Consider the following 72,089-nt stretch of genomic DNA (forward strand, 5'->3'; position numbering starts at 1 on the left):
CCAACATTACCCTTGCTTTTTTTTAGTAGTAACAAAAATCTTTTATTAACAAACTCACCATAACATAAGGCGTATCTTTTTTTTTGGGTACATAAGTTAGATACAGGCAGGCGCGGACGCGCCTGCCTGGCCCGCTAGTTATAATAATCTAAATAAATCAAAACCTTGAGTAAAAAAAAAATACAAAATCAAAACCAAAACAAGGCCAAATGAAGAACACCTTGTGTATAATACCAGAAAATCTTAAACCCACAATATTTCAAACTCAAAATTTCAATTTCAAGATCCATTGTTTCTAGAAAGTTTTATTAAACTCATAAGATTTTAAACAAATCAAGTAAGAAAATCGAATAGTATTAGTGGGTTTGATTCATCTAAACAGAGTAGTATTAGTGGTAGCATATGTGGTGGTGGCAAGATCTCCTTTTCAAGTTTCTAAAAAATGTAAGTTTAGGTATTTTGTTTTAGACTATTTGAATCAAAATTAAAATCATAAATATATTGAAAATTGTTTTTGTGATGTTTCTGGTTAATTAATTGTTATTATCGACGTTTGAATGACCACAAATCGTCGGTTGTCGCTGAAAATCGCGGGTCTGAAACCGGGTCGATGTGACCCGGCTGAAGGTTGAAGATGAAGGTTGATTTAATATATTTTTATCAATATTGTTTTATACATATTATATAACGCAAAGAGTCACTAATTACCAATGTGTCTTGGTGGTTGATGGGTTTATCATTTATCAGCATTTTGTGGGTTCGAATCCCATCAGTTGCAATTTTTTGCAAATTATATTTTATAAAAACACCGTAAATACAGAAAGAAAAATAAAATTGGCAAAGCCATGTTACGAAACCACTACCAGTCGGCAACAAATACACTTAGCCACTGGGCTATATGATAATTACATGTTAATTTTGCACTCCCTAATAATATATTTCAGTATATCCTGTTATAATCATGTTTAAATAGTTTTTCAGTTGAATCGAAATAGAATTTAATTATATGCACCGTCGATGTAAAATTATTTTACACATGCATCTAATAATATATCAACACATCATGTATGGTATTTAAAAACACAGGCAAGACATCATTGGATGCATGTGTAAAGAATCTTTACACCAACGGTGCATAACAATTAAACTCATCGAAATATAATCTTAAGTCAAATTATGTTTTATTTTTAAATTTTAATTTGTTTTTATAATTTTTAAGTTATTAGCTTCAACCGGTGAAAAACACTCGATCAAAGATCAGGGTTAATAGTGTTTCAGTTGGATCGGCGTATAATTTTCAATCAAATATTAGGATAAATAGTGCTTCAATTGAACCGAAGTATAATCTAAAGTCAAATTATACTATATTTTTGTTCAAAAACAAAATTATACTTTATTTGTTGACACGTCATTGAATTCAGGGGTATTTTGTGTCTTTATTCAAAAGTTTGTACAAAAAACTTCCCATATATTAATAATTTATGTAGACCTAACTTTATACTCATATATTAATATGATAACATTTTTTTTTGTGATTTTTACGAGACTTATATTTTTAATCATATATTAATAAAGTTTTTTTTTTTTATATAATTTTACGAGTTATATTGGATCATATATTAATACAGTGACCTAATTATTTTTTCTTTCATAATTTCTATTCTCATATATTAGTACAAGGATCTAATCTTTTTGTGTGATTTATGCGGGGACTATTTTATACTCTTATTAATGAAGTTTCCAATTTTTTAATATTTTTTATACGCATATATTTTGTGTGATTTCTACTGGACCTATGTGTTTTACTCATATTAAAAAGTTTGCCCGTTCATTTATAACACATGTGGGACATATATTTATACTCAAATATTAATATGAAAACCTTTTTTTTTTTGTGATTTCTACGGGACTTATATTTTTATTTATATATTAATTAAGTTGTCTATTTTATTTTATTTTTTTACAATTTTACGGGTTATACTCATATTTAATACGGTGATCTAATTATTTTTTAATAATTTTTATGGGACTATTTATACTCAAATATTTAATACATGGACCTAAGTTTTTTTGTGATTTTTACACGACCTATGTTTTTACTAATATATTAATAAGGCAGCCTATTTATATTCATATATTAATACGGAGACCTAAAGTTTTTTGGGATAGTTTTACCATTGTTTTTTTTTTCTTTCTATTTTTTTAACCAAATAATCAATTTAATGTTATTATTAGCTTCCATATATATCAAAATATTATCCTTGACATTCAATGACAAGATCTTCTTTTTGTTTTTTTACTATAGGAAAGTTTTATTTCTTTGTTACCTTTCATTTCATAAGTTTTCATTCAATTTCGTTTCTTCAACAACAAGTGCAAAAAAGATTTTTCTTCTTCTTGTAGTTGGATGTTAATTTAATGCTATTTCGTATTATTCTATATATTACACAATTTTTATTTGTTTTGTTCTCAAGTTATATTTTATTTGTTTTCTATCAAATGGATCCTAGTATAATAACAAAAATTAATTAATTTTTCATTATATATTTCCCGTCATATTTATGCGTTTTTCACCATTTTTTATTTATTGTCATGTATTTCTCATTATATTTAATTATTAATTTATTTATCTAGGTATTTATTAAATTAAATTATTTTTATTTTTATTTAGACAATAAAAAATATATATAGAAGGGACCACTTGTTATTAATGTATGATACTCAAAAGTTGGTATCACCATTGTAGCAAAATATGTATGAGTTGCATAAATATTACATTGCATTGTATGGACCACTTGTTATTAATATATGATACCCAAAGTGGTATCACCATTAGAGATGCTCTTATATACTTTCTATATTTTGTTAAAATATTTTTTTAGTAAAATTACAATATAAAAATGTGATTAAAACTAATAAGGATAATGATAAAATGTTGCAATAGGGAGTCAAACCCGTGACATGGTAGCAATTTACAAAGATGCAAACCGCTCGGCCATGATAATACATAATGATAAAATTTGCGGTATGTTGTATATATACAATCAGGATCCATAGAAATACTTAACATCATCTTCAACCTCCAGCCGGGTCACTCCGACCCGGTTCCAGACCCGCGATCCCAAGCATTAACCAGGCGGTTTCATGTCCATTTAAACGTCAAAAATAACAATTAATTACCCAAAAGCATCACAAAAATCGTTTACAATACATTTATGAATTTAATTTTGATTCAAATGGTCTAAAACAAAAAACCTAAAATCATATTTTTCAAAAACTTGAAAACAACTCAGCAGTTACCCAAACATCAGCAAAGTTGTTGCATTTGATTTGTTGATGAAGTGACATGTTTGTTAGATCCAGATCTATTATGTCATAATAAACTAAAATATATTATTTTTGTTGATGATGAACACAAGTTCAGGAAAAGGAAAATGATGAAGTTTGCTTCAAAAAAATATAACGATGAAGTTGTTGTTTTTTGATTTAATTTTAGTTGTAATTTTGTTTTAAATGATTTACAATCACAATTAAAATTAAAAATAATTTAAATATTGGGGTAATTTTGTAACTTTTATTATATTAAGGACTTAGTTGAAATATTAATAGATATAAGGGTACATGGTAAGTACCATATATGTTATTTGTACCATATAATTTAAAGTTAGTCAACACTACATTCTCATTGGTCAGATTAGGAATGTATCAAAACATTCTAACTAAAGAATGTACGATAGAATTTTCCTTATGTTTATCCATTATAACATGTTCATCCCAATTACCTAAATTACCATCTCTTTTGTTAAATAATTACAATAGTATTAAATAATTTGTAACTAAAATTTTTAATTGGTAGTAAAAAGTAAAAAGAGCACTTGTCACTAATATATCTATTTAGCTAGAATGTTACAACAACTGAGTTTTAATTAAATTAGTAACTTAATTTAACTTTAGGCCAATGATAATTATTATTAACTACAATAAGATTTTGGGTTATTACAATTTAGGATTTGAAGTTTATGTATTCAATTTCTGTATTCTTCATTTTAGGGTTTTACATATGGTTTTTTAATTGTTTTGTTTGATTTTTGATTTCAATGGTATTTAGGAGTGATATATTTTGAAATATGAATAAATTTTTGTTTGATTATGAATAATTTTTTTAGTTGGGTTTTTGAGTTCGGTTGTATTGTGTTCAATTTGGTTTCAATTGTTGTTTTATTTTTAAGCTCTAATAACAACAACATTAATTTGATTAAAAGAACTTCGAGAATTTAGGGATTCGTGTTCAGTATTGTCGCTCTTCCACCTCACTCACTCTCGCCACACTCATTTCACTCTTCAGCTTCGTAAGGGTTGTTTAGTTCTTGAATAGATTGTTGATTGTTCTAAAACAGATTGAAAATTGAATTGGTTTAAGAAGAAAAATGTGGAATAAAGAACCAGCTTTGGATGATGGGGAAGTTTAGTATGAGGCTGGTCCAAAATCCTGTTGGGGAAATTTTGAGGATGATGATGTAATGCCGCAGCAATTTTCTATTCAGGATGATGAAGCCAAGAAATTTCCATTTGTTGGTGACAAGGAACCGCAATCTAGCTTGGCTACTGAATATCAATCAGGCAGTCCTGTCTTATTGGAGAAAATCAAGGTGCTTGATCAGCAATATGCTGCCATTCGGCGTACTCAGGGAGATGGAAACTGCTTCTTTCGAGGCTTTATGTTTTCATATCTTGAGCATGTTTCAGTTTCTTGTAAGTTAAAGGGTTCATTTTATACCACAATTCTACTTCACGCAGGCTCATTTAACCTAAATTAACTTTAAATCATATTTAGTGTCAAAAATTCCTTATTTAATTAACAATGTGTTTCAAGGACACTATAATAACTTACTCATGTAGCATGAGTTTATCGGAAAAAAACTCTAACCTTACGCGCTTCATACTTTAAATGTCCAACACAATGATCAAGTACTTAACCATTCTTTGAAGCTAATAATTTACTAGGATCTAACACTGATATACATAAGAGATTTGCTTGTGATGGAGAATTGCGTGAGTTTCTAGTGTTTGATTAGTAGGATGTAAAATTGTAACACGCAATGTATATATACTAGACGATTACCCGTGCGATGCACGGGTTTTATGCGTTGTTTAATACTATAACATACAAAATTTATTTGTATAAGTAGTAAATCTAAAATCGAAAAATAAGTATTATCAAAATAATAGTAACAATATAAGTTATTTAAATGTGATATAGATATTAAATATGTGTTTATACATTTTAAAAAAATTATTTATACACTACATTTGAAGTCACCTTGGTAATTGGTATATTCTTCATTAACATTGATTAGCAATATCTTTAATTTATTCTTTAAAATAACTCTAGAAATACCAACATATAATTGACCATTGAAAAAAAATTGATGTTGGAACATAATAAGTTTTTTTTTGTATTATAAATTTCATTGGAGGGTTCTGAGTTGGATAAACTACTTCATTATCAAATCGGTCATTTATATTTATTTGAAACATATTGAGGCAAAGATAAACCAACTTAACCGCGTACTCAAAATTGAATATGATAAAAATCATGAACAGCATACAAACAATCAGTAAATTTTATTTTATCGATTTTTTTATTAACACTTCAAATTGATTTTTATTTGGATCAACCAAAAGAATGTGACGATGAATTTGCGTACCAAAAGATTATTAGCAAAAGCATTACCTATTATGAACCAAAAATAATAAAATGAAGAAAAAAAATTAAAATGAATAGTAACCCAAAAGAAGAATAATAATAATAATAATAATAATAATAATAATAATAATAATAATAATAATAACATTTAGTACCACCCATTAAATGAATATGTAAGTGGGTGATAGGACTAAATGAAAGGTTTTTATTGGTTTAAGTGGGTGATGTGGATTAGAGTTTAGATAGTCAATTGGATAACTATCTAGGATTTATATATATAGATATGAAGTGTTTTTAATGTGAGTTAGCTGAAAGGCATGTGTGTATTTAAAAGGGAGATAGTGGAACAATATAATGGGGAACTAAGGAGACTTTGAAATGGTTTGCATTATTATCCTAACCAAAACGGCAGATCAATTTAGAAGGCATATATATAGTTGTTGAAGGCATAACCCACATTAACCCTTATTTATCTCATACTTATGATTAGTCACGTGGCTATACCAAAAGCAAGTTACATAAATCTTTGGTAATTTATGAACTTAATCACAAAGTAATAACCAACCTTACATATCTTCACAATACTCACTTATTTTACTTATTTATTAAACTCATAAAATAATATTAATAATTAAGACCACTTACAAATTAACTAAATAATGCAGATAAAATATTGGGTTATTACAAATAGTCCAACTAATTAAGTTGACACCCCTATTCTTCCTCTTATTATTATTAAAAAAGAAAAATAAGATAATTACATAAAGTGAATCGTCGGTGGCCTCTTTTGGGGTTTCTCATAGTGAATTTTACCTTTTCTACACCAAGGCCGAAGGTGATGGTACCTTTTTTCATGTTTATGATAGAACCTATTGACTTAAGGAAATTTCTACCAAAAACAATCGACCAATCATCGGGCCTTTCAATATCTAACAATAAATATATTACTACTAAATATTATGCATATTTTAGAGGTGTCAATATTCACGAGCTCATAATAAATGCACACAGATTTATCCTTGCCACATTTACGTGATCACCACTATGCTTGTAGGCTATCTTCACGTGCACAAAGTAATTTCGACTTAGTTCAACGATGATAGCTCGACATACCGCATGACTTGAAAATCCAGATGTGCTACACAATAGTGATACGAGGATGAAAAAATATCTTCGAGAAAGACGAAATTGTCATCATTCTCGTACTCGAGCTGACAACTTGAGTGACTCCTGTTCTGGACTAGAAGGACCAATAATCAAGGAGCTCGTCCTCCTATGCGCCTAACTCGGCTCAATTGGACAAAGCTGCAAAGTCGCCTCCTCCTGTCCAACGGTTATGGAAGCCAGCCTTCTATCATGACTTTTCACATATTTTTCTTCAGGTCGTTAATGGCGACGACGCTGTATATGTCTTCCCATTAATGGTCTTGGCTGCATGCTAGGGGCTATGTATACCTCTCATGCAGAAGAATTAGGAATTTTATTCTAACTCACTAAAACCTTCAATTCACGCAAATATTAACTTGTGCGACAAAGTGTTTACAGATACAATCCCCTTTGGAGCAACCATATTACAGAAGACTGCCGCCGACTACGTCAATTCTGATCGGATAAGATCAAAATGAATATTAAATGACAAAGAATTTGTGTCAAATAAATTTTAGGCTTAATTAGTTAAATGGTCCCTTAAAGACATTTTAGGTTTCACAATGGTCCCTTAAAGAAAAAAAAGGTCTGATTTGGTCCCTTAATGATCCATCTGTTAATCAAACAAGTCCTTTCTGTTAAAATTTCTCAAAAAACGTTAACTTGTAAATGGGTCATGATATACTACAGTAAGGAATATGACCAAATATCAATTTCCTTAACAGATATGTAGATATGTGACATGTGTCATTTAAAATTTCTAATGGTTCAGATTGAAAGTTTTAAAAGAAATATTTTTTAAATAAAATAGAACAAGAATGATAATGATAGTTCTGTAAAAAAAAAAAAAAAAAAAAAGAATTGATAGTTCAGATTCATCATCCCTAAGTTTCAACCCAGCAGCAACCATCCTCAGCCGCATCTCCGCCTCATCTCCGCCTTCCAAGACAACTAAATTTTAGAGAAATATTGTTACTGCTTTATTTGAAAAGTCAATCTACACATTGAGTCAAAAAATTGAAATGGGGAAAAATCAAAATATTATGAAATAACAATTTCAGATTGGGTTTTAGATCTACAATTTTAAACCCAAAGAATGAGGAAAATGGTGGTGGTCGGATTGATTTAAAGACGGAGGGATTGTTGGAAGAAGAAAGAGAAAGAAGAGGTGTTGAAATTGTCGGATCTTATGTTTCAATTGCAAGATTCTATTACTGTGTAATAGCAGCAGATACCTTAATCTACCACTTGTATGCTCTTTCTCATCCCACACAACTAAAAAAAATATAATGGTGGTGGTGAGGGTTATTTTTTGGGTTTTGAAAAAAAAAATCTGGATTTTTTATGAATATTATGATGATGGTGATGAAGATGAAGAAGAAGAAGACGGAAGAAGATGAAGAAAAGTAAAATAAATCAAGTGTTGGAATTGGAGGTTCACTATTAGATATCATGGATTTGCAAGATCCAAAGGTAGAAGTTTTAAGAAAAAGATCAAATGGTTATAATTACAAAACATTAATGAGGTTTACGATGGATCATCTACAATGTTTGTGCACTTTATACATTTAGGGTTAAAATTTAACGGAAAGAACCATTTTGACTGACGGAGATGTCTTTAAGAGACTAAAGTAGAACTTTTTTTCTTTAAGGGACCAATGTGAAACCAAAAATGTCTTTAAGGGACTAAAATACTAAATTTTATTTTATTTTATGAAAAGTGTTGAATAAGTTAAAGAATGAGCATAAACAAAGAAATCGTCTTGGATTGCTCTACTTAGATTTTGTTAATTGTCTTTGTTTGGACGGTTAGGCTGTATGCCCCCTCCTCTTTTGTACTATCTTTTCTTTACATTTTAAGGGCTTGCTCTTGTAGCAAGTCTCTTTTGTTTAAAAATAAAAGGTTAAAGAATGAGCATAAAGAAAGAAAAATTAAATGACTTTGAAGGAGTTGGTTGAGTGGAGCAAAATTTATTATTATTCTAAGTTCTAACGATATAAGTCAACGAAAAGTCATCTACGAAATTTCCACTTTCTTTCCATCTTATTTTTTCTAATTACTACTCCCTCGGTTCTTTTTAAATGTTGTTCGAGAATCGTGTGTACTATTGATATAATCTACTCTGATCGTAATTTTATATTAATATATAAAAATAAATATTAGCATATAAGATTTTGTTCAATTTATCTTGATGAGTACTTTCAGAATATAAAATTTTCATAATTTTTTATAGTAAATAGTTAAAAATATTAGTGATTAAAGTTGTGCAATGATATGTGTGCAATGATATAAAAGGGAGGAGTATGTTTTAATTTATTTCTTATCTTTTTGTTCCAATACAAAACCCAAAAACAAAAAAGCAATTGGACTATCGAAGTTTTATCATGGCTAACAGAGTTAGGTGTCAAATAAGTAATCCTTTATACTATCTCCATATTGTTAATTTTAGTGTACCTATATTATTTTAAATATTATTTCAAGTGGTTAAGTTTCGAACTTCAAATATTTAACTTATTAAGGTTGTATTATATATCTCAGTTGTGAGTAACTCGGTTAGTGCTTTAATGATTGAAGTTCGAACACCATACATTTTACTTATTAATTTTTAAAATGAAATTTTTAACCATTAATAAACTTAATAAAAAAAAATGATTTAGTTCTTGTAGAAAAAAACCTTTGTTAGTTTTGAAAAGCATATTAACTTAAACTGTGTGAATTTAAAAATTGAGTATTAAAGTGATATCGGAGGGAGGAGTATTTTTCATCACATCTGATCTGACCCAGGTATAAAAATACATCGTGTGATAAATCAAAACAGTCCTAATAAATTATAACAGACAAACACTCATCTCGAGCGCAACCCAGTGAACCCCGCATACGGGTGCGAAACTTAGTTATAAAAAAGGAGAAGAGTGAAAATCTGCATAGAACAATTAGGCTTCAAATGGGCGAGTGGAGCGACCGCCAACACGGAATCCAAAACCACGTACCAACAACTCTAACAGCCAGCAAGCATATCAAAGCACTTTCGAGCAAACACAGTCATAGAACAGTCACGGGGACCGAGACGAATAAGCAACTAGTACCGATGTGGAGGCAAACCTGACGCCTTGAGACCTGCATATCTCAACGGATCTAGATCATCAGAGAATCAAAAGAGAACAAGATGTTGTTGGAAAACAGGCATAGAGAAATTAAAGAACAAAATCACAACACAAGAATATAACGTGGAAACTTCAAAACCGAAGAAAAAACTACGGCCGTTGTGAAAACCAACAACCAGAAAATAAACACTATGTGAAAATTGTTAAAACACGGAGACTTCACTCTGAACCACCTCATGACCCTAGTACACCCACAATCTCCAAAGTAAATATTTGAACTACATCTCACAGCACTCTAAAACAAGAGCATAAGATAAAGAAAATTACACAAATATAAACTTAGAGTGTTTTCCAGCGCTACTGCTTGGTGTGCTGGAACAAGGAAATTGAGATATCTATATATATAGCATTGAACTCTTCCACCATTCACTTCTCTTCCAATATAATTTCCTTTAAAAAAATTTCATAAGCAATGTGATACTTACATTGCAATCAACCCCAACACAAGAACTCAACACAAGGGATAACACAAGAAAATAGACGTATGAACTCATATCGAGAGAAGACTCCAACACATTAATCACCAACCAGACCCTATTAGGTTAAAAGAACCAACAAACCCTTTCAAGTCTCCGAAACCAGCCATAATAAACACAAATCTAAAATCACCCGTGTGAGAACAAATTAACAAAAACACGGAAACGTAAAAACAAAAACAAGAGTATTGATCGGAGTATTGTTTAGTCTAAAAGTACAGTATTAATTAAAGTAAAAAAGCTTAACGGTGATTTTAAAATCTATTTTTGAGTATTAAAGTGGAATTTTTTTTTTGTTGAAATGATTAAAGTGGAATGTTTAGTCTAAAGTGGAATGTTTAGTCTAAAGCGTGTATTAATTAATTAAAGTAAAGTAAAAGCATTGTCTTGGAAAGATTGGTTGAATATTTGCGATGTTCCACTTCCACGGACACTAACATTATGTTTGGAACAAAACCTTTTTTCTTGGTGAAATGACAAAACAACCCTCATTATTTCTCTAGTATTTTTTTCAATTTTTTTTAATCTATAATCAGAATTAGCAACATGTAGTACGACAATAGTTAATATGCATAAGCTTTTTCTTAACTAAAGAACTTTCTATTTTTGCTTGCTCAATTTCGGCCACATTTTATATGCGATTCGATCACCGATTTCGAAAACTAATACCGGAAACATTCATAAAATCGAACGACGATCAAAACGGTATAAAGAACGTCGAGTTTCGTTGATTATTGAGGGAGAACGAACCGGGTCGACAAATCGGGTCGTCGCGACCCGTTTCTGCAGAAAATGGGTGAGGAAGATGATGAACAGTGACGCGCCTCCACGCCCACTCTCAATAGCGGTGCGTTGGGGCGCGTGCGGTGTCAACGAGACTCCAAATTTTTTTATTATTTTAAAGAAAAATAGTAAATAATTTTCTGGGAATTTTGGGACCAGTTAGGTATTTTTCTGAGACCTGGAACTATTTTTAGTTAATTAAATGAGGTAAATATGCTTTTATAAATATCAGATATTAATAAAATTTTCCCAAAATTTTATTTAGGGTATTTTGAATTATTTGGAACGGTTGGGGATACCTCACTCTCTCCGGTTTTATATCGTCTTAAAAATTTAAATTTATTTCACAATTTTTATTAAGGGTTAAATATGTTTTTGGAGAACAACTCTTTGAAATCATTCCACAGCAAAAATGGTTTCATACCGTTATACACTGAAACCATTAGTCTAGTTAAATGGTTTCATGACGTTATACACCGAAACCATTATTATAGTTAAATGGTTTTATATGAGCATTAGTGTCAAGATGTTATACACTGAAACCATTAGTCTTGTTAATTGGTTTCAAGATGTTATACACTGGAACCATTTGTCTAGTTAAATGGTTTGATACTATTATACACTGAAACCATTATTATAGTTAAATGGTTTTATATGAGCATTAGTGTCAAGATGTTATACACTAAAACCATTAGTCCTTTTAATTGGTTTCAAGATGTTATACACTGAAACCATTTGTCTAGTTAAATGGTTTCATATTGTTATACACTGAAACCATTATTCTAGTTAAATGGTTTCATAGCGTTATACACTGAAACCATTAGTCTTGTTATTTGGTTTCAAGATGTTATACACTGAAACCATTATTTTAGTTAAATGGTTTCATATGGGCATTAGTGCCAAGATGTTATACACTGAAACCATTGTTATTAAGTAAAACATCACATAACCATTTTACAAAACCATGCTACATAAAGCAAAAAATCATATAAAGCAATTAGGGTTAGTTTAGTTGAAAAAAATTTGGATAGTATGCATGAGATATTGGATTCGATCATTTTTTTATTGTAAAGAAAAATCGATATATATATATATATATATATATATATATATATATATATATATATATATATATATATATATGTAATTAATGTATGAGATTTTATTTATATTGTGATTATGATTGATAAAACTTAAAATTAAATTGTATGTTTGACAAGTATGCTTTATATATACATGAACCATTCGTTATTATGTTGGGCTTCGAGGGGGTGTATGACGAAAATTAATTAAAAATGGATTTTTATAATATATACTTCAGAGGAACAAAAGTTATTATTTAATTGGAAACGGGGGGCGCGCTAGAAATTTGGGGGGGGTGCACTAGTGGTTTGGAGGAGGGAAAAAAATTGGGGGCGCGCTAGAAATCTAGGGGAGGAAAAAAATTTGGGGGGCTCACAAGAAATCTAGGAGAAAAAGGAAAAAAAAAACTGGGGGGTGCGCTAAGCAAAAGGGGGCGCGCAAGTAATGGAGTGGTATATGGGGGGCGCGCGAGTAATGGATTGCCTAATTTTGGGCTTGGACTGACTTTTGGTGTAGGAAGCAAACATGCTGGGTGTAGGAAGCAAGTTTATGCATGATGCATAAGTTTGAGCTTATGCACCATAACCACACCCACGTAATACACCCGACCACCTAAAAAACCCTGGTCGTTGGTTTTGAGCAAAAATAAATAAAACACTATTTTGTTGGTAAATAAACAATGATATTTTATTTTAAATTTTAAAATATTATAAAAGATATGTGCTTATATTAATATATATTGTTACATTAATATCTCTTTTTTATATAAGAGTAATTTTGTCATTCACTTAATATATCTCTTTCTTTCCTCTCACTTTTTTTTACGTTTCTTTCATGTCAAACAACCAAATAATCATATCACTTTCCATCCACTTTCTATTCATTTTCTTTCCTTCAATAATCATTCCTCTTACTTTCTTTCCTTCAACTTTCTTCTTGCATCCAAACATAGCCTAAGCCTTATGATGGATTTGTGATTTTTTTTTCAACGAAAACAACGATATTCATTCATTTGAATCGGTAGAGTATAGCAATCGAAATCATTATATATTCAAATTCGCTAAAAACTAAAAGGATAAATCTGTGAACAAATATTACAAAGCATACAATATGATATAATAAAATCTAAGTGTCCTGAATAGTTATGCATCCGGATCTGCAACGTAGATTAACCAGTGATTTAAATTTATTTATTTTTAAGTTAAGAGTATAGTGGCTATTAAATTTGTCTATCATATTCTTAAAATAATAGTATATATATTGGATATAAATTTGGTACTTATCAATAAAATATAATTGGTAGGTCCAACATTTATTTGAAGGTTATATTGTTAAAGTAAAACTTTCAAATGTTGTGTCGAAGTATCAATCATGTCAAAACGGAAGAGAGTTTCGAAGACTTTGAAAGGTACGCTTGGGGTTAGTTTTGCCAAGAACCCGTCGAAGCCACAGATTGAGTCGAAGGTTTAACTGGGTCAGGCCCAAAAGAAACACCGACGGCCCAATAAGCATTGGCGCACGCTGAAGAAGTGAAGGACGAAAGTGGAGAACGTGGGTCGACGTGGCAGATCGAAGGATGTCCAGATGATCAAGAAGCAGTTACCACTTCACTTTAGTATTTATAGCAGTTTTTCATTCAGAACAGGCGTCACAAAATTTTATACAAAACTCTCTCTGAAAATTCTAAGTACTCAGCGTTCGAACGAAAGGAATATCTGAGGAGAAATGTATGTTTTGTGAACCATTTACTTGTAATTGCTTTACATTTCAATGCAATTTACTTTCCAGCAATGTTCTTTAGCTTTATTTAATGTTTGTTTATGAAATTGCTGTTTCAAGGCGATTCGAACTAACATTTTTTCTTATTGTTTGCAAAAGATTTAACTCTTAAGTGTTTGTTTTTCCCTTAAAACGAACATTCAAACATTTTTTCTAAGTAAACAAAACACAAAATTGTCCTGAGATTTACTAGTTGGTCTCCTGAGTTTAAATACTTAAACTAGCGGTTGTTTACCAAATTTCCACGTAAACAAATTGGCACGCCCAGTGGGACTGGTTTTGTGTTTGTTTAAAATATTTTGTGTGTTGTGGAATGAGAAACTTGTTACCTGCATATAACTGACGATAGGTTAGGTTATGGTTAAAACTACTCAAAGATCTAACTCTAATAAAAATCAAAGTTCTAGCGCAATGAGTAGTGAAGCAAGTTCGAGTGGTAGAGTCGATCCACCCCCACAGAGTTTGAACACGTCTGGTTTGGTAAACGTTCCAATATTTTCCAGTCCAACAATCTCGAGTGTTCATGATGTCATTCCAACTATGCCAATAACAACTATGGCAATCCCGTCCGTGACTGCTGGTCATGGATGCTCGAAACCACCATCAGGTTTTAATCCCATGTATGGGCCTCCCCCTACACTTGGCCTTGGGATGCCAGTTTTCGAACCTGATAGGTATACTTCAGCAAGGGTGACTCCCACACCCTTAACTACTGCGTCTGTGTTGTCTCTAAGACAACAAATGGATGAGAGTAATCATGAAATGGTTAATCTCTTGACGCAGCAAATTGGTACTGTGTTTAATCCATTGATTCAGAACACCAATGAAAGTTACCAAATGTTAGCATTCCAAATGAGTCGAATTGCTGATTTTTTTGGTACACCCCCTCCACCTCCCAGAGTAAATCCTGTTACCCCACAAGTGATATTACCTGCAATGTCTGCAACTCCAGTGCAACAAAGGCCAACTTATGTGGCCAGTGAAACAGTTCCAAACCCAACACCTACACCAGTTGCACAAGAGGAAACTTATTACCCTTACGAGGTTAACCAAAATCCTCAAGTAGTAAATCAAAATCCTCCAAATCCTCAAGTGGTTCACCAGAACCCTCCAGTGGTAATGGTTAGGAGGAACCAGGATCCTGATGAGGTAGTGCGAGAGGTTCAGAACAATAACTTACTTGGCCAGAATAATTTGGCTAACATGGTCGAAACGATTTTGACCCAAAATGGCCTAAACACAGGTTGTCGAAGGCCAAATTTTGTCTCTGCCTTCAATGAATATGTGTTGCAAACAGAGTTGCCAAGAGGGTGGAAAGTCCCAAAGTACACTAAGTTTGCTGGGGATACTAATGAGTCAACTGTAGAACACATTGCTAGGTACTTAGCTGAATCTGGGAATTTGGCAAATAATGAAAATCTGCGAATGAAGTATTTTCCTAATTCGCTTACCAAGAACGCTTTTACTTGGTTCACAACCTTGCCTCCCAATTCGATTCATAGTTGGGCCCAATTGGAAAGAACTTTCCATGAACAATTCTATATGGGCCAATCCAAGATAAGCCTGAAAGAACTAGCCAGTGTAAAAAGAAAAAACCAAGAGTCAATTGATGATTATTTAAATAGGTTTCGTTTACTGAAATCCAGGTGCTTTACCCAAGTGTCTGAGCATGAGCTAGTAGAAATGGCTGCTGGTGGCCTAGACTATTCGATTCGAAAGAAATTAGATACGCAATACCTTCGAGACATGTCACAGTTAGCTGACAGAGTGAGACAAATCGAAAGGTTAAAAGTTGAAAAAGCTAAAAATTCTAAGTTTCAGAAAAAGAAAGAAATTAGTTTTGTTGATTCTTATGATAATGAGGTTGATTATGAAATTAGTGATGAATACTTAGAATTTGAAGATAGTGATATTAATGTGGCTGAATTAAAGTCTGGGCCTCCTTACACATGTAAGTTGTTAAGGCCTTCGAATGGAAAAAACCCAGTCGAACCAAAAAATGATAAGTTTGTCACAAAAACTTATACCTTTGATATTACAAAGTGTGATGAAATTTTTGATTTATTGGTAGCTGATGGCCAAATTGTTGTGCCAAAAGAAAGAAAAGGGGGTTATTGTAAGTTTCATAATTATTTGGGACACAAGACTTATCAATGTGTTGTTTTCAGGGACTTGGTGCAAAAAGTGCTGAATGAAGGAAGGCTGAAATATGCTGATAAGGCAAAGCCTCTAATGAAGGTGGATGCAGACCCTCTGCCAACTGCTGATGCCACCTATGTCGAAGTGTATGACTGCAACATGGTTGAAGTCGTAGATGCTGCTGCTCCGATCGAGGCAGTGCCTGAAGAAGAGTATGAAAAGAGGGTGCGTGAAGTGTACCCCAATGCTGAGGAAGAATTTATGGACTTCCTGAATAGGTGCAAGCTCAAGAACTCTGAGGTGATGCTTTGCCCTAGGTGCAGTGCTGTGTGTGACCAAGAGGCCACTGCAGGCCTTCAAAATGTTGTACCCTATGCTGAAAACAAGAGAAAATGGCCAAAGGCTAAGCCAAACCAAAAAGCTTGGCCATACAAAGGAGCCAATTGGGGAAAACCTATTACTAAAGGTCTTTCGATCCAGCAAAGGCTAGGGCCCCAAAATACTTTCAAACCATCTGGAAGAGCACCCATTAACCAGTGGGTAAGTGGGCAGTATGTAACTTTTAACAGGAGAATGATGGAAAACGGGAGTTCTAGCAATGTGAATGTGAACATTGTGTCTGAACCTAAGGGTTCGAAAGTGGCAGCTGGAAAAGAAACAATGAATGCTGCTACAGAGGCCAATAAGTACTCTTATAGAAACAACTATAAGGGGAAAAATCCTATGACTCGCACTCAGTGGCGGAGGTTTCAAAGGAAAAAGAAATTCGCAGGTAAAGATGCTGAGGCTGGGGGCAAGACTGTTGTGGCCCAGAAAGCTGAAGTGGCCAAAAGGCCAATGAAAGAAAGGCTTTCCGTAGTATTGGAAGAGCCAATAGCTGAGACTGCCAAAGTAATGGTAGAAGGTGAGGATGACATGGATGATGATGATCTCTTAGATGAGGGATCAGACTTCGACGTGATGGTTAATGTGGTGTCTATCTTGCCTTTAGAGTATGATGTGCCTACAGAAGTCAATGAGTTAGAAGAGGACTTTGAGGCTCTCGATTTGGCTAATCACAAGCCAATGTGTTACTATGTCATGCAGAATGGCTGTGTCGAAGAACAAAAAGCCGTCTTCAAAAAGACAGATTTGGGAATGCAAAACCATTTGAAAGCTCTATTCATTAGAGCAAAAGTGAATGATGTGGGGGTGAATAAGGTCCTAGTTGATGGTGGAGCTATAGTTAACATCATGTCCCACTTCATGTTGAAGAAATTAGGTCTTTATGACACAGACCTTCATTCACACAACATGGTACTGGCCAATTATGAAGGCAAAACTGGTCATTCCCTGGGGGCAGTGCAATTAGAAGTGTGCGTTGGTAGCACAGTTCGAAAGACCCTTTTTATGGTCATTGCTGCTAGACCCAGTTACAATTTGTTATTGGGAAGAGAATGGATTCATGGTGTTGGGGCTGTCCCCTCAACCATGCATCAGAGATTAATCATCTGGAGAGAAGATGGTTTGGTCGAAAATGTAGAGGCAGACCAGAGTGCATATGTTTCAGAGACAGACACTGTGACTTCGATCCTTGTGGTGAGCAAGATGCTGCCTTCGATCCAAATGAAGTGGTGTCAAAGAATGTATACCACTCAGTCAAACTGCATCCAACCCATGACTTTTGTTGGGAAAGGGAAGACATAGAGAAGCCCTTATCTGAGGATGCTTACCCACCAACTTCTGGGTGGGTCAATTTCAACGAGTATGATGATTAAGTCCCCAGCATGGGATCGAATTACGGCTTACGCAGCCGAGAATAGAATCAAAATGGCTCTCGAGGCCATTAGTTCACAAGAAGGTATGGCTGTCGAAGCCAATGTTAACTTAGAAGATAAATTGGCCTCGAAGGCCAATGACTCGAATAATGGCGAGAAGCAAAGGTTAGATTGCATCTATGATGATGAACCTTTAGGTTTTGAAAAAGATCCGCATAATTTGATTCAAAGAATGCAAGCTCAGGATCCTTTGCAGGAGATTGATATTGGAGATGGCTCTGTTAAAAGGCCAACGTACATTAGTGCCAATATTGACCCAAGCTTAAGAGAAAGAATGGTTGAATTGCTTAAGTACTACAAAGACTGTTTTGCATGGGATTATAGTGAGATGCCTGGGCTAAGCAGGAATTTGGTAGAACATAGGCTACCTCTTCGACCAGATAAGAAACCTGTGAAGCAGCTTCCAAGGAGGTTTGCGGCAGAAATCATGACAAAGATCAAGGCAGAAATTGAGAGGTTGCTCAAGTGCAAGTTCATTCGAACAGCCAGGTATGTAGAATGGTTAGCTAATATTGTTCCTGTTATTAAGAAAAATGGATCACTTAGAGTTTGTATAGACTTTAGGGATTTAAACAATACTACACCAAAAGATGAATATTCTATGCCTGTAACAGAAATGTTAGTTGATTCAGCAGCAGGGCATGAATATCTAAGCATGTTAGATGGCTACTCAGGCTATAATCAAATTTTTATTGATGAAGATGATGTCTCAAAGACTACATTTCGTTGCCCTGGTGCCTTAGGTACTTATGAATGGGTAGTAATGCCCTTTGGCTTGAAAAATGCTGGAGCAACATACCAAAGGGCCATGAACTTAATTTTTCATGATTTCATTGAAATATTCATGCAAGTTTATATTGATGACATTGTGGTAAAATCCTCTTCTCAGGATGAACACATAAATCATCTCAGAAAATCATTCGAAAGGATGAGAAAATGTGGATTAAAAATGAATCCACTAAAATGTGCTTTTTGTGTACATGCAGGAGATTTCCTTGGTTTTGTTGTGCATAAAAAGGGCATAGAAATTAACCAAAACAAGACAAAAGCTATCATGGAGACGAAGCCTCCAGGAACAAAGAAACAGCTTCAATCCTTGCTAGGTAAAATCAATTTCTTGAGAAGGTTTATTTCAAACCTAAGTGGTAAAGCTCAGCCATTCTCTCCATTGTTAAGGCTCAAGAAAGATGACGTATTCGAATGGGGAACAGAACAACAAAAGGCATTTGATGAGATTAAGGCATATTTGTCGAAGCCTCCAACTTTAATGCCTCCTATTCGAAACAAAGCAATGAAGTTGTATATTGCAGCATCAGATGCAACTATTGGAAGCATGCTCGCTCAAGAGGACGAAAATGGCGTAGAAAAGGCTATTTACTATCTAAGTAGAATTTTAAATGATGTTGAAACTAGATATAGTTCAATTGAAAAGCTTTGTCTATGTTTGTATTTCTCTTGTACCAAACTTAAGCAATATATCAAGCCAGTTAACGTTTATGTTTATTCTCACTTTGACATCATTAAGCATATGTTATTAAAACCAATTTTGCATAGTCGAATCGGGAAGTGGGCTCTGGCTTTGACTGAATACTCATTAACTTACTAGCCTTTGAGAGCGGTCAAAGGCCAAATAGTTGCTGATTTCCTCGCTGATCATTCAGTAGTCGAAGTTTCAATAACATATGTAGAGTCTGAGCCTTGGACTTTATATTTTGATGGCTCGAAACATAAACATGGTACATGAATTGGAATCTTAATCATTTCTCCTTTAAGAATTCCAACAAAGTTTAGGTATAAGATTAATGAAACTTGCTCCAATAATGAAGCTGAGTATGAGGCTTTAATTGCAGGCCTAAAGATTCTCTTAGACCTGGGGGCAAAACATGTTAAAATCAGAGGAGACTCTGAATTAGTAATAAAGCAATTAACAAAAGAGTATAAATGCATTCAAGAGCATTTGATGAAGTACTTTGTTATTGCATTTTCTTTGCTAAAACGTTTTGGTTCATGTGATATTCAACACATACCTCGAATTGAAAATCAAGAGGCAAATGATCTTGCCCAAATTGCCTCTGGTTACAAGTTAACAAAAGAAAAACTAGAGGAGTTAGTGGAAATTAAAGAGAAGTTAATTTCATGTGAATTAGTGCCAAATATGTCAACAGTGTTCGAAAAGCTGGGGGCAAATGACCAAAATGTCGAAACTGATTTCGAAATAGTGGATACACATTTTGATGAGGCGATGGCAGAAATCTTTGTCATTGATAACCTAGCTGACAATGATTGGAGACAACCTATTGTCAAATATCTGGAAAATCCAGTAGGTACGACTGAAAGAAAGGTCAAATACAGAGCCTTAAGCTACACAATCATTGGAAATGAGTTATTTAAGAAAACATCTGAGGGAGTTTTGTTGAAATGTCTTAATGAAAATGAGGCATATGTAGCAGTTTCCAATGTTCATAGTGGAGCATGTGGGGCTCACCAAGCAGGCCACAAAATGAAATGGTTGTTGTTTCGACAAGGGTTGTATTGGCCATCCATGCTTAAGGATTGTATAGAATATGCAAAAGGATGTCAAGAATGCCAAAGACATGCAGGGATACAACATGTTCCCGCAAGCGAATTACATTCGATTGTCAAGCCTTGGCCTTTTAAGGGTTGGGCCTTAGATTTAATTGGTGAAATTAGGCCTACCTCATCAAAGAATCAGCGTTATATATTAGTTGGAATTGATTATTTCACTAAGTGGATAGAAGCTGTGGCTTTAACAAATGTGGATCAGGAAGTTGTGATCGATTTCATCCAAAATCACATCATTTATAGGTTTGGGCTTCCTGAGACTATTACCACAGACCAAGGAACAGTGTTTGTTGGACGAAAGATGCAAAATTTTGCTGAACAAGCAGGCTTTAAATTAACGACTTCGACACCTTACTATGCTCAAGCAAATGGGCAAGTCGAAGCAGCCAACAAAGTCATAATTGGTCTAATTAAAAAGCATATTGCTCAAAAGCCAAAAAATTGGCACAAGACTTTGGATCAAGTCTTATGGACATGTAGAAATTCTCCTAATGAGTCAACAGGTTCAACTCCTTTTCGACTAACATATGGCCATGATGCTGTATTGCTAGTGGAAGTTAAGATGCAATCAATACGAGTGCAAAGACAATTAGAATTGCCTACTGACCATTATTGGAATTTGAAGTTAGATGAGTTAGTAGACATAGATGAAGAAAGATTGCAAGCATTAGATGTGTTGGTTCGACAGAAGGAGAGAATTGCCAAAGCCTACAACAAGAAAGTTAAACTTAAAACCTTTAACTTAGGGGATTTGGTATGGAAAGTTATCCTTCCCGTGGATAGAAGAGATAGAGTCTTTGGGAAATGGTCACCTAACTGGGAAGGACCATTCAAGATTTCTCAGGTGCTATCCAATGGGGCGTATGAAATTGAAGAATTAACTCCTGAACAGCGTTCAGTAAACATGAATGACAAGTATTTAAAGAAATATAAGCCAACGTTACAAGAAGTATGCATAAAGAATGAATAGTTCAAGATTTAAAGGTGCAAAATGGTAAAGAAAATTGCCAAGAAAATAGATGTTTATTCATTAAAATCAACATTACAACCAAGCATTCAAGAATGTTCAAGAAAATACAAGAATGGTTGAATGTTGCAGGATAACCACTTAGGGTTTACCCTGTTCTTAGTTCCTTCATCCTTCGAATCAGCACTGGAAAGCTCAGATGCCTGAGATTCTTCTTTCTCAGACGAAGGAGATCTTGGAAATTCTTCATCATCAGGCTCCTAAGTGCTGAGGAACTCAGCATAATCTTCATCAGTGTCATTTGAACTTGAAGAATCAGAAGAGAGGACGATGGTTTCCACTTCTTTACTTTGAGACTTCTCAGAGGGAGGAAGTCTGGTGTAATCAGGTTTGAAGGCTGGTTTCTTTATTCTTCCCCTTCCAACGGTACGTAGGGCTTTGGAATCCTTGGTGGTGTAAGATTGTTATTTGCCTCTATTCATTTTCAAAGATTATATCTTCTTTTGTGTGATTGATTATGAGAATGAAAGAAAATGGGTATAAAGGCAGTATTTATAGATGAATTTATGAGAGATGATGCGCTTTTAATGCCTAGATGGTTACAACTAATCATAATTAGTTTCGCATGGGAAAACATTGTTGCAATAAATGCTCGAGTGGATGTAGTCAGTTATAGTTGACTGCATTGGAAACCTGTTTTGCTTCACCTTTTAGAGGAGTTATTAAATGAACCAGGAATGTTGGCCAAAATAGGAAAAGCAAATGATGGTGGGCCCTCAAAATAAATAATTGAATCAAGATAAGAGCATGCAACATTTAAAACCAAAAGGAGCCATACATTAAAAGGGAATGTTTAAATTGTTCGAGCGATAATTAAAAGGAAGATTGTTCGAAAGTTACAAAAAAAAGGGCCAAAGTTCAAACATAGCTTAAATCACAAAGAGCCTAAGGATGCTGGTGTGACGACGAGGGGGGCTTTCGATTAGCTGCTTGAAATTGATAATATTGGTTTCGAATGGAAACCAACTTACGCTACATCATCTCTTTATCATTGGTCAAACGCTCCACTCGTTTCTGAAAAGCCAAGCCATCACTATAGTGTTGAAGTCCTTCATGGGCTAATTCATCAATCTTGATCCTATGGACTTCGACAGCTAGATTGGCAAAGTGCTCCATCTTGGTCTCCTCTTGTCGAATCTTCTCTTCTAACTCTTTGATCTCAGAGCGCCATTTGGTGATGTTGTCCTCACAAGTGACAATCTGGTTGAGAGCATCAGAGGTAGTGGCTTTGACCCTCGAAACTTCTGCATTGCAGTGGGCAGCCTGGTCGAAGCTACGTTGTTGTGCAGAGAGTTGAGACTTGATTAACTCATCAGTTCTCAGGAGCTGAGATTGATTGACATACTGCTCAAGGTAGGCTTCAGCTTGAGTAACCAAGAGGAACATTGCTTCGTTAGTCATTGGATTTTGAAGCTTGTTGAACAGGGCTTTAATGTTGTAATATATGGAGGAATCACGTTCATGTAAGCCTAACATATCCCCATGAAGAATTTCTCGCCTAAACCTGATCTCATGCTCAAATTGCTCTTGCTTGAGCAAGCTTTCCTTGTCTTCAGTAGTAGAACTAGAGGCACCATGGCTTGAAAGAAGTTTATTAAGTGCGTCTGCTGGAGTTAAATCCTTCAATTCTTTAGCAAGTTCAGCTGGCAGGACAATGGTAGGAGGTGGTTTCGAAATAGAGGTACCTTCTTCATCAAACGAATCTCCAGTGTGGGAGTCGCTATCATCAGAGTCGAAGGTATTAGCATTCATCGAGCCGGAACCATGGCTTGGCCCACTTGGTTGGGGTTGATTGGTAGTAGAATGCTCACCATCGAATGATGGTCTCTGCTCAGTGAAAAGGTTGGCAGCATGATCAGCTTGAGCATTGGTTGGAGGTTCATTGGCAGTCAACACTTGAGCTGGATTTGGCAAAGGGTTCTCATGTGGTGGCCTTTGATCAACATTAGTTTCTTCATTATTAGGCTCAAGAGTGTTGCCCTCTGCGCCATGATGTGGTGAACCAGTAGGCTTGGGTGATGGTGACTTGTTAGGAATAGCAGTTTCGACAGGCTGAGGAGACGGAGTCCTTTCTAGCACAGTTTCATGTTGTGCAGCAACTGGTTCTTCGACCACTTCTTTAGCCACTTGGCTGGGAGAAGGATTATCCTGAGGAACAGCTTGTGATGGATTTTGTGGCTGAAATAAATAAAGTCATAAGATAAATAACAAGCCCAAAAGCCAAGGAAATGGTAAGAAATAAAAGAGATGGCTTACTTGGGTTTGATTGTCAGAAGCAGCTTCAAGTACTTGAGGCGCTTCTGTTGTGACAGCAGGAGTCTCGACAGCAGTAGTCGAAATGGGAGACTCTCTATGCTTCTTCTTCTTCTTCTTCTTCTTCTTCTTCTTCTTCTTCTTCTTCTTCTTCTTCTTCTTCTTTTCTGTCTGCTCTGGAGGAGGATTCTCAGGAGGCATAGGAGTGTCTGTTTGTGTCTCAACCTCAGAGGATTGGTTTTCAGGAGTAGCCATTTGGCTAGATTGTTGATCCTTCTTTTTCTTCTTGTCTTTGGTGGGTTCATCATTATGGGGAGGATCGTGTGTGGTGGCATTGTTTGTTTGTTCAGGAATAGCCGAAAGAGCAGGTGTATCCTACGAACCACATTTCAATGAGTTTGCATTCAAATCAAAAGAGAAAGAAGTTTTTGGTCAAATAGTTACCTTATCTGCAGCGCTCGAACAAGCAACTGGAGTAGGCTTTTGTTTCTTTAAAGAGGAGGGGACCTCACTTGAATGTGATCTTTTGCGTGAGGTAATCTGAAAAAGGGCATAGAAAAGTTAGTACAAAAAGACCCATAATAAGTATGAAAGAAAGAAAAATACTTACCCCTAGCTCAACCTTTGGTGGGAGAGGAGGTTTGTTGGAATTGCTAGAACCTGCTTTCGACTTACTCCCTGCATAAAAGAGGTGCACATAAGAGAAAAGTACGCAAGTTAAAAACTATGTAAACAGAATTCGAAACAAAAGGTTACCTTTGGTGTTTAACTTCGACTTGATCTTGTTCAAAATGGATGAGTCGAATCCATCAGAAATAGCAGTGAGCAAGGCAGCCCTATTGACCAGGCGTCCCTCATAGTGGAGAGACCACCATTTAAAGAATTCCCTGGTACAGGCATGAGAAGGAGCAAACTCGAATGGAGTAAGCTCATAGGAAGGTTTGCTGAAATGTTTCAAAAATGAACGGAATTGTGGCTCCGTCATGCCATATTTGCCTAAGCAAATTTCCCTTTCCTCCAAGTATATGCTCTTTGGGAGTATTTGGGTTAATCCAAATTGGCGAGACACCAAGTTTGGGAAGTAGCCAACCAGCCCAAAATCTCCAGAGGTCAACCCAATTCGACAAGATAAAACTGTGGGCATCAGGTAGGCACTCCAAATATTGTTAACCACCTCTTCGAAATATGGTGGAGAAGGAAAATGTTGAGTAAACCAAGGAGGGCCAAGTGGCCTATCCACAAAGGGAGCAAAGCTGGGCTTGAACTTCTTCAGGTTGAGAAAAGCATTAAAATATTGTTGGAAGGCCACATCATAAGTAAGACCTCTCACCCTAGGAACCAGCCTTGCCAGCCTTGTGCCTTCGACTTGGCGCGCGCGCGATTCATCATAAAATGGCTCAGGCAAGAAAAGGTCAAGTTATGCATGAAATGTGGCATTCAGCCATAATTGCAGCAACCAGAAAGGGTCAGCTCCTAAGAAGGTGGATCCATCACCTATCTTCTTAAGATGCTCACAAGCATCCCTCATGGATTCATAAAGACATCCAAGAATGAGTCGAGCAAAACTAAATTGCTGACACTCATGCAGCTGAATGGCCATAGGAATGAATTTTTTGGCCACTTGGAGAGATTGAGTGCAGAAAACATATTGAGACAGCCAGAGGGTTAGAAAAGCAACATGCTCTTCAGAACTTACCTCATCATTAGTTTTTTGATTCTCAACTATATATTTGGAGTAAGATTTATTTCGAAAGTCAAATTTGATGGTGTCAGAAGCTTTAGAGGGATCATAAGTGTCCCCAAGGGGTGATAAACCAGTAATAGCAGCAACATCAAGCAGTGTAGGGGTCATCATGCCACATTCGAAGTGGAAAGTGTTGGTGGAAGATTCAAAGAAATGTAAAGCAGCAATAATCATTTCTTGTTGGTATTTAAGACCTGTCCTAGAGAGCTGAATAAGGTCATAAATACCACACGCTTGCCAAATATCAACCTTGTCCTGTTGTATTCTATCTAACCAATTAAGGTATTGGTCATTTAAAGAATGAGCTGATCGAAACACCCTATTAGGCGCTTTAATGTAACTGAAGTTATAGGGTTCACTAAGAAAGACCCTAGGTTTACAGAGCTTGAAAACAGGAAAGATGGGTATGGTGTTAGGATTACGATTTCTGTCATCTGGTTTAGGTCCCCCAAATGCATGCACCAGATTATTAATGGAATAAGGGAAGATTACCTGGCTTTCCCAAACTTTTTGTAAATCCGTTCGCAGCGAAGGTTCTGGAACGACATCTTCTTCGTAAGAGGAGAGGGTGGTGGTGGTCCACTTGCCAACATAAGGAAGCAACTTTGCAGCGTTTGAACTAGACGCCATTGTTGAAGTTCAAGAGTTTTGCAGAAAATCAACGATTAGGGTTGAGATTGGGAATTGTGAGTTGTTGGAACAGTTTAGAAAGAAGCTGAGAGAAGAAAAGGCTGGCGATGTGATGATAAGTAAAGTTTCAAAGTTGAAGGTGTTTGGAAGCAAGAGATTCAGCGAAGAATTCTCAGATGTTGAGGAAGAAGATGAACAGTTGAAAGAAAGAGTGTGGAAAAAGAACAATGGAGAGAGGATTTGGCTATTTATAGAGGCGCGTGATCGTAGAATTAAAATAATCCAAAAAGGAAAATAACAACTTCTTCAACTTCCTGCGCTGACAAGTGTCCAAATCCCTTGACAAGTGGAAAAGAAAGTAAGTTTTGGAGCCTAAACGATAGGAGAAATAATTGGAAAAGAAAGATATCCATTAGCATTTTCAAAAATGCTACTTCCTCCTTCGATAGATACAGTCGAAAGTGGCATTTTTGGGGGGCAATTTGTTGGATATAAATTTGGTACTTATCAATGAAATATAATTGGTAGGTCCAACATTTATTTGAAGGTTATATTGTTAAAGTAAAACTTTCAAATGTTGTGTCGAAGTATCAATCATGTCGAAACGGAAGAGAGTTTCGAAGACTTTGAAAGGTACGCTTGGGGTTAGTTTTGCCAAGAACCCGTCGAAGCCACAGATTGAGTCGAAGGTTTAACTGGGTCAGGCCCAAAAGAAACACCAACGGCCCAATAAGCATTGGCGCGCGCTGAAGAAGTGATGGACGAAAGTGGAGAACGTGGGTCGACGTGGACGTCCAGATGATCAAGAAGCAGTTACCACTTCACTTTAGTATTTATAGCAGTTTTTCATTCAGAACAGGCGTCACAAAATTTTATACAAAACTCTCTCTGAAAATTCTAAGTACTCAGCGTTCGAACGAAAGGAATATCTGAGGAGAAATGTATGTTGTGAACCATTTACTTGTAATTGCTTTACATTTCAATGCAATTTACTTTCCAGCAATGTTCTTTAGCTTTATTTAATGTTTTTTTATGAAATTGTTGTTTCGAGGCGATTCGAACTAGCATTTTTTGTTATTGTTTGCAAAAGATTTAACTCTTAAGTGTTTGTTTTTCCCTTAAAACGAACATTCAAACATTTTTTCTAAGTGAAGATGCGACACCGAAATAGTATTAGTTTTCCCAATTTTATACCCCTCAAAAAAGTTACGCGCTACCAAAGATTCCATCAACACATTCAAACCCTCAGCAGCCAAAAGAAAAAGGAAAGGAGATAAATGATCTCCTTGTCTAAGGCCTCTCTCCATGGGGAACTCATCAGTTGGGCTACCATTGACAAGAACAGACGCTGTGGCTGTACCCACACATTCTCTAATCCACTTCCGCCATAAAGTTGGAAACGTCATTCTCTCCATTACTTTGTCCAAATAGCCCCAATCTACCGAATCATATGCTTTCTCAAAGTCCACCTTGAAAAGCATGTGTTCCTTTTTAGACTTCCGAGCCTCATCCACAATCTCGTTAGCGATGAGAATACCATCCAAAATCTGCCTATCCTTAACAAAAGCCGTTTGAGTCTCAGAAATCACACTACCAATAACAAGCCTCAACCTGTTCGCTAGAACCTTCGCCAAAATTTTATACAGGCTTCCAACTAACGATATCGGCCTAAAATCATTCAACTGTTAGGGGCTATCCACCTTTGGGATCAACGCGATGAAAGTAGAATTGATACCTTTAGACAATTTACCGTTCCGATGGAAATCTGAAATAAAGCGCATAACATCTCCCCGAAGCTCAGCCCAAAAATCTTTAAAGAAACCAAAATTTATCCCGTCAGGCCCAGGACTCTTCAAACTATCACTAATAATATCTGCAAACACCAACCCAACACGTCCACCAAATCTATTGAAGCTTATAAGTCTCTTGTCTATAATTACAGAGTTGATTGTTCCTTCTGGAGAGTAGTGACAGTTCTTCATCTTCAACATCTTCTCAGGAGAGTTCATCCTCTTCAGATTGTAGGACTTGAACTTTCTCAAAATCACAACCTTTTCATTTGTTTTAGGTGTTGGTTCTTCATACCTTTTTTTAACGAACTCCAAGACAACCAAAGAGGTGAGTAGAGTTTACATTTGAACAACCCAAAAATCATAATTCTCTTCTTCAAACAAAGGAACTTTAACATTATTTTAAATTGTGCAAGTGTTGCTTGCAGAAGCCATATTTTTTGTTGTTTTTGCTGCAGCTACAACGATAACTATATAAGAGTAAATAAAAATAAAATTATAGAGTAGAATTGAGTTAAAAAAAAAGTTGTGCGGTGGTGTTTAAAACCTAAATCTTTTCAAAATAGGCATGTCAAAATTTCAAATTTTCAAATAGAAGGATTAAAATATAAATTTAGTCAAAATCAAGGAGTTAAAACCCTAATTTATTTAAAATATGGGGTTAAAATTCTAAATTTTTTATCTTAATAATTACTTAATATGTGTGTTCAAAGTTAAAAAATCAAAGATTTGAACAAAGAAAGTAATAAATGAATGATGCTACGTGTTAAAAAATAATTATAAAATAAAATTTTCCCTCTAGTTCTTTTTTTGTTGGTACATATATGTTTCCTCCGGTTCTATTATAAGAAATAAAACTCTAATTAACATAATATATTAAACATGTTTTAAAGAATATGGGTGAATAAAGAACATATTACACTCGGTCCCGTGAACTTAACATTGCATTAGCTGAGTTCGAATCTAGATTATCTCACTTATTCACCTTAAAGATGGAATTTCTAACCACTATATTAATTATTTGAAGAAAAAAAATACTACAGTGAGTAAATGAAATACCAAATCAGGCTTTGATTTTGTAAGAAACTTTCAAATAATTGTAAAATATAAGAATTTAATTGACATTAAATGATTAAATATAAAGTCCAACATTAATAATTTAATAGAATTAAATACTTTTTTAATATATATTTATAGGGCACTTGTAGTGTACTATAGATGAAAATTTTATATTAAAAATAGTACATTTCTTTTATTTAAATGTCAAAAATTGTTTTGTTCAAAATATAATTATTATTTGAAACATTTTAATATGTATCATAAAGACAGACACATGTTAGCCTAACTCATTGTTATAAAGTCATGAAAATAGAATAAAAAATAAAAAAGTCATGAAAATAGAATTTCCTATAGAGTCGAGTTGCTTAATAAGTTGTTTCATCTTAGAAAAGGAACAAACATATTCCTAGAAACCAGAGGAGACCCGAACTCTAACAACATTCACTAAACAACATGGCAAGAAACACAAATGGTCTTGTAACTCTTGTTTTTATGCTAGCTAACTTTCTCCATGGATCAGTAGCAACAAATTTCTCGGTTGGTCATGGCAGTGACCAATTCCAAGGTGGGGAGGATCCAATCACATCGTCATTCAAAATCCATTGGGGTACCGAGAGAACATTAGCCGTAGGTGACGTTCTTGGTAAGTAATAGATTTTGTAAACCTTAATGAGCTATTAATTAATAATTATAAATCAGATTTTGTTTTAATTATTAATTTGCTCTAATGAACAGAATTCGACTATGGAGAACAACACAATGTGACAATGGTAACAAAATCAGATTTCAATAGTTGTAATAAAACAAACTTACATACAAACAGTTCAATCAGGGTGTTGGTTCTCAAGAAAGTAGCGCAATATTATTTCATTTGTACCATTGCAGATCACTGTTCAGCTTATGATGAGAAACTGTCAATTAATGTTGCTAATTCTGTTCCAGCACCAGAACAACCACCAATTGCTTCTTCTTCTGCACCAAATGCTACCACTTCACCTCCATCTCCTGCTACTGGTACGTACCACCCTTCTACTCATAGATTAACAAAAGTGATATCATCTTTTTTATTTTTAACTATCTTTTGATTTTGCTGTTAGAATTAAACCACTAAATATTAAACTCATATATACATGTTCAACATACTATGATATATACTTCAGTGCGGAAACAAAATAGTTATAGAAGCATGTATAAAATCATAGGATCTACAAGATTATTTTTAGGAAAATCTAGATCCATGATGAAAAGTTTTTTGCAATGTCTTCTAATAAAATCATAATATGTATAAAATCATATTATGTACCACCCTTCTACTCATAGATTAACAAAAGTGATATCATCTTTTTTTTTTATTTTTAACTATCTTTTGATTTTGATTCTTAAAGTGATACTGACATTTATTTTAAAACAAAAAATTTTGAGACGAAGGGAGTAATTTGTGTTTATTGAAGTTTTTTCATCTACTCCCTCCATCACATGTAAAAACACATTGACAAATACATAAGAGAAAAGTAGTTTTTGAATTAAATTTGTCAATAATGTGCATTCTTTTTCCAAAATTACCCTTCAAGAGAGAGAAATGATGATGTTTTATTTCTCTTCATTTAATTAAGGGTATTTTTGTAAAAATTTAATTAGTGAACCTTGAATTTTGAAAAGTATCTTATAAAATAGGGCAACAAAATTTTAGAAAAAAGTCTTTTATATTGGAATGGAGGAAGTAATATTTAACCGTTGAAAATAAATTAATTTTTTTGGTAAACCAAAGGTATCCTTCGCGCGCAACTGCAGAGTCTAATTCCCTCGAGGTAACTGAGATTTATTTGAGGGGTTGATCTCTCTAACAAATATTTCTCCATACACATCGGTCGGGGATCGAACCCAAAACCAAATAGTTAAGGGATCCAATTATCTACCACTTGTTTTAATAGAGTGTTTTGGTAACTGGAGATATCACTCGATCAATTAATTAATAAAGTGAAAAAGCATACTTATATTGTGGTTAAAGTTAAGGAAAAATAGTTTTTTTATTTATTTAAATCTTTGATGGTCAAGAGACGTGTTTGGACTACATGTTGCTTTATGTAATTTTCAGGGTTTCTTTTTGTGTTGTGACTTCTGACTTTTGAGAGTTTGTTTTCTGCTTTGACCTTTTTAAACTTTTGTTTCTTTTTCTTTTAGACACATCATGTGTTTAATTGATCTTTTCAATATATTATTCGGCTTATTCAACAAAAAAGATATTCGACATATTATAAATACTAATTCTAATACTAATTCGCCTTATGGAGTTGTTTTTGGATTTTGATAAGTCGGTCGTTTTTGGGTTGGGTTGTTGTCTTTTCCGGTGACTTAATTGGAAGTCGAGGAGTGTCTTTCCAATTATGAGATTAAGATGGACTTCAATTAGATGGTATTTATTTTGGTGTTTATTTTCGAGGTTCGACATATTTACGGCACCTCTGCTATGTAGTTTCTTTTATTACCCGTCTCTATTCATCTTAATATCTTATATCAAGACCTGGTAAATAATATATTTGGCATTAAAAACATAAAATTGACATAGTGCTTTGAAGGAGAGGATGGTATTACATCGGCTAATATATATTTTTCCTTCTTTTTAGTTTATTTTCAATGTTTTTTTCCTTCTAATATATTTCTTTTTAGTGCCTTAATAATCATAAACATTCCCTGATGGAAGTATATTAGACCCGTTACACAAAGTCACTTTGTTAACTTCTAATGAAAAAGATGAAAAAACACTAGTTAGAGTATTTATGGTTATTGCAAGATCATTTCAATTATTTATTTCTTCTCTATTCAATTATTAAAGACACATAATCTTGCTCTCAATGTTAATGATTGCAGGTAGTCCCTCTAACTCGAAAAGGAAAGTCATTATAGGTAATATATCAAACTTTCTTTTTATATTGTTTCGATATTAATTTCATAATTACCATCTAGGTTGCACCTGAGCTCAGGGGCGAACTTGTGTGAGGCTTGGTGTGTCTATAGCCACACCAGCCTAGCCCAAATATTTTTTAAAAATAATAATAATTTTATAAATAATTTTAAATTATTTTATATACATATTCATACAAATATTAATGACTGTAAGTCTCTCGATACATATTAATTTAATATTAGTGCAAATATTAGTTTATAGTCTCCTATTGATGATTTCAACTCTTTTGTTATACATATATTTTAAGTTATATACTTTAATTGTATAATAATCAACTTTAACTATGTTTGTAAAAAATACTTGAATTCGTAGTATTGTGTAAAATTAACGATTGTGGCATATAAATATGAAATGATATAAAACAATAGGTTTAATTTTTTCAAGTAAGAAGATATGAGTAAAATTGGAATAAAAATTAATAAGTTAAGCTAACTGAATTAGTTTATCAAACTAAATTATAAGCTAGTAAAATTTTGGGTTCTATATATTTTGGTCCAAGATAGAATCTTGTGATGTATCAAAGAATAGTAATATGTATGATTTCACATATATTCAATAAGTTATAGTCTTTTCTTTTTTTCAAATAGAAATTTTGTGTTTTTCTAGATATAGTTTGTTAATTTTTTTTATTTTTTTTAAATAGAAATTTTCTGAATTGTTTGTTTATTGGTGTTTTTTTTTAGATACACATGTTGTATTAATAATAATTTCATATGTTGTTCGTTGTTTAACTGAATTATTAAGATAACGATGAATATTTTTCAGTAATGCCTAAAAAAATTAATCACACTAATAATTCATGTCTGGGTCTGCCCCTGAGCTGGAGTGAGTTATGGACTATTATAGCTCGGTGTGAGTATGAATTTTACTTAGAGTTTTCTCTTAAAAAAAACTAATTCTCCTTCTAATAACAGGTGTTGGAAGTGCAGCAATGGTAGCATTCCTAATGTGCATCATAATTTATTGTTTTAGAGGGAAGTCATTAATACAACAAGTAAAATTTCGGTTTAATTTTAATACAAATGGTGATAAAGTTATTGAACAATTTTTAAAAAATCATGGAGCTTTATCGCAAAAAAGATATAAATTTTCGGAAATAAAGAAAATGACAAACTCATTTGAAATTAAACTAGGTCAAGGGGGTTATGGTGTTGTGTACAAAGGAAAGTTATTCAATGGTTGTCTTGTGGCTGTGAAGATATTGAATACATCAAAAGGAAATGGTGAAGAATTTATTAATGAGGTTGCAAGTATTACTAGAACTTCACATGTTAATGTTGTCAACCTTCTCGGATTTTGTTTTGAAAGTCGTAAAAAAGCTCTCATATATGAATTTATGTCTAATGGTTCTCTCGACAAATTTATTTACAATAAGGGATCTGAAACCATTGCATCTTTGAGTTGGGATAATTTGTATCAAATTGCAAAAGGGATAGCCCGTGGACTAGAGTACTTGCATAGAGGATGTAACACTCGAATTTTACATTTTGACATAAAACCGCACAACATTCTTTTAGATGAGAATTTTTGTCCAAAGATTTCAGATTTTGGACTTGCGAAACTTTGTCCTAGGAAAGAGAGTATTATTTCAATGTCAGATCAAAGAGGTACAATGGGATATGTAGCTCCAGAAGTGTGGAATAGAAGTTTTGGTGGAGTTTCACACAAGTCTGATGTTTATAGTTACGGAATGATGTTGTTGGAAATGGTTGGAGGGAGAAAAAACATTAATGCTAATGCAAGTCAAACAAGTGAGATATATTTTCCTCATTGGGTGTATAGTAGGCTTGAACTTGGTAATGATTTGAGACCTGACGGGATAATGAATACAGAAGAAGATGATATTGCAAGGAGAATGACCATTGTGGGATTATGGTGCATTCAAACATTTCCTAATGATAGGCCTACAATGAGTAAAGTGATTGAACTGTTAGAAGTTAGCATGAATTTGTTGCAAATACCACCAAAACCATTATTTTCTTCTCCTACTAGATCAGACTGATAAAATATTAAAGTAAGTATAATTGTTAATGTTGACCTTTTTAATCTCTTTGTAAAGGGTGGAACAGTCTTTGGATTGAATCCGATTCACAATTGGTTAATTTAACTTTTAAGTTCTCCCACATTGTCCCTTGGAAGCTTCGTAATAGATGGTTCAATTGATTGACGTTGACTAAAACCATGCATTTTAGAGTGACTCACATTTATCGTGAAGGGTGTTAGATAATAAAATAATAGTCTATGTTATTGGGTCTGTTAGTTTAGAGTCCATTAGGTTTTATTATATATTCTCTAGTAACCTTCTTGTAATGTTAAGCTAATGCAATGATATTTTATTGGTATTCTATAAACCCTAGTCGTCTTTCCCTTTTCCTATTTGTGTATCTCTGATTCTAACATGATTCTGAAGCAATTTGTTTACTTTTGGGCGTTTCTGAAGTCTTGTGATTGATTGCACTTCTCCCTGACTTCTTCTGATTGCATTGTACTTCTCCCTGACTTCTTCTGATTGCACTTCTCCCTGACTTCTTCTTCTGATTGATTGCACTTCTCTCTGACTTCTTCTGATTGCATTGCACTTCTCCCTATTATATTGTATTGCACTTCTCCCTATTGCATTTCTTCTGATTGTATTGCACTTCTTCTGATTGCATTGCACTTCTCCCCCTATTGCACTTCTTCTGATTGTATTGCACTTCTCCCTATTGCACTTCTGATTGTATTGCACTTCTCCCTATTGCACTTCTTCTGATTGTATTGCACTTCTCCCCCTATTACACTTCCCTTCTGATTGCATTGCTCTTCTCCCTATTGCACTTATTTTGATTGATTGCACTGTTTGATTGCATCTCTCTCTATTGGCTGATTCTTCTGTTTGGTCCGGTTTTGTTTGATTTGGTACGATTTGGATTGGTTGACTTTGGACCGGACTAGATTGGATGTTGGATATTTGATTTGTTTCTCCCTTCTCTTTGATGGTTTCTCTGTTGACTGTGAATTGCTGCTCTCCGTTGGTCATTATCTTAATTGGGTTGATTTATTGTCAGGGCTAATTTGTAACAAGCTTAAAGCTTAGTAAGCTTTAGCTTGAGGGGTGATGTTAGAAGTTTATTTTATTTGGTAGTTTATTTTATTTTCGTATTTTATTTGACAAACTCATAATGCTTCTTATTGATGCATAATGAGTTTGAGAGTAGGTGTTATTGGGTCTGTTAGTTTAGAGTCCATTAGGTTTTATTATATATTTTCTAGTAACCTTCTTGTAATGTTAAGCTAATGAAATGATATTTTATTGGTATTCTATAAACCCTAGCCGTCTTTCCTTTTTCCTATTTGTGTATCTCTGATTCTAACAAAGGGAACTGTTGTGCATATAGAATGGCTGCTTTAGGTATTAATGTTAATGGTTTTTACTGGTGGGACTATGTTCCGACGAGTGTTCAAGGAGAATATATTAGTAATTTAATGGGGCTTCCGTCTTTTATATTTCATTAAATCCACTGCACTCTTTTTCTCTATCCTTGGTTTTATCCCTTGGGGTTTTTTGGGAAAGGTTTTTAATGAGACAGTGGTAGGTTCCTTGTATTATTGTTTCCTTGGGTTTTGGTCTAGTCCCCCAAGTTTGTCTCTTTTTCTTTCTTTTTAATAAATTTATTAGGGTGCTGCAAATGATAGGTGGTGATTATGGGGTGCCAATATAGTTAAAATGTCATAGTTATCATGTGATGCCAATGAACGCTAATGTTTTATAAAAAAAAATAAAAAATCTCTTTGTAAAACTAATGGGTTGTTGGTGTGTCAAATTGTTTTGATATTGAATGCAAAGTCATAATTTTATGTGACAATTTTATCATTTTATGTTCTTTAGAAGTTGGCTACTGCCATATGATACATATGAAAAATAGGCTACAGAAAAAAATGCATTTAAGTTCGGTGGAAGTAATTAAGTAGTAAGGGCATGCTTGTTTGATATAATTTTGGTTTTTAGTTTTTAAGATGTGTTTTATAATTCAGTTTTAAAAGATAGTTTTTTAGAAGAGAATAAAAGAAAAATATGTTTCGTAACTTTAGTTTTGAAATGAGAAATTAAGAAATTGGTTTGTTCATTTATTTTCTAAACTGCCATTAATGAAAATGTGTGTTTTTCCATGTTTTTGATAAAACGAAAACTTGAATTATAGGATAAAAACACCCAAAAGGTGTTTCTGTTTTTTGTTTTAAAAAGAGAAAAGGAGTATCAATTTTCAAAACAGGCAATTACAAAATAATGTAGATCAAACAACTTTTTTCCTTTTATAATTTTTAAAAACTAAAAAACATTTTTTGAGAAGTAAATACACAGGGCCATCATCAAGACATACCCTTAACATCTTTTATGTAGAGAAAAAAAAAGTTATGTAATTCTCTCTTTAGTAAACTTATATAGGTAGAGTGTTGTGCAAGAATAAATAATCAAACAAGTAATAAAGTGGTTGTGTACTTCAAAGATTTATCAAGAAACAACCAAGTTTGATTGCATTTGACGGTGTGTAATATGGATTGCTCTACTTAGATTTTGTTAATTGTCTTTGTTTAGAGGGTTAGGTTGTATGCCCCTAAGGACCAATAATATTCGAGGAGCTCGCCCTCCTATGCGCCTAACTCGGCTCAATTGGACAAAGGTGCAAAGTCGCCTCCTCCTGTCCAAGGGTTACGGAAGCCAACCTTCTATGACGGCCAAAATAAGAATGATTGGTATTTATGGTCAATCATGGCTTTTCACCTATTTTTCTGCCAGACATTAATGACGCACGACGTATCCGTCTTTCCATTAATGATCTTGGCTGCGGGCTAGGGACTATATTACCTTCTCATGCAGAAGAATTAGGAATTTTATCCTAGCCAACTCACTAAAACCTTACTTCACGCAAATATTGACTTGAGCGTCAGAGTATTTACATATGCAATCTTCTTTAGACATTAAAAGTAATCTTTCTCTTATATATAGGACCACAGAGAGTATTATCCTTTAGAAGTTGGTATAAGTATAATCATAGATTCTTATTAATGGACAAATTTAAATTGTATTTATAAGCAAAATATAGGTAAACCACAAGGTGTCCCAAGGACAAGGAGTGTGTTGTGGACTTAAAAAATTAAGAAACGACCAAATCCTAGCTCAGCACAAAAGCAACAAAATTCAGAACATACATGGAAAGACAACAAGGCCTTCTGTCGAAAATTTGGATTTGGATTCTTTCATTCACTAATTCTCTACATCTCTCTCATAACTTTCTATCTTTATCTTAAATTCTCTCTCTCTCTTCATTAAAAATTAATAAAACAATCAAGAGAGAGATAGGAGAGAGAGTAAAATTAAAAGAGAGATAGAGAGTTGCGAGAAAGATGAAGAGAGTAAATTTAGGAAGCCTGAAATAATATGTGCGGTGGTCGATGGTCAAAATTATGCATCATTGAGACATTAAAAGGGTTAATATCCTCTTCTAAAGGATTCTCGAAATTAATAAAAGTTTTTTCCAAATAAAAGGGGTTAAAAATTTAATGTTTTAAATTATGCATTATTAATTTCGAGAATCACGTTAACAATAAATAAACAAAAAAAAGAATAAATTGCAAATCCATCATAACACTTGAGTCACAAATCCATCATAAGACATTAGTGGAGTGTCAGTGGCAACGTCGCAAATCGTCAAGAAAATCTTTCCAAGACATGCTTTAAGCCTTCAGATTTTACTTTTACTTTAATTAATTTAATTAATTAATTAATATACTCGCTTTAGACTAAACACATCACTATATACCTTACCATAAAAAAAACATCGGTTATGTTAACGTGTGTTTTAAGGGCACGTGATAAGGTACTTAATATAGAAATATTTCCTCCGGTCCTTTTTATAAGGAACATTTTGGAAATTTTATTTGGTCTTTTTTATAAGAAACACTCTTTAAATTTATTCTTTCTTAAATGCACAATTCCATTTGTACCCTTATTAAATGAAATCAAATACTTCATTCCAATGCACTAGCATTAATTAGAGATATATATTCCCCATATTAGTCCAATGTTACTTTTGGAATACAATATAAAACTCTAGAATTATTAATGAGAAAATTAGTTTCCTTGGTTCGTGTGTTTTTTCAAAGTGTTCTTTATAAAAAGGACCGGAGCGAGTACTACGTTTAATAATATAAAAAATTTAATATATAAAAGTAAAAATGCATAAGTTCCCAAAAATAATTTTTATATTTGTCTCCTTAATATGTGCCCTTAAGGGCACAAATTAACATTCTTAAAATTATAATAACTTATCTCACCTTCCCTCTCCTCCAAATCCCTCCAATTTTGGGGAAGCAAAAAGTGAGTTTATGAGGAATTTTGCTCCCCTCATCTTTCCTCCAAAATTTCCGAACCAAATCGACCTTTACAATAGGCCAGAAAAAACTGAACATTTTGGGAAAAAAAAAAAAAAAAACTGAACTATTACTTAATAATAGGCGTATTTATCTATCAATCAATATTATACGTTTTATTTGACCACAGTAAAGATAGATTTATAGAGATGCATATAAGTTTTTTATATTTTGAGTAATTCTTCCAGTAATATATTATTTAATACAATACATCAAGTTCTCTATATCTTGAGAATATGTATTACATTATTTGTTTTTTATTCCAATCATAGCATGCAGGCTGATATGGATCTTGAATATAACATGGTCCTTTTTTGGTTATGTGCCAATTGCAATCATCACAATCAGGGCTATAACGAGAACTTTCAATGTATATATCGAAATAATGCAATTCATTAAGCCATCTAAATGAACACCAGAATTGAGTTCGGCCAAATATTTTAGTACCAAAACTAAAACCATAGTTATTACCATGATGTAGAAGATGTTCTCCGAGATCATCATCTGCAGATTTACAATGAACTCTTAAGTCCAAATTTCCTTCTAAAGTATTAACAATATTTACATGAACTCCAAGAATATTGTGCATAGATAACAACATGAACACACATAGCAAGGCAACTTTTTCGATGAATCGAGACATTGCAGCTTCGATTAATATTTTATATATATGTTAGAATCAAAGACAAATATTTATACTCGATGAACCGGATGGTGATGGGGAGTCAACGAAACAGTACATTCATTGACATTAACTGACAAGTCAACTGAAACTTATGTGATAACAATTAATTATCATTATTTTTATACATAGAAGAAATGTTAAAGTCATTATATATAAACTCACAAACATAAGTGAGGGAGTCGGAATTCGAACACCGGTCATAACGTCTGACCTAACAATTTCAGCATAATTTTGCCAATTGAATTAAGATTTGTGTACCGTAATAATTAATTCTAATAATGTCTCTTTATCACATAGAGATATTGGTGCAATGGAAGAGGATCGTGAATTGTCTGAAAATCAAAACTTTCCATGATGCTGAGGAAGACATCTAGCTCACGTTGACTAATAACAATAATTAGCCGGTTTTAGCTTTAATTGCCATTGACCATGAAAACAGCCCATTCTAATTTGGAATCCGTTCATGTACCAAAAAAAAAAAAAAAAAAAAATTTGGAATCCGTTCTAGCATCAAATGATTCTAGCCTCTGGTTAATCGGAAATGCGGGGACCGAACCGGGATCCTATCCCTATCAAGTTCAATGTCAATCATCACTGAACCATCTAACGATCGGTTAATTCTAACAATTTGTTATGCCAAGCAAGTGGGGGTGCATTTAGTTATCCTGTCCAGAAGGGACGTGTGGACTGCGACAAGCCCAAGTCATTGTCAACTAAGGAAAAGGGTGCTAATTTAGAGAATGGGAGTGCAAATAAAAAACTGGGTAATATTACAACATCGGTGCAGCTAGGTGGAAATATACTCCCTCCGTCTCATATTATAAGAAGAAAAAAAGTCCAGGTTGAAATAGCTTTAACTTTAATTTTCTAAAGGCTTACTGGGATATAGTTAAAGATGATATTATGGTTTTTTTTACATGAATTTCATAATAAAGCTATTCTTCCGAAGACAATCACAAAGTCTTTTTAGCTCTTATTTCTAAGAAACGACCATCCTTATGCACTATCAGATTATAGGCCTATTTGTTTGGTGAGTTGCTTGTATAAGATTCTTTCTAAAGTGTTGGCAGTCCAATTAAAAAATGTCATGGGTCATTTGATTTCTAGTTGCCACAAGGTTACAAAGTTAGTAATGACATCCAGTTTCATATTCTTCAGTTTGAAGATGGCACGATCATTGTTAGGGTAAAAAATAGAAATGGAGATTTTTGGCTAATTTAAATGTCATTTGATCTAATTTATTGATATTTCGCTATGGTCCAATGGCCACAAATTTCTTACATAGTGAAGTTCCATTGTTGAATGGCGTGATGTCATTGTGGTGGCGTGATATAGTTAGAGGTTTGGACGATGGTTCTTGGTTCTCCTTTAATGTGGGTAATATAAAAGACTTTAAACTAAAAGATGGAAATATAAGACTTAAGAATAAATTGCTTCTTCAAGGGTTTTTCCACAAAAACTTCCTCACAATTATGTGTTTGTTCGTAAATTCCTCTAATTAATTTATAACATTTTTTGAAATGTTATTTTAAGTATAATTTATCTAGTTTATAGCTTATTGGACTAGTATATAAGTTTGTTTGATAAAAATGAGACGTGTTATGTACCAAAAAAAAATGAGACGTGTTTGGTAACAAACTCCTCTAATTAATTTATAACATTTTTTGAAATGTTATTTTAAGTAGCGTTTGAGATTATAATTTTTGAACTTTTATTCAAATTAAAAATGAGACGTGTTTGGTAACAAGCTCCTCTAATTAATTTATAACATTTTTTGAAATGTTATTTTAAGTAGCGTTTGAGATTATAATTTTTGAACTTTTATTCAAATTTTAACCTTATTATTTTACATTTATTACATTTTTTTTCTTTCCAATATATAATACTCCCTCTTTCCCTTAATATAAACATCCACTAAAATTTTTCACCCATATTAAGAAAAGTTGATAGCGTAATAAATATGTCATTTTTGGTATTACACTTATTAAATTGTCCTTTGTGAACAAATGTATTTATAATTGACTTTTCGTATTCCAATGCAAAGTAGAGTTATGTTTGGAAAAATAATAATAAATAGTATATCTAAGGAATTGAAAAAAAAAAAAACTTATATTTAGAGACAAGTTTTTGTAAAAGTAATTGTTGTGACTAGTGGTGCTCAAATCCAAACCAATCCAATTTAAACCGAAAACCGATAAAAAAAAAACCAAAACCGCAAAAAACCGAATAATTTTGGATATATTTGGACGCCCTTTTGTAAAAACCGCTGGATCGGATCGGATCGAATTTTGAATTGATTTCTCAAAACCGATCCAAACCAAACCGATACATATATTTTAATAATTATTTTTCTTGTAATTACTCGAAATCCAGTCACATGGTGCAGAAGAAAATATTAAAGTATTTATGGGTTGTTTATTTAAAAATCGAACAAAATTGAACCAACTGAATCGAAGTAAATGTCATAAAATTGAATTGGATTGGATCAGTTTTTTTTAGTCATCCAAAAATCGAACCAAACTGCATGTTATTTTTTCATTGGATCGGATGACATTTTCTTTCATAACCGATCCAAACTAAACCGCGAGCATTTTGTTAATGGCCCCATGGTTCTCAAATGAAGACCCAACCCAAATCAAGAAAAGTAAAGGTGTGGTCAAAAGCTGACGGAATCATATAATCTCATTCATGCTGGGTGCGTGGTTTCATTCATCAACTTGAATTTCCTTTTCTTTTCAACAAACTCAATCACACCTCCAAACTCTCTCTACTTCTCTTGGTAAGTAGTTAGTTAGTTACTCAATCAATTCATCAATCGCTTTCTCTAACAGTCACAATAATAAGAATCTTTGGTTCTGGACTAGACCTAGTAGACACACCTTGTGATTTGTGAGACATACATGCAGTTAATGTTTTTAAGAATTTCATGGTCGTGATTGATATTTGTTTGCCATTCTTTTACGTCTTTCCCACTTCACTTTATCTTTTGTTTTAATGGGTATTTTGGTTGAGACTTTTTGGTTGCTACTCTTTTAAATAATGATATTGTGGATGAAATTTTAGTATTGAAGGTGTTGTGTATTAAATTAGTTTTTGAAGAAAAGCTTTAGTGTCGGCTTAGCTGACGTTAAGACAGATGCGGATGACTCAGCCTAAAAATAGTTTTCAATTCGCATTCTTTCACTTGAATATCACCACTTTGTTTTCCCTACCAAGACAACTAATTTCAATGTGCCACTTGCCCAACAGCGGTTTGCAATAGGTTTTAACACATTGATCTGCCGAAGTAGTTCGACCCTTCGTTTTTGCATTTGTTGGCCAAATAAGAAAAATCAGCTGTGGGCCTAAGCTTTGTCATTAAATTCAGCATTAGTTGATTTCAATTGTGTATCCATTTTTCACATGGATTTGTAACTGCTTGAACAAGGATCAACAGACACTGAATTGTATTCTGTTTTTTTTTTAATGGTCAAGTAGTCTAATGGCTAGAATTCCACCTTTAAGGTGAATAATTGGAGTGTCCGGGGTTCGAACCCCGGATCCTGCATATAAAATGCGATGTCTCTATCTCATTGAATATTAGTTTGGAACTTGGAACATGGTACCTCTCATTTTTGCCATTATATAAAGGTTTACTTAGTTCTGCATGTTAATTCATGATTTCTTATATTGTTTTTCTATTGCTAGTTTTGTGATTTAATTTAATGTATTGCTTAGTTACCTGACTGTTTTTATAGATGTGCCGCCACTCCAGAGTAGTGTGATCTATTCGATGTGCTTGACTTAAAACAAATTCACTTGTTCAATTGTTATCTTGAGTGCGCCCCTTAAATTTTTACAAAGTCATGGATCGTGCTCTGTCATGGATTATTCACTATTTTTATAATTTGTCATTCAAATAAATAAGAGTATCTTTACTATACCATCATGAGCATTGAGCACTGTGTTATGATATGTATGAGCACCGATACCATGCATGTATTTTGATATCTATCCACACTATCTTATTTTGCACTGATTCTGATAAATTGAAATATATGCTAGTTATGATTATTTTTCTCCATTTAATAAAATCTGAGTACCATGTTTTGTCACATTATGTGCCAGAAGCTATGTCAAAGTCTAATATATTATATTCTAATATATTATAGTTGGCAGGAATAATAAGGTTCTGTCTCGGGTCCATGTTACGTTGTAAGTTGTAACAAATAGCTGATATCAGACCCTTTGTTCAGAGAATGCTTAAATGTCTTTAGTAAGGAACCTGTGAGCGCAACTAAGATCCAGTAACGAGTTCAAGCAACTACTTTCTGTGTGAATGGGGTAGAATTTTTGAAGAACTAAAGGAACAAACTAAGATACTAAGATGGTGTTGCATGTCCATAAGTTGTATCAAAGTTGGGTTATGTTAATCAAGTTTCTGAATGATGCTTATTACAAAGCCTGCGGGTAAACTTCAAACTCTAAATTCTAATTCAAAATGAACATTTTTGCATTGGATACTTTAGTTTCTGATATGGAAAGGTAAAGTGCATTTAGAAATGTCAAAGAAATAAAAAATAGTGTGAGAGATAGCGAGTTAGGAGAGATTGAAAGAGAGAAAAAAGGAGAGGATCCATGTCCATAATTCACCGTTAATTTTGAACTGAATTTGGTAACCGAGTCAATTACGATTTTCTTACTTCAATCAAAACATGTGGGTGGGGTTGTGGAGGGGGGGGGGGGGGGGGGGGGGGGGGGGGGGGTTACATATATAGAGATAGGAAAGAGGGCTCAATAGGACTTCTCTATACTCCTTTTGTTACCATTTGTATGAATACTATGATAATGATCTTACGATGTTAGGTGGAAGCAGTACAACTTAGTGACTCATTTTGTACCCCAATTTATTAGATTCTTACCATTTTAGCTTCATGATATGTACGTTTAATTAAACACCAACATTTGAAAGCTTTGGTTGTTTATTTTCCTTCAATTAAACCATTAATTACATTGATAAAACCATGTTTTAATCGATTAATTAGACAAATCAGATTAGAACTACAATTGATCAAGAATAGTGAATTGTAGGAGATTGATAAAATCATGAGTTAATCAACTAATTAGACAATCGATTAATTAAATAAATCAGATTAGAACTACAATTTATCAAGAATAGTGAATTGCAAGAGATTGATAAAATCATGAGTTAATCAACTAATTAGACAAATCAGTTAAAGAAATTGACAAACCAAAAAAAGAGGTATTTTAGAATACCTCAAACTAATCAATGTTGAAATTACGGCAGTGTGCCAGTGTCGAACCCCAGTCTTTGGGGTGGGAGCAAACCAACCCAACCAACTGGACACCGGCGATGAATCAATCGTAAAAATTGTATATACATGTCTCATCTTTCATGTTTTGAGTAACTTATTTCCTTTTATTTCCTAGTAGATTCTTTCCATTTTAGCTTGATGATATGTAAGTTTAATTAAACACCAAATTTCAAGCTTTGTTTGTTTATTTCCCTTCAATTAATCCATTAATTTGATTGATAAAACCATGTTTTAATCGATTAGACAAATCAGATTAGAACTACAATTGATCAAGAATAGTGAATTGTAGAGATTGATAAAATCATGAGTTAATCAACTAATTAGACAAATCAGTTAAAGAAATAGACAAACCAAAATAAGAGGTATTTTAGAATACCTCAAACTAATCAAAAAAGAGGTATTTTAAATACTTAAACTAGCGGTTGTTTACCAAATTTCCACGTAAACAGTTTTCCAGCGCTACTGTTTGGTGTGCTGGAACAAGGAAATTGAGATATCTATATATATAGCATTGAACTCTTTCATCATTCACTTCTCTTCCAATATAATTTCCTTGAAATTTTTTCCATAAGCAATGTGATACTTACATTGCAATCAACCCCAACACAAGAACTCAACACAAGGGATAACACAAGAAAATGGACGTATGAACTCAGATCGAGAGAAGAGTCCAACACATTAATCACCAACCAGACCCTATCAAGTTAAAAGAACCAACAAACTCTTTCAAGTCTCCGAAACCAGCCATAATAAACACAAATCTAAAATCACCCGTGAGAACAAATTAACAAAAACACGGAAACGTAAAAACAAAAACAAGAGTATTGATCGGAGTATTGTTTAGTCTAAAAGTACAGTATTAATTAAAGTAAAAAAGCTTAACGGTGATTTTAAAATCTATTTTTGAGTATTAAAGTGGAATGTTTTTTTTTGTTGAAATGATTAAAGTGGAATGTTTAGTCTAAAGCGTGTATTAATTAATTAATTAATTAATTAATTAGAGTAAAGTAAAAGCATTGTCTTGGAAAGATTGTTTGAATATTTGCGATGTTCCACTTCCACGGACACTAACATTATGTTTGGAACAAAACCTTTTTTCTTGGTGAAATGACAAAACAACCCTCATTATTTCTCTAGTATTTTTTTCAATTTTTTTTAATCTATAATCAGAATTAGCAACACGTAGTACACCCCACCTGTTAAGTGATAATTATGATCAGCACATCACAGATTGCAAGCTAACTCAAGATGATTATGGCTAACTTGTTGAACAAGTTATTGTATATAGCTAGTGTAGCTTAGCTTAGCATAGAACCTTTATACTTGTATATATAGATCATTTGCTACTCATTGTATTCAATTAAATTCATAATGAAAGCATTTTTACTTTCAATTCTCTCTTTTCATTAGATTGTAACATGGTATCAACCGCCTTAGAGATCCACCGTAACCGTTTTCTCTCTCTACCGTAACCGTTTTGCTTCCGCCGTAACTAACTCATCTTCTTCGTTTCTCCTTCGTTTTCAATGGTTCGTCCTCCACCGGATCCAGTTCTTGATAATTCTTCTCCTTACTATGTTCATCCCGGCGATGGACCTTCCTCCGTGGTTGTTACTCCTCTTCTCACCGGTTCAAACTACCACTCTTGGTCGCGTTCTATGAAGCGTGCTCTCGGTGCGAAGATGAAGCTTGATTTCATCACCGGAGCTCTTCCAATGCCGGACGATGACTTTGATCCTGCGTATCGTGCTTGGCACCGTTGTAATCAGTTGATTTCTTCTTGGATTTTGAATTCAATTTCTCCTTCAATTGCTCAGTCCGTGGTGTTCATGGAGAACGCCATTGATATATGGAACGATCTTCGCGAACGATTCTCACAAGGTGATTTGATTCGTATCTCTGAGCTTCAACAAGAAATCTATGCTTTGAAACAAGATAACCGTTCTGTCACTGAATTTTTCTCTGATCTCAAGACTCTTTGGGAAGAATTGGAGTTGTACCTTCCAATTCCTTCTTGCACTTGTCGCCAGCGTTGTGCTTGCGAAGCTATGCGTTCTGCGCGCAGAAATCATCTCTTACTTCATACCGTTCGTTTTTTGACTGGTTTGAATGAGAATTTTTCTACTGTTAGATCACAGATTTTGATCATGGAGCCTCTCCCTCCGATTAACAAAGTTTTTTCTCTGGTAATCCAGCACGAACGTCAAGGTAATTTTGCTAAAGTTGATGATTCTAAGATCTTGGTTAATGCTGCAAAATCTGCGAAATCTTCTTCTAGTTCCAAGCCTTCTACTCGTAATTGTTCTTATTGTGGAAAGGACAATCATGTGGTTGAAAATTGCTTCAAAAAGAATGGTGTACCACCACATATGAAGAAGTTTTCATCTGCTCATAATGTTGCAGCTGAGGGAGGTAGTGTTGATTCTAATGTTGCTTCTACTCCTCCATCAATCTCTCAAGATCAGTATGATAAGCTAATGACTCTCCTTCAGAATTCCAATCTTGCATCCAATGCTGGTAATGCAAGCTCCAATCAGGTTGGTTCTTCCAACATCACTGATCATTCATCAGTGATTCACAAAGGTATTCACATTTCTTCTCACAATGCATGTGTCCTTAGTACTTGGATCATTGATTCAGGTGCTAGTCACCACATATGCAACTCATTGTCTTGGTTTCAATCATATATTGAGATCAATCCTATACACATTAAATTGCCTAATGGAAATTTTGCTATTGCAAAATATTCTGGTGTTGTTAATTTTTCTTCAAATTTAGTCATTCATGATGTTTTATATGTGCCTGCTTTTTCAATCAATTTACTTGCTGTGTCAAAACTATGTAGTTCATCTAATTACATTGTTAATTTCACTGGTTCACAATGTGTCATTCAGGACAAGAAGTGCTTGAAGATGATTGGTTCTGGTGATGAGCATGAAGGCCTGTATCACCTTAAGCTCACAGATAGATTGGCTCATGTGGCTTCCATTGATGGTTCTAACCATGCCACCATTCCCAAAACTGCTTTATGGCATTTTAGATTAGGGCACCCCTCCCATCATAGACTTGTTAGCTTGAAAAATAAGTTCCCTTATGTAATAGCAGATCATAAAGGAATATGTGACATTTGTCACCTTGCTAGGTTTAAGAAATTGCCTTATGGTAATAGTTTTAATAAAGCAGTTGCTGCTTATGATGTAATTCATTTTGACATTTGGGGCCCTATATCAATAAAATCTATTCATGGTCATTCATATTTCTTAACTGCTGTTGATGATTATAGCAGATTTACATGGATTATCTTAATGAAATCTAAAGCTGAAACTAGAAATCATGTAGTAAATTTGCTAAAAATGATACAAACTCAGCATAATCATCAAGTTAAAATTGTTAGGTCTGATAATGGACCTGAGTTTTTAATGCATGATTTCTACTCTTCCAATGGCATTATACATCAAACAAGTTGTGTAGAATCTCCACAACAAAATGGTAGAGTGGAGAGGAAACATCAACATCTTTTAAACATTGGTCGAGCTCTTTTATACCAGTCAAATTTGCCTAAAAATTTTTGGTCCTATGCTGTTTTACATGCTACATACATTATCAATAGAATTTCTACACATGTACTTGAAAATAAATCACCATATGAAATGATACATCAGTCTCTACCTGACTTAAATGATTTGAAAGTTTTTGGTTCTCTTGCATATGCATCTACTTTGTCTGTTAATAGAACAAAACTATCACCAAGGGGTAGAAAATGTATTTTCTTAGGCTACAAGCAAGGTGTCAAAGGCACAATTCTTTTTGATCTAGAATCTAAAGACATTTTCATTTCAAGAAATGTTAAACATTTTGACCATATTTTGCCTTACACCACAAATAACTCAAAAATTCATTGGCATTATCATTCAACCCTTGACTGTGATTCTCTCACTCCATCACCAGATAACACAACCCAATACTTTGACACTTCTACCACCACACCACCAGAAAACTCACCCTCTAACACTCCTAACCAACAACATAATTTACCCCATACTACACCAATTACCACATCACCAATTACTACACCATTGGTTAGGCCTGACAGGATAAAGCATAAACCTTCCTATCTGTCTGATTATGTATGCAGTTCTTCAGATTCATCCACACAGCCATCAGCTTCAGGTATTCTCTATCCTATCTCCTCATTTCATTCTTTAGATCATTTGTCTTCTTCACATAGTGTCTACACAATGTCTCTCACACAACACACAGAACCTAAAACCTATAATGAAGCTTGTAAATCAGAACATTGGATACAAGCTATGAATTCTGAGCTTGAGGCATTGGCTCGTACTGGCACTTGGAAGATTGTAGATTTACCACCTAATGTTAAGCCAATTGGTAACAAGTGGGTTTACAAAATTAAGCACAAGTCTGATGGCACCATAGAGAGATACAAAGCCAGACTTGTAGCTAAAGGTTATAACCAGGTAGAAGGTCTTGATTTTTTTGACACCTTCTCCCCTGTTGCTAAACTCACTACAGTTAGAATGCTTCTTGCCATTGCATCTATCAAAGGGTGGTTCTTACAGTAGTTGGATGTAAATAATGCCTTCTTGCATGGAGATTTACAGGAGAATGTTTATATGCAAATACCAGATGGTGTTCAGTGCACTAAGCCTAACCAAGTCTGTAAGCTGCTCAAGAGTTTGTATGGTTTGAAACAAGCCAGCAGAAAGTGGTATGAGAAGCTTACATCTTTGTTAGTCAGGGAGGGATATACACAATCCACCTCTGATTATTCATTATTCACACTCAATCAACAAAACAACTTCACTGCATTACTTATATATGTTGATGATGTGATATTGGCTGGCACTAATATGCAAGAGATAGATAGAATCAAAGCTATTCTGGATCACAACTTCAAAATCAAGGATTTGGGAGTTGTGAAGTACTTTCTTGGCTTGGAAGTTGCTCATTCTAAAGAAGGCATCAGCATTTCTCAGAGAAAATACTGTCTTGATCTGCTTAATGACTCAGGTTTGCTTGGCTCAAAACCTGCATCTACACCTCTGGATCCTTCCATCAAGCTACATCAAGACAATGGGAAACCATTTGAAGATATAAGCTTGTACAGGAGACTTGTAGGGAAATTGTTATATCTCACAAACACTAGGCCTGATATAACATATGCAACACAACAACTGAGTCAATTTCTGCATAATCCAACTGTGACACATTATAAAGCAGCTTGTAGAGTGATTAGATACCTCAAGCAAAACCCTGGCAGAGGTCTTTTGTTCCATAGAAATGCTGATCTACAGTTGCTTGGATATTCAGATGCAGACTGGGCAGGATGCATAGATACAAGAAGGTCTACTACTGGATATTGTTTCTTCTTAGGTACATCATTGATATCATGGAAGGCAAAGAAACAAACTACCATATCCAAATCATCTTCTGAAGCAGAATATAGAGCCTTATCTTCAGCCACATGTCAGTTGACTTGGCTTTTGTACGTGCTGAAGGATCTACATGTTGAAAGTTCTAAGCAGCCAGTAATATTTTGTGATAATCAAAGTGCCTTGCATATAGCTTCCAATCCAGTCTTTCATGAAAGGACTAAACACATAGAAATAGATTGTCACCTTGTGAGGGAAAAGGTTCAGGAAGGGCTAATGCGCCTATTGCCCATTTCAACACAGGATCAGCTTGCAGATTTCCTAACAAAGGCACTACCTACTCCAAAGTTCAACAATTTTATATCCAAGCTTGGATTGCTTGATATATACCAAGCATCAGCTTGTGGGAGGCTGTTAAGTGATAATTATGATCAGCACATCACAGATTGCAAGCTAACTCAAGATGATTATGGCTAACTTGTTGAACAAGTTATTGTATATAGCTAGTGTAGCTTAGCTTAGCATAGAACCTTTATACTTGTATATATAGATCATTTGCTACTCATTGTATTCAATTAAATTCATAATGAAAGCATTTTTACTTTCAATTCTCTCTTTTCATTAGATTGTAACACCACCACCTAAAAAACCCCTCTGGTAGTTGGTTTTGAGGAAAAATAAATAAAACACTATTTTGTTGGTAAATAAACAATGATATTTTATTTTAAATTTTAAAATATTATAAAAGATATGTGCTTATATTAATATATATTGGTACATTAATATCTCTTTTTTATATAAGAGTAATTTTGTCATTCTCTTTCTTTCCTCTCACTTTCTTTTGAGTTTCTTTCATGCCAAACAACCAAATAATCATATCACTTTCCACCCACTTTATATTCATTTTCTTTCCTTCAATAATCATTCGTGTTGTTTTTTATTTTTAAAATTTCGAAAAAAAAGGCAACTACTGTAAAATATTATCGGCTGAGTCGCGGGTGAATACGCTCTCTTTAAGACGTTTCACGGTACTACTCAAAATTATGCAGAGTAGACTATCAACCGTGAAGTCTCCAGGATAAAACAACCTTCACAATTTTAATACCGAATTGCTACTGCATTGTAGAATTCGGGCAGAGATATACCCTTCTCTATATTGATTCGATGAATCAATTCAATAATTGATACAAGAGTATCAATTCTCTATGGCTGCAAAGCCACTCGATGAAACAACAAAGAAAGAAATAATTTTGCGTGAAAGAAAGCAAGCAGGGAGAAGAAAAAAATTGTTATCAGAGACTTGTATGAATTGATAAATAACAATGAAAAAGAGGCTGCTAATTATAATGTAATTTCATAACCAAATTTGAGTAAGTGGGGAACTCATTTTCTAAATTTTAGGAATCGGTTGAATTTAAAAAAACTGATCAAACGTGACCAGATATGTAGGAACGAAATTTTGACTGAGCAACGGATATGCGCTGACACAGCATCAATGACTTGGTCTCACGCACAATTAACATGTGCGAAAAATAAAATCTCACGCACGAACGTAAAGAAAAAATAAATTTTTCTTTTTCTTAAAAAAATTAATATATCACCAAGACCAAAGCCCAAGCCCGGCCCGATTCGAGCCGGCCGGACGGCGGCGTGCGCGCATGATATTCGACAAGGAGTGTGTGGTCACCGTTTACAAATCTGGGTACCCCTTGGGGCATTTTTCAATATATAAACACAACTAAGTTATGTGTTCCCTCCAATGTGGGACTTAAAATTCCTTTTTTCAAATTCACACTCCACTTAGTTCATAGCTTGTGTTTATACTCTACCAAGTTTCTTCCTTCAATTTCACATCATGTTCCAACAATTCCTCTTACTTTCTTTCCTTCAACTTTCTTCTTGCATCCAAACATAGCCTAAGCCTTATGATGGATTTGTGATGTTTTTTTAACGAAAACAACGATATTCATTCATTCGAATCGGCAGAGTATATCAATAGAAATCATTATATATTCAAATTCGCTAAAAATAAAAAAGGATAAATTTGTGAACAAATATTACAAAGCCTACAATATGATATAATAAAATCTAAGTATCCGGATAGTCATGCATCCGGATCTGCAGCGTAGATTAACCAGTGATTTAAATTTATTTATTTTTAAGTTAAGAATATAGTGGGTATTAAATTCGTCTATCATATTCTTAAAATAATAGTATATAATAAAAAGAAAAAAAGAAATTACAAACGAGATAAAAGAGCAGGTCAACCTAATGGGTGATACAAACACAGAAATCAGCACAAACAGAATCAACCTAAGCAGTCCTAAACTATCACTAATAATATCTGCAAACACCAACCTAACACATCCACCAAATCTGTTGAAGCTTTTAAGTCTCTTGTCTATAATTACAGAGTTGATTGTTCCTTCTGGAGAGTAGTGACAGTTCTTCATCTTCAACATCTTCTGAGGAGAGCTCATCCTCTTCAGATTGTAGGACTTGAACTTTCTCAAAATCACAACCTTTTCATTTGTTTTAGGTGTTGGTTCTTCATACCTTTTTTTAACGAACTCCAAGACATCCCAAGAGGTGAGTAGAGTTTACATTTAAACAACCCAAAAATCATAATTCTCTTCTTCAAACAAAGGAACTTTAATATTATTTTAAACTGTGCAAGTGTTGCTTGCGGAAGCCATATTTTTTGTTGTTTTTGCTGCATCTACAATGATAACTATATAAGAGTAAATAAAAATAAAATTATAGAGTAGAATTGAGTTGAAAAAAAGTTGTACGGAGGTGTTTAAAACCTAAATCTTTTCAAAATAGGCATGTCAAAATTTCAAATTTTAAAATAGAAGGATTAAAATATAAATTTAGTCAAAATCAGGGAGTTAAAACCCAAATTTATTTAAAATATGGGGTTAAAATTCTAAATTTTTTATCTTGATAATTACTTTTTTTTTTTTTAGAGCAAACATACTTCATTAGATGAAAGTGAAAATAGGTACAGCAGTATGGCTATTAGACTGACTTGGGACATGCCCCAACCAAGTTCTACAACCAACTTCTTTTGACAATTTAACTAGACTATGAGCTACAGAATTCAAACTACGCTTAACATAAACTACATGAGATCTATCCATGTCTAACAAAAGCTCCTGACAGTCTTGAATTATGTGATCAATTGCAGCAAAAACATAATTTGAGTTGACACAATTAACTACCACTTCCGCGTCTGAGATTATGGTGACAGTGTTCCAATTAAGGTGTTTTGCCATTTGTAAACCCCATCTAACACCCAAAGCTTCAGCAAGCACAGGGTCGGTTACTGTCCCCTCTTTTCGGCAGGCTGAGAGCACTACTGAGTTGGATTGATCGATAGCAACCAACCCCCAACCTGTACAGTCATCCAGAAAACAGCCAGCATCACCAAAAATTTTATAAGTATCAGCATAGACAGAATTTGGCATAGTTCTTAGATTTGGGACAGAGTTGCTGTGATTGACAGAAAACATATCATTCAAATCTTGCACAAAAAAATTAATTATGCTAGCTAATTCAATGGGGTTAGCTAATTTGAAGTTAAAAACACAGTCATTTCTAGCTGCCCACAATTTCCACAAAGTTATGCAGACAAATTATGCTCCAAGTTTTTCTTTGCAAGTTAGGCCCTTAAGGAGCCATTGGGAGGTTGTGAGGTCTTGTGGGATGTGTGCTCCTAAAGGGGTTGAAAACCAAACAAATTTTGCAAAATTACATTGAAGAAACAAATGATCTAAGGATTCAGTTGTTTTATGACACATGGGGCAACTCTCATCTAATTGGACTCCTTTTTTCAATAAGTTTAATTTTGTGGGGAGGATGTTCTTGGATAACCGCCAAAGGAAATTGCGGACTTTATTAGGAACGGGGGATTTCCAAATCTCTTTCCATAATTGAGTAAAATGAGAATTTGAAGATTCTGGAGATTCTCGGTTGTTTACGTTCTTCATGATCTAGTGAGCCGACCGAACTGAGTATTCACCACCCTTTTCCCAGTGCCAAATGAGCTTGTCTTCTGGAAGTCTCTGAGAGATGGGTATACTGAGAATTTGTTTCGCTTCAAACTGGTTGAAAATGGTGGAGACCAACTCTTTATCCCACTGCTTTGTGTCTGGGTCAATCAAATCAGAAACGAGTGATGCATCTACAAGGCCTTGATTTGGACTCCTGACTTTAAAATCAACTTGTCGAGGTAACCAAGAATCCTCCCAAATTTTTACTTTCAGCCCATTGCCTATTCTCCACCTCGCACCTTTTTCCATCACTTCCTTAGCACTAAGAATACTTCTCCAGGCATAACTTGGTTGGTGACCCAAAGTGGCTTTTAAAAAGGTATTCCTGGGATAGTATCTGCTCTTGAAAACTCTTTCTAGCAACGAGTCCTTCTCTTGCATGAGCCTCCAACAATGCTTCCCAAGAAGAGCCTTATTAAATTCTTTAAATCCTCTAAAACCCATACCACCTTTTTGCTTTGTTTTTGATAGACGCTCCCAAGACATCCAATGAATCTTTCTCTTATCATCTTTAGACCCTCACCAAAACTTAGCTAGCATCGCTTCAATCTCTTGACAAGTGTCATCGGGTAGTTTGTAGCAACTCATGATATAATTTGGTACTGCTTGTGCCACTGCTTTGATCAAGACTTCCTTTCCAGCTCTCGACAAGAAATTCTCTTTCCAGCCTTTAATTTTCTTCCAAACTCGGTCAATGGCAAGGGAGAAAATCACCTTTTTAGACCTCCCAAATACCACCTGTAGCCCTAGGTACTTGGAATGGGTATCCACTGTCTTTACCTCCATCTTGTTACAGATCATTTCTTTATCTTCATGCAGCATATTTTGACTAAAGGATACCTCAGATTTTTCTAAATTAACCAGTTGGCCAGAAGCCCTTTGGTAGGTAGAGAGAACCTTAAGAATAGAGTCAGCTTCGTTTAAATTTGCTCGTGCAAAAAGCAAACTGTCATCAGCAAAGAATAAATGTGATATTTGAGGAGCCTGCCTCGCAATTTTGATGCCATGGATTTTACCTCGTCCCGTCTCCTTATGCAATAAACCAGAAAGCACATCAGCACATAAGATAAAAAGATAGGGAGAGAGTGGATCGCCTTGTCGCAATCCTCTTTCTGGGGAAAAACATTTGCTTGGTTGACCATTAATGAGAATCTGATAGGATACCGAGGAAATGCATCTCATAATAGTATCAACTAGATGTGGTGGAAAACCCATAGATAAAAGAGTAGCTTTTATGAATGGCCATTCTAAGTAATAAATGAATGATGCTAAGTGTTAAAAAATAATTATAAAATAAAATTTTCCCTCCGGTTCTTTTTTTGTTGGTACATATATGTTTCCTCCGGTTCTATTATAAGAAATAAAACTCTAATTAACATAATATACTAAACATGTTTTAAAGAATATGGGTGAATAAAGAACATATTACACTCGGTCCCGTGAACTTAGCATTGCATTAGTCGGGTTCGAATTCCGATTATCATAAAGAGACATGTTAGCCTAACTCATATTGTTATAAAGTCATGAAAATAGAATAAAAAATTAAAAATAAAAAAAGTCATGAAAATAGAATTTCCTATAGAGTCGAGTTGCTTAATAAGTTGTTTCATCTTAGAAAAGCAACAAACATATTCCTAGAAACCAGAGGAGACCCGAACTCTAACAACACTCACTAAACAACATGGCAAGAAACACAAATGGTCTTGTAACTCTTGTTTTTATGCTAGCTAACTTTCTCCATGGATCAGTAGCAACAAATTTCTCGGTTGGTCATTACCGTAACCAATTCGACGGGTACCCGCCGAAGAAGCCATTAATATTGTCATCCAAAATCCGTTGGGGTACCGAGAGAACATTAACCGTAGGTGACGTTCTTGGTAAGTAATAGATTTTGTAAACCTTAATGAGCTATTAATTAATAATTATAAATCAGATTTTGTTTTAATTAATTTGCTCTAATGAACAGAATTCGACTATCCTTATGGAGAACAACACAATGTGACAATGGTAACAAAATCAGATTTCGATAGTTGCAATAAAACAAACTTACATACAAACAGTTCAATCAGGGTGTTGGTTCTCCACCAAATAGCGCAATATTATTTCATTTGTACCATTGCAGATCACTGTTCAGTTGATGATGAGAAACTGTCAATTAATGTTGCTAATTCTGTTCCAGCACCAGAACAACCACCAATTGCTTCTTCTCCACCAACTCGTAGTCCTATTCCAGCACCTGTACAAGCACCGGTACCAACGGCCACCACTTCACCTCCACCTCCATCTCCTGCTACTGGTACGTACCACCCTTCTACTCATAGATTAACAAAAGTGATATCACTGTTCAGTTGATGATGAGAAACTGTCAATTAATGTTGCTAATTCTGTTCCAGCACCAGAACAACCACCAAATGCTTCTTCTTCTCCACCTATTCCAGCACCTGTACAAGCACCGGTACCAACGGCCACCACTTCACCTCCACCTCCATCTCCTGCTACTGGTACGTACCACCCTTCTTAATTTTTTTGGTAAACCAAATAGGGATGATAACGGGCGCCCATGGGTGCGGGTTTGACACTTATCAAACCCACATCTGAAATCATCACCAAAACCCAAACCCAAACCCAAAGGTTGTTCGGGTGGCAAAACAACACTCACGCCCACACCCATTGGGTTCGGGTTTTTTCCACCCAAACCCAAACCCGCAGCACATTTGAAAATAATTTGCAAATTTAAGAAATTAAATTCCAACATAGACTTTGAATTAAATTACAACTAAAATTAAGGTCTTCCAAGGAAATTCAAACATAGACTTTCAAGAAATTAAATTACAACTAAAATTTAAGGTCTTCCAAGGAAATTGAGGGAGACTATGGGGGTAATTAGGTAATTATAAAATATTTCGGGTGGGTGTATGGGTTTCGGGTGTGGGTTTGACTGATACCAAACTCACACCCATATTATCGGGTGTCACCCAAACTCAAACTCAAACCCAGTCAAATCGGGTTTCGCCCGTTGACTTTGGTTTGGGTTCGGGTGGGTCTCTCCGGTTTGGATTTTTTTGCCATCCCTAAAACCAAAGGTATCCTTCTCGCATAACTGAAGAGTAATTGAGATCCATTTGAGGGGTTGACCTCTCCAACAAATACTTCTCCATACGCACCGGCCGAAAATCGAACTCAGGACCAAATGGTTAAGGGACCCAAATATCTACCACTTGTTTTAATAGAGTGTTTTGGTACGAGGAGATATCACTTGATCAATTAATTAATAAAGTGAAAAAGCATGCTTTTTTTTTTACAAGAGAAAACTTAATTCATTTCATTTAACAAAAGATGATCAATACAACGAGGAATCAACTCGAAAATACGGCGACTAGTCATGGAATAGGCCACTCTAGCTAGGGAGTGAGCAACCTTAGATTGCGGTTAAAGTTAAGGAAAAATAGTTTTTTTATTTATTTAAATCTTTGATGGTCTAATCTCTTGACGTGTTTGGACTACATTTTGCTTTATGTAATTTTCAGGGTTTCTTGTGTTGTGACTTCTGACTTGTGAGAGTTTGTTTTCTGCTTTGACCTTTTTAAACTTTTTTTTCTTTTTGTTTTAGACACATCATGTGTTTAATTGATCTTTTCAATATATTATTTGGCTTATTCAACAAAAAAGATATTCGACATATTATAAATACTAATTTGCCTTATGGAGTTGTTTTTGGTTTTTGATGAGTCGGTCATTTTTGGGTTGTGTTGTTGTTTTTTCCGGTGACTTGGAAGTCGAGGAGTGTCTTTCCAATTATGAGATTAAGATGGACTTCAATTAGATGGTATTTATTTTGGTGTTTATTTTCGAGGTTCGGCATATTTACGGCACCTCTGCTATGTAGTTTCTTTTATTACCCGTCTCTATTCATCTTAATATCTTATATCAAGACCTGGTTAATAATATATTTGGCATTAAAAACATAAAATTGACATAGTGCTTTGAAGGAGAGGATGGTATTACATCGGCTAATATATATTTTTCCTTCTTTTTAGTTTATTTTCAATGTTTTTCTCCTTCTAATATATTTCTTTTTAGTGCCTTAATAATCATAAACATTCCCTGATGGAAGTATATTAGACCCGTTACACAAAGTCACTTTGTTAACTTCTAATGAAAAAGATGAAAAAACACTAGTTAGAGTATTTATGGTTATTGCAAGATCATTTCAATTATTTATTTCTTCTCTATTCAATTATTAAAGACACATAATCTTGCTCTCAATGTTAATGATTGCAGGTAGTCCCTCTAACTCGAAAAGGAAAGTCATTATAGGTAATATATCAAACATTCTTTTTATATTGTTACTTAGAGTTTTCTCTTAAAAAAACTAATTCTCCTTCTAATAACAGGTCTTGGAAGTGCAGCAATGGTAGCATTCCTGATGTGCATCATTATTTATTGTTTTAGAGGGAAGTCATTAATACAACAAGTAAAATTTAGGTTTAATTTTAATACAAATGATGATAAAGTTATTGAACAATTTTTAAAAAATCATGGAGCTTTATCGCAAAAAAGATATAAATTTTCGGAAATAAAGAAAATGACAAACTCATTTAAAATTAAACTAGGTCAAGGGGGTTATGGTGTTGTGTACAAAGGAAAGTTATTCAATGGTTGTCTTGTGGCTGTGAAGATATTGAATAGATCAAAAGGAAATGGTGAAGAATTTATTAATGAGGTTGCAAGTATTACTAGAACTTCACATGTTAATGTTGTCAACCTTCTCGGATTTTGTTTTGAAAGTCGTAAAAAAGCTCTCATATATGAATTTATGTCTAATGGTTCTCTCGACAAATTTATTTACAATAAGGGATCTGAAACCATTGCATCTTTGAGTTGGGATAATTTGTATCAAATTGCAAAAGGGATAGCCCGTGGACTAGAGTACTTGCATAGAGGATGTAACACTCGAATTTTACATTTTGACATAAAACCGCACAACATTCTTTTAGATGAGAATTTTTGTCCAAAGATTTCAGATTTTGGACTTGCGAAACTTTGTCCTAGGAAAGAGAGTATTATTTCAATGTCAGATCAAAGAGGTACAATGGGATATGTAGCTCCAGAAGTGTGGAATAGAAGTTTTGGTGGAGTTTCACACAAGTCTGATGTTTATAGTTACGGAATGATGTTGTTGGAAATGGTTGGAGGGAGAAAAAACATTAATGCTAATGCAAGTCAAACAAGTGAGATATATTTTCCTCATTGGGTGTATAGTAGGCTTGAACTTGGTAATGATTTGAGACCTGACGGGATAATGGATACAGAAGAAGAAGATATTGCAAGGAGAATGACCATTGTGGGATTATGGTGCATTCAAACATTTCCTAATGATAGGCCTACAATGAGTAAAGTGATTGAACTGTTAGAAGTTAGCATGAATTTGTTGCAAATACCACCAAAACCATTATTTTCTTCTCCTACTAGATCAGACTCATAAAATATTAAAGTAAGTATAATTGTTGATGTTGACCTTTTTAATCTTTTTGTAAAACTAATGGGTTTTTGGTGTGTCAAATTGTTTTGATATTGAATGCAAAGTCATAATTTTATGTGACAATTTTATCATTGTATGTCCTTTAGAAGTTGGCTATAGGAAAAAATGCATTTAAGTTCGGTGGAAGTAATTAAGTAGTAAGGGCATGCTTGTTTGATATAATTTTGGTTTTTAGTTTTTAAAATGTGTTTTATAATTCAGTTTTAAAAGATAGTTTTTTAGAAGAGAATAAAAGAAAAAATCTCTTTCGTAACTTTAGTTTTGAAATGAGAAATTAAGAAATTGGTTTGTTCATTTATTTTCTAAACTTCCATTAATGAAAATGTGTGTTTTTCCATGTTTTTGATAAAACGAAAACTCGAAACATAGGATAAAAACACCAAAAAGGTGTTTCTGTTTTTTGTTTTAAAAAGAGAAAGGAGTATCAATTTTCAAAACAGGCAATTACAAAATAATAGATCAAACAACTTTTTTCCTTTTATAATTTTTAAAAACTAGAAAACATTTTTTGAGAAGTAAATACACAGGGCCATCATCAAGACATGCCCTTAACATCTTTTATGTAGAGAAAAAAAAAGTTATGTAATTCTCTCTTTAGTAAACTTATATAGGTAGAGTGTTGTGCAAGAATAAATAATCAAACAAGTAATAAAGTGGTTGTGTACTTCAAAGATTTATCAAGAAACGACCAAGTTTGATAGCATTTGACGGTGTGTATTATGGATTGCTCTACTTAAATTTTGTTAATTGTCTTTGTTTAGAGGGTTAGGTTGTATGCCCCTAAGGACCAATAATATTCGAGGAGCTCGCCCTCCTATGCGCCTAACTCGGCTCAATTGGACAAAGGTGCAAAGTCGCCTCCTCCTGTCCAAGGGTTACGGAAACCAACCTTCTATGACGGCCAAAATAAGAATGATTGGTATTTATGGTCAATCATGGCTTTTCACCTATTTTTCTGCCAGACATTAATGACGCACGACGTATCCGTCTTTCCATTAATGATCTTGCCTGCGGGCTAGGGACTATATTACCTTCTCATGCAGAAGAATTAGGAATTTTATCCTAGCCAACTCACTAAAACCTTACTTCACGCAAATATTGACTTGAGCGTCAGAGTGTTTACATATGCAATCTTCTTTAGACATTAAAAGTAATCTTTCTCTTATATATAGGACCACAAGGAGTATTATCCTTTAGAAGTTGGTATAAGTATAATCATAGATTCTTATTAATGGACAAATTTAAATTGTATTTATAAGCAAAATATAGGTAAACCACAAGGTGTCCCAAGGACAAGGAGTGTGTTGTGGACTTAAAATATTAAGAAAAGACCAAATCCTAGCTCAGCACAAAAGCAACAAAATTCAGAACATACATGGAAAGACAACAAGGCCTTCTGTCGAAAAATTGGATTTGGATTCTTTCATTCACTAATTCTCTACATCTCTCACATAACTTTCTATCTTTATCTTAAATTCTCTCTCTCTCTCTCCATTAAAAATTAATAAAACAATCAAGAGAGAGATATGAGAGAGAGTAAAATTAAAAGAGAGATAGAAAGTTGCGAGAAAGATGAAGAGAGTAAATTTAGGAGGCCTGAAATAATATGTGCGGTGGTCGATGGTCAAAATTATGCATCATTGAGACATTAAAAGGGTTAATATCCTCTTCTAAAGGATTCTCGAAATTAATAAAAGTTTTTTCCAAATAAAAAGGGTTAAAAATTTAATGTTTTAAATTATGCATTATTAATTTCGAGAATCACGTTAACAATAAATAAACAAAAAAAAAAAAAATTGCAAATCCATCATAACACTTGAGTCACAAATCCATCATAAGACATTAGTGGAGTGTCGGTGGGAACGTCGCAAATCGTCAAGAAAATCTTTCCAAGACATGCTTTAAGCCTTCAGATTTTACTTTTACTTTAATTAATTAATTAATATACTCGCTTTAGACTAAACACATCACTATATACCTTACCATAAAAAAAACATCGGTTATGTTAACGTGTGCTTTAAGGGCACGTGATAAGGTACTTAATATAGAAATATTCGCTCCGGTCCTTTTTATAAGAAATATTTTAGAAATTTTATTTGGTCTTTTTTATAAGAAACACTCTTTAAATTTATTCTTTCTTAAATGCACAATTCCATTTGTACCCTTATTAAATGAAATCAAATACTTCATTCCAATGCACTAGCATTAATTAGAGATATATATTCCTCATGTTAGTCCAAGGTTACTTTTGGAATACAATATAAAACTCTAGAATTATTAATGAGAAAATTAGCTTCCTTGGTTCGTGTGTTTTTTCAAAGTGTTCTTTATAAAAAGGACCGGAGCGAGTACTACATTTAATAATATAAGAAATTTAATATATAAAAGTAAAAATGCATAAGTTCCCAAAAATAATTTTTATATTTGTTTCCTTAATATGTGCCCTTAAGGGCACAAATTAATATTCTTAAAATTATACTCCCTCCGGTCCTATATATAAGAAACACTTTGGAAATTTTTTTTTGTCCTTTTTATAAGAAACACTCTTTAAATTTATTCTTTATTAAATAGATAATCCCTTATATACCCTTATTAAATTGTGTAAAATGCAACATATTCCAATGTTATGCATTAATTACACAAACACTTTTTCAAGGTTAACTTTGGAATAACACATAACATTTTAGAAATTTTAATAAAAAAATAAGCCATCTTGGTATGTGTGTTTTTCTCAATGTGTTCCTTATATATAGGACCGGAGGGAGTAATAACTTATTTCACCTTCCCTCTCCTTCAAATCCCTCCAATTTTGGGGAAGCAAAAAGTGAGTTTATGAGGAATTTTGCTCCCCTCATCTTTCCTCCAAAATTTCCGAACCAAATCAACCTTTACAATAGGCCAGAAAAAACTGAACATTTTGGGACAACAATAAAAAAAAAATAAAAAAAAAAACTGAACTATTCCTTAATAATAGGCGTATTTATCTATCAATCAATGTTATACGTTTTATTTGACCACAGTAAAGATAGATTTATAGAGATGCATATAAGTTTTTTATATTTTGAGTAATTCTTCCAGTAATATATTATTTAATACAATACATCAAGTTCTCTATATCTTGAGAATATGTATTACATTATTTGTTTTTTATTCCAATCATAGCATGCAGGCTGATATGGATCTTGAATATAACATGGTCCTTTTTTGGTTATGTGCCAATTGCAATCATCACAATCAGGGCTATAACGAGAACTTTCAATGTATATATCGAAATAATGCAATTCATTAAGCCATCTAAATGAACACCAGAATTGAGTTCGGCCAAATATTTTAGTACCAAAACTAAAACCATAGTTATTACCATGATGTAGAAGATGTTCTCCGAGATCATCATCTGCAGATTTACAATGAACTCTTAAGTCCAAATTTCCTTCTAAAGTGTTTACAATATTTACATGAACTCCAAGAATATTGTGCATAGATAACAACATGAACACACATAGCAAGACAACTTTTTCGATGAATCGAGACATTGCAGCTTTGATTAATATTTTATATATATGTTAGAATCAAAGACAAATATTTATACTCGATGAACCGGATGGTGATGGGGAGTCAACGAAACAGTACATTCATTGACATTAATTGACAAGTCAACTGAAACTTATGTGGTAACAATTAATTATCATTATTTTTATACATAGACGAAATGTTAAAGTCATTATAAACTCACACACATAAGTGAGGGAGTCGGAATTCGAAAACCGGTCATAACGTCTGACCTAACAATTTCAGCATAATTTTGCCAATTGAATTAAGATTTGTGTACCGTAATAATTAATTCTAATAATGTCTCTTTATCACATAGAGATATTGGTGCAATGGAAGAGGATCGTGAATTGTCTGAAAATCAAACTTTCCATGATGCTGAGGAAGACATCTAGCTCCCGTTGACTAATAACAATAATTAGCCGGTTTTAGCTTTAATTGCCATTGACCATGAAAACAGCCCATTCTAATTTGGAGTCCGTTCTAGCATCAAATGATTCTAGCCTCCGGTTAATCGGAAATGCGGGGACCAAACCGGGGCCCTGTCCCTACCAAATTCAGTATCAGTCATCACTGAACCAACTAACGATCGGTTAATTCTAACAATTTGTTATGCCAAACAAGTGGGGGTGCATTTAGTTATCCTGTCCAGAAGGGACGTGTGGACTGTAACAAGCCCAAGTCATTGTCAACTAAGGAAATGGATGCTAATTTAGAGAATAGGGGTGCAAATAAAAAACTGGGTAATATTACAACAAAGGTGCAGCTAGGTGGAAATATACTCCATCCGTCTCATATTATAAGAAGAAAAAAAGTCCAAGAAAAAAAGTCCAGGTTGAGATAGCTTTAACTTTAATTTTCTAAAGGCTTACTGGGATATAGTTAAAGATGATATTATGGATTTTTTACATGAATTTCATAATAAAGCTATTCTTCCGAAGACAATCACAAAGTCTTTTTAGCTCTTATTCCTAAGAAACGACCATCCTTATGCACTATCAGATTATAGGCCTATTTGTTTGGTGAATTGCTTGTATAAGATTCTTTCTAAAGTGTTGGCAGTCCAATTAAAGAATGTCATGGGTCATTTGATTTCTGGTTGCCACAAGGTTACAAAGTTAGTAACGACATCCAGTTTCATATTCTTCAGTTTGAAAATGGCACGATCATTGTTAGGGTAAAAAATAGAAATGGAGATTTTTGGCTAATTTAAATGTCATTTGATCTAATTTATTGATCTTTCGCTATGGTCCAATGGCCACAAATTTCTTACATAGTGAAGTTCCATTGTTGAATGGCGTGATGTCATTGTGGTGGCGTGATATAGTTAGAGGTTTGGGCGATGGTTCTTGGTTCTCCTTTAATGTGGGTAATATAAAAGACTTTAAACTAAAAGATGGAAATATAAAAGACTTAAGAATAAATTGCTTCTTCAAGGGTTTTTCCACAAAAACTTCCTCACAATTATGTGTTTGTTCGTAAATTCCTCTAATTAATTTATAACATTTTTTGAAATGTTATTTTAAGTAGCGTTTGAGATTATAATTTTTGAACTTTTATTCAAATTTTAACCTTATTATTTTACATTTATTACATTTTTTTTCTTTCCAATATATAATACTCCCTTTGTCCCTTAATATAAACATCCACTGAAATTTTTCACCCATATTAAGAAAAGTTGATAGCGTAATAAATATGTCATTTTTGGTATTACACTTATTAAATTGTCCTTTGTGAACAAATGTATTTATAATTGACTTTTCGTATTCCAATGCAAAGTAGAGTTATGTTTGGAAAAATAATAATAAATAGTATATCTAAGGAATTGAAAAAAAAAAACTTATATTTAGAGACAAGTTTTTGTAAAAGTAATTGTTGTGACTAGTGGTGCTCAAATCCAAACCAATCCAATTTAAACCGAAAACCGATAAAAAAAAAACCAAAACCGCAAAAAACCGAATAATTTTGGATATATTTGGACACCCTTTTGTAAAAACCGCTAGATCGGATCGAATTTTGGATTGATTTCTCAAAACCGATCCAAACCAAACCGCATACATATATTTTAATAATTATTTTTCTTGTAATTACTCGAAATCCACAATCACATGGTGCAAAAGAAAATATTAAAGTATTTATGTGTTGTTTATTTAAAAATCGAACAAAATTGAACCAACTGAATCGAAGTAAACGTCATAAAATTGAATTGGATTGGATCAGTTTTTTTTAGTCATCCAAAAATCGAACCAAAGTGCATGTTATTTTTTCATCGGATCGGATGACATTTTCTTTCATAACCAATACAAACTAAACCGCGAGCATTTTGTTAATGGCCCCATGGTTCTCAAATGAAGACCCAACCCAAATCAAGAAAAGGAGAAACTCTTCACTAGGCACAGCCACAACACATCAAATTTGGACACAACAAATAAAAATAGGACACATGTCATTTAAATTAAAATATATAAAAATTAAATGAATTATGAGTCATTTTCTCTGTCTCCTTCAGTCGGCTCTTCCCTCTCTCTTTGAAGGCAGCAAATTTGCTTGTTTCTCCCAAATCCACTTCTTCCATTGCCACTACTCAATGCTTGAATCTCAACAATTTGCGATGAATATTAAAATATTGCAAGAAAAATCATTAAAACAAAAAACATAGACAATAAGATCTAAGTTGTTGTCCACTAAATTTCAAAGGTTTGATTTAATTTACTTTCTGAAACTAAAGTTCTACAGATTCACTGCATCAATATTGACTACCACCCAAGTTTGAAAACCACAACAACTCAACAAGGACCACAACGAAACCCATAGTGCCTCCTCGACCAAGTCCCAAAAATTAACGTATGAGTATGGGTGAACAGTCCAAGGCAACAAGTCCAACATGAAGTTGACCCGCTTTCGTAAGTCCGGATAATGTTTTTTGAGGAACAAACGACACCAAGTCGACTGTCGCCCACATAGCAGTCTTTTGCAGCAGCAACTCCGATCAACTATGGCGGCAAGGTGGAGAAGAGGCTTGCCAGAATTGAAAGAGAGAGAGAAAGGGATTCACAATTCATTAAATTTTATATATTTTCATTTAAATGACATGTGTTCTATTTTTATTAGTTGTGCCCAAATTTGATGTGTTGTGGCTGTGCCTAGTGAAGAGTTTCTCCAAGAAAAGTAAAGGTGTGGTCAAAAGCTGACGGAATCATATAATCTCATTCATGCTGGGTGCGTGGTTTCATTCATCAACTTGAATTTCCTTTTCTTTTCAACAAACTCAATCACACCTCCAAACTCTCTCTACTTCTCTTGGTAAGTAGTTAGTTAGTTACTCAATCAATTCATCAATCGCTTTCTCTAACAGTCACAATAATAAGAATCTTTGGTTCTGGACTAGACCTAGTAGACACACCTTGTGATTTGTGAGACATACATGCAGTTAATGTTTTTAAGAATTTCATGGTCGTGATTGATATTTGTTTGCCATTCTTTTACGTCTTTCCCACTTCACTTTATCTTTTGTTTTAATGGGTATTTTGGTTGAGACTTTTTGGTTGCTACTCTTTTAAATAATGATATTGTGGATGAAATTTTAGTATTGAAGGTGTTGTGTATTAAATTAGTTTTTGAAGAAAAGCTTTAGTGTCGGCTTAGCTGACGTTAAGACAGATGCGGATGACTCAGCCTAAAAATAGTTTTCAATTCGCATTCTTTCACTTGAATATCACCACTTTGTTTTCCCTACCAAGACAACTAATTTCAATGTGCCACTTGCCCAACAGCGGTTTGCAATAGGTTTTAACACATTGATCTGCCGAAGTAGTTCGACCCTTCGTTTTTGCATTTGTTGGCCAAATAAGAAAAATCAGCTGTGGGCCTAAGCTTTGTCATTAAATTCAGCATTAGTTGATTTCAATTGTGTATCCATTTTTCACATGGATTTGTAACTGCTTGAACAAGGATCAACAGACACTGAATTGTATTCTGTTTTTTTTTTTAATGGTCAAGTAGTCTAATGGCTAGAATTCCACCTTTAAGGTGAATAATTGGAGTGTCCGGGGTTCGAACCCCGGATCCTGCATATAAAATGCGATGTCTCTATCTCATTGAATATTAGTTTGGAACTTGGAACATGGTACCTCTCATTTTTGCCATTATATAAAGGTTTACTTAGTTCTGCACGTTAATTCATGATTTCTTATATTGTTTTTCTATTGCTAGTTTTGTGATTTAATTTAATGTATTGCTTAGTTACCTGACTGTTTTTATAGATGTGCCGCCACTCCAGAGTAGTGTGATCTATTCGATGTGCTTGACTTAAAACAAATTCACTTGTTCAATTGTTATCTTGAGTGCGCCCCTTAAATTTTTACAAAGTCATGGATCGTGCTCTGTCATGGATTATTCACTATTTTTATAATTTGTCATTCAAATAAATAAGAGTATCTTTACTATACCATCATGAGCATTGAGCACTGTGTTATGATATGTATGAGCACCAATACCATGCTTGTATTTTGATATCTATCCACACTATCTTATTTTGCACTGATTCTGATAAATTGAAATATATGCTAGTTATGATTATTTTTCTCCATTTAATAAAATCTGAGTACCATGTTTTGTCACATTATGTGCCAGAAGCTATGTCAAAGTCTAATATATTATATTCTAATATATTATAGTTGGCAGGAATAATAAGGTTCTGTCTCGGGTCCATGTTACGTTGTAAGTTGTAACAAATAGCTGATATCAGACCCTTTGTTCAGAGAATGCTTAAATGTCTTTAGTAAGGAACCTGTGAGCGCAACTAAGATCCAGTAACGAGTTCAAGCAACTACTTTCTGTGTGAATGGGGTAGAATTTTTGAAGAACTAAAGGAACAAACTAAGATACTAAGATGGTGTTGCATGTCCATAAGTTGTATCAAAGTTGGGTTATGTTAATCAAGTTTCTGAATGATGCTTATTACAAAGCCTGCGGGTAAGCTTCAAACTCTAAATTCTAATTCAAAATGAACATTTTTGCATTGGATACTTTAGTTTCTGATATGGAAAGGTAAAGTGCATTTAGAAATGTCAAAGAAATAAAAATAGTGTGAGAGATAGCGAGTTAGGAGAGTGAAAGAGAGAAAAAAGGAGAGGATCCATGTCCATAATTCATCGTTAATTTTGAACTGAATTTGTAACCGAGTCAATTACGATTTTCTTACTTCAATCAAAACATGTGGGTGGGGGGGAGGGGGGGGTACATATATAGAGATAGGAAAGAGGGCTCAATAGGACTTCTCTATACTCCTTTTGTTACCTTTTGTATGAGTAGTACAACTTAGTGACTCATTTTGTACCCCAATTTATTAGATTCTTACCATTTTAGCTTCATGATATGTACGTTTAATTAAACACCAACTTTTGAAAGCTTTGGTTGTTTATTTCCCTTCAATTAAACCATTAATTACATTGATAAAACCATGTTTTAATCGATTAATTAGACAAATCAGATTAGAACTACAATTGATCAAGAATAGTGAATTGTAGGAGATTGATAAAATCATGAGTTAATCAACTAATTAGACAATCGATTAATTAAATAAATCAGATTAGAACTACAATTTATCAAGAATAGTGAATTGCAAGAGATTGATAAAATCATGAGTTAATCAACTAATTAGACAAATCAGTTATAAAGAAATTGACAAACCAAAAAAAGAGGTATTTTAGAATACCTCAAACTAATCAATGTTGAAATCACGGCAGTGTGCCAGTGTCGAACCCCAGTCTTTGGGGTGGGAGCAAACCAACCCAACCAACTGGACACCGGCGATGAATCAATCGTAAAAATTGTATATACATGTCTCATCTTTCATGTTTTGAGTAACTTATTTCCTTTTATTTCTCTAGTAGATTCTTTCCATTTTAGCTTGATGATATGTAAGTTTAATTAAACACCAAATTTCAAGCTTTGTTTGTTTATTTCCCTTCAATTAATCCATTAATTTGATTGATAAAACCATGTTTTAATCGATTAGACAAATCAGATTAGAACTACAATTGATCAAGAATAGTGAATTGTAGAGATTGATAAAATCATGAGTTAATCAACTAATTAGACAAATCAGTTAAAGAAATAGACAAACCAAAAAAAGAGGTATTTTAGAATACCTCAAACTAATCAAATGATGAAATCACAGTCGCGTGCCAGTGTCGAACCCCAGTCTTTGGGGTGGGGGGAGCAAACCAACCCAACCAACTAGACACCGGCGATATATCAATTGAAAAAATTGTATATACATGTCTCATCTTTCTCTTTCTGAGTTTGTCTTCTAAGAGTCTCTGACGGAGGCGCCAATGAGGAAGTTAGGTTGCCACAATTATTTATTTTTGTTTTTGCGTGGACAACTTTTCATCGAACTTAATTTCCTTTTATTTCTCTCGTTTTTTTGGACAGTTTCCTTTTATTTCTTTATCTAGTAGATCATTTCCAAGCTGACCGATCCTCTCCTGCCTTTTTTGTTTAGCTTTCCCTCCTTTTCTTAAATCCTTCTTCACTTACTCGATCAACAATTGGATTACTACCACCATTGGGCCTCACCTCCAAGAATTTGATCTCGCCCTCTTTACCGACGGCTTCAACCTCCATCTCAATCTCCTCACTTGCTCTAACCTAGTCTTTCTTAGGTAAAACTTCGTCTTCCATCCTCTTTTATTCATTTTTAATTTTTAGGATTGAATATATCTTTAGTCTTTATAAAGTGACTGAAAAGTATATAGAAAGTTAGAAACTAAACAAATCTCTGAGATATGATAGGATCTAAAAACATAATATGTTTAGTTAGGTTGATCAAATTTAATTGAAATATATGAGTTGATCCATGATGATAACATGACATTCATCTACTGTAATGTACAATGTACTTCAGTGTCTGTGGTTATATGACTTATATCTTGTTGCTGTTGCAAGATTCTTTGGGGATTTTCTTGTCATCATTGAAGGTATCTGAATAGCCTTTTCTCTAACTGCCCCATTCTCGAAACTCTAGAACTTTCCTTTAGACCTGGTTCTTTGGCCAAACTTCGGGTGCCAACTACCTCATCTAAAGCCTTGGCTTCTCTCTTTTCAACTCAAGTGTTCTGCTCGACATGCTTAAAAAATGTCCTGTGTTACAAACTCTTAGTGAGCTGCTTTTAGTGCCTATCATCTTGTTAGTGTGTAGTTTTGTTACTTTTCAATTGTTAGTTAGATGTTAGCTGTTAGCTATCACTATGACAATTAAGTTATAATTTCCATTTTTTGCAGTTGGCTATTAGTAGCAATTCTGCATATAGGTAGTGCATTGTACTCCAACAGATGATTGGACCTCTGTTCCAAGACAGAATTTCCTTATTTATGTGCTTAACTAGTGCCCCGGGGGCACTGTTTAGCATTTTCCTTTTTTTTTTTTGCTATTTAATTTTAGCTTCTAGCCCATACTTCTTACACTCTAAGGACAATGTCATTGGCGTTAGAACAAGATGCAATTTAATGATGACAATCTTCATCGGCCTACAACTGCTGGTCCTCTGTTTGAGATGGGATAGGTGTAATATATATCATGCTTTAGATCCACCCATAGCACAAAGTTTGCTTGCTTAGTATGTTAGTTTAATTAAGTAATCTCTGCTATTCAACTATTTATTAGCTTTTGTTCTAAGAGAATAATCACCAAATTCATGCGAATTTTGAATACAAAGTTCACTTAAATAGATGTTTCATTTCAAACTACTCTAGTTCTCGTGCTTTCCAACTAAAACATGAGATATATTGAGTGGTAAGTTTAATTGGTTGAAGGTAAGAAGGAATCAACGAAATGGTTTTCCTATGTCAAGTGTAAAAAAAATTCTTGTGTAGGATATGTGTGTGTGTATAAAATTAGAAGTTTTATCGCCATTTGAAAAAAAATTACAGAGTTTTTTCCTAAGGTCTCAATACATGTTTGTGACATTCCTAGATACAGGGTAATATGGATGGGGCTATCAAAGGTAGATAATTTAGAGCAATGGGGGTGTAGAGATTTATCGAGAAATAGGAATGTTAGATGGCTTTTATGGTTTTAACAACCATATGGCTTATTCAACTACTTGTACGGTTGAGTTGAGTTGCACTTGTATGCTGAGGTTGTGGTTTGAAGCATCATTGGCGGACTTTGCTATAAGTACGAAAAGACGAACGAATGCAGAAAATTCATGTCTTGCTAAGTGATGACTAGATTGCTAGAGTTTTTAATGTTTTGTATTGTTTTACTGTGAAACTAACTCTTGTGCAAATGTCTTAGCTAACTTGAGGTGCCTTCCACCTCCTTCTTTGGACGTGCTTCTGCTTCATACGCCCTATATAAAGATTGTGTCTAATGGAGTTATGAACTTACGAGTGTATGTATGTACTCTTTGTTAGTTGTTTTATAGTTTCTCTTGTTCTTTTCTAGACCTTTGGTCGGTCCCTTATTAATGCAAAAAGAAAAAAATCATCATGTTTCACTAATGACCCTTTGTGCTAAAGAAAATGTCATAGTTAGTTTAAACTGATTGTATCGGTTAATTAGCAATTGTGCTAGAGAAGTTGTAGATTGTAATAGTAGCTTCCATAGTTTGTAATAGATTGTTAGTGCAGGTTAACAATCTGACCAGATAAAAACTCAACACCCCCAAACATAAATTGTTACCTATTGTTAAGTGGCACCATTAGCTCTAATCTAGTATTAATAAGTTCATTAACTTTTAGTTAACCATCACAAAGTGTTTGTTGCTGAAACATATTTTGTATAGCTGTACAAATTCTTAAATTCCATTAACTGAGGTTAAATCGATTTGCTCAATACATTTCAATGTATAGACGATGTATCATATTCAATTTTGGTATCCGTAGGCAAGGTGTTTCCTAAATCCCTCAAATAAACATCTTCTGTCCACACCATGCTGAATTGAAAGGTAAATGTTACTAACTTGTGAAAGCTGTACAACCATATA

At 33.9% G+C, this 72,089-nt stretch overlaps 3 protein-coding genes and 2 long non-coding RNA genes across 6 annotated transcripts in view; all 5 read left to right on the plus strand.

Annotated features, from left to right (window-relative positions):
• The first annotated feature begins 29,509 nt into the window (after positions 1-29,509).
• LOC123887363 (PR5-like receptor kinase) lies at positions 29,510-34,465 on the plus strand. Its single transcript, XM_045936675.1, has 4 exons — positions 29,510-29,824; positions 29,917-30,195; positions 32,050-32,085; positions 33,061-34,465. Exons 1-4 carry the CDS (start codon positions 29,635-29,637, stop codon positions 34,146-34,148), a joined length of 1,593 nt encoding a protein of 530 aa, XP_045792631.1. The 5' UTR covers positions 29,510-29,634; the 3' UTR covers positions 34,149-34,465.
• A 7,377-nt stretch (positions 34,466-41,842) lies between these two features.
• Positions 41,843-43,744, plus strand: LOC123887365. The gene is made up of 2 exons (XR_006801449.1): positions 41,843-42,021; positions 43,401-43,744. It is a non-coding gene; the product is annotated as an uncharacterized LOC123887365 (long non-coding RNA).
• A 5,447-nt stretch (positions 43,745-49,191) lies between these two features.
• LOC123884439 (uncharacterized mitochondrial protein AtMg00810-like) lies at positions 49,192-50,427 on the plus strand. Its single transcript, XM_045933535.1, has one exon. The coding sequence runs from the start codon at positions 49,192-49,194 to the stop codon at positions 50,425-50,427; it is 1,236 nt and encodes a 411-aa protein (XP_045789491.1).
• A 5,086-nt stretch (positions 50,428-55,513) lies between these two features.
• LOC123887361 (PR5-like receptor kinase) lies at positions 55,514-59,621 on the plus strand. Of its 2 annotated transcripts, none has more exons than XM_045936673.1 (5): positions 55,514-55,882; positions 55,972-56,301; positions 56,399-56,506; positions 58,287-58,322; positions 58,400-59,621. In XM_045936673.1, exons 1-5 carry the CDS (start codon positions 55,687-55,689, stop codon positions 59,488-59,490), a joined length of 1,761 nt encoding a protein of 586 aa, XP_045792629.1. In that variant the 5' UTR covers positions 55,514-55,686; the 3' UTR covers positions 59,491-59,621. The 2 variants fall into 2 exon arrangements, with proteins under 2 accessions (XP_045792629.1, XP_045792630.1); XM_045936674.1 differs by having other exon boundaries at positions 55,515-55,882; positions 55,972-56,139; positions 56,354-56,506; positions 58,400-59,517.
• Positions 59,622-66,264: 6,643 nt separating this feature from the next.
• LOC123887364 overlaps positions 66,265-72,089 on the plus strand; it is a 6,850-nt gene continuing 1,025 nt past the window's right edge. Inside the window, exons 1-3 of the long non-coding RNA XR_006801448.1 lie at positions 66,265-66,399; positions 67,780-71,499; positions 71,989-72,089. The exon at positions 71,989-72,089 is cut by the window's right edge and continues 1,025 nt beyond it. This is a non-coding gene — a long non-coding RNA (uncharacterized LOC123887364). The remainder of the gene's footprint in view (positions 66,400-67,779; positions 71,500-71,988) is intronic.

The sequence above is a fragment of the Trifolium pratense genome, linkage group LG5 (genome assembly GCF_020283565.1).
Source record: "Trifolium pratense cultivar HEN17-A07 linkage group LG5, ARS_RC_1.1, whole genome shotgun sequence".
Taxonomy (NCBI): Eukaryota; Viridiplantae; Streptophyta; class Magnoliopsida; order Fabales; family Fabaceae; genus Trifolium; species Trifolium pratense.

Bases quoted from the DNA above. Each gene is read 5' to 3' on its own strand.
- LOC123887363 (XM_045936675.1), top strand. From the start codon at position 29,635: ATGGCAAGAAACACAAATGGTCTTGTAACTCTTGTTTTTATGCTAGCT. The intron at 29,825-29,916 runs GTAAGTAATAGA...TCTAATGAACAG, and splicing joins AGCCGTAGGTGACGTTCTTG to AATTCGACTATGGAGAACAA. The intron at 32,086-33,060 runs GTAATATATCAA...TTCTAATAACAG, and splicing joins GAAAAGGAAAGTCATTATAG to GTGTTGGAAGTGCAGCAATG.
- LOC123884439 (XM_045933535.1), top strand. From the start codon at position 49,192: ATGCAAATACCAGATGGTGTTCAGTGCACTAAGCCTAACCAAGTCTGT.
- LOC123887361 (XM_045936673.1), top strand. From the start codon at position 55,687: ATGGCAAGAAACACAAATGGTCTTGTAACTCTTGTTTTTATGCTAGCT. The intron at 56,507-58,286 runs GTACGTACCACC...TAATGATTGCAG, and splicing joins ACCTCCATCTCCTGCTACTG to GTAGTCCCTCTAACTCGAAA. The intron at 58,323-58,399 runs GTAATATATCAA...TTCTAATAACAG, and splicing joins GAAAAGGAAAGTCATTATAG to GTCTTGGAAGTGCAGCAATG.